This window comes from Heteronotia binoei, chromosome 5 (genome assembly GCF_032191835.1).
Source record: "Heteronotia binoei isolate CCM8104 ecotype False Entrance Well chromosome 5, APGP_CSIRO_Hbin_v1, whole genome shotgun sequence".
Classification (NCBI taxonomy): Eukaryota; Metazoa; Chordata; class Lepidosauria; order Squamata; family Gekkonidae; genus Heteronotia; species Heteronotia binoei.
In genome coordinates, this window is record NC_083227.1 from 14,623,811 (window position 1) to 14,695,377 (window position 71,567).

Consider the following 71,567-nt stretch of genomic DNA (forward strand, 5'->3'; position numbering starts at 1 on the left):
TTTCAGTTCCCTTCCTAATAATTCCCAGCATGGCATTGGATCTATCCTTTTTTTATGTTTGCAGGTCAGGATTAATGTTTTGCCACATTAAGCACCAAGTTTTTAAATGTATACCTGTTCATAAGAACATAAGAGAAGCCATGTTGGATCAGGCCAATGGCCCATCCAGTCCAACACTCTGAGTCACATAAGAACATAAGAGAAGCCCTGTTGGATCAGGCAATGGCCCACCCAGTCCAACACTCTGAGTCACATAAGAACATAAGAGAAGCCGTGTTGGATCAGGCCAGTGGCCCATCCAGTCCAACACTGTGTCACACAGTGGCCAATATATGTCTCTGTGTGTGTGTGGGTAGGTAGGTAGGTAGGTAGGTAGGTAGATGATAGATAGATAGATAGATAGATAGATAGATAGATAGATAGATAGATAGATAGATGATAGATAGATAGATAGATAGATAGATAGATAGATAGATAGATAGATAGATAGATAGATAGATAGATAGATAGCCACTGATGGACCTCTGCTCCATACGGTTTTTTGCGGAGGGCGGGGGGTTATAAACCTGCTGTGGATAGTAAGATCTTGGCCTCCGCGTGTGCCAGGATGTCCACCGGAGTCTGGGATAAAAGTGGCTGGTTTGGGCTTCCCCACTGCAGCCCCCTCCTCCACAGTGCCGAGATCCACATTTGGGGAAAGCTTTGTCTGAGCAGCCAGCAGAGGGGAATGGGAGGAGGGGCTGCAGCCTAGCTGAAGGGGAGGAGACGCTGGCTCAAATGCAGGGCAGGAGCGTGACTTTCTTCTATGACCGCCGCGGCTGGGAATTTAATGTGCACTTTTTTTTTTTTTAATTCCTGCACAACATGCAGAGGCCCCCGCAAGGAGCCACCGAAGTGGCGACCAGATTAGAAACGTGCATAAGGAAATTGCGGTTTAGGACGCCCCCGCTCCCTCGCCAGGCACACTAGATCAGCATTCCTCCCTTGCAAGAAGGAAAAGCTTATCTCCCCCCACCCCCCATGACTTACTTAGGAGGAAGCCTTCCTAGGATCAGGCTGCAAAGATGCCCCCTGGAGTTGCAGATCTGCAGCCTTCCCCCTTCCCCATTCAGCGGCAACTCTCCCCCCTCCCCTCTTCTCCGCCTCCCCCCTCCTCCTTGCTCGGCCTCTCTAGGAAGCAGCCACGCTCGCTTTAACCCTTCCAGTGCTGCAGCAGACCCAGGGGAAAGGCTTCCCCTTCCTTTGCAGACCCCGCCCCCCTAACCCTCAGCGACGCCCTGTGCTGCTCAGTGGGGCTGCTTAGGAGTCAATCTGCAGGGGATCCAGTGCCGGATTAAACCCTGTGGAGGCCCCCCTCAGGAGACTGCGACCCATGTTCCTGCCTGGCTCATTGGAGCCTTTAGAGGGGAGCTTGGGGATTTAGGAACAATGGGGTTAGTAGGATCCATATCCCTGCTGCCCTGCTCCAATCAGGGGGCCCCTGCTGGTTTAAATGATCCAATGGCATCCTAGTGCGGGAACCTTGAACTGTATATAGTTGGCCCCGAAAAGCAGTCTTCTAGTTTACTACTTGCCATGCTGTAGGTAACTAATAAAGAGAGCTATGATCACAGTAGGGAGAAAGGGTGGCTCAGTGGTAGAGCATCTGCTTGGTAAGCAGAAGATCCCAGGTTCAATCCCCGGCATCTCCAACTAAGAAGGGTCCAGGTAAGTAGGCGTGAAAAATCTCAGCTTGAGACCCTGGAGATCTGCTGCCAGTCAGAGTACATAAGAACATAAGAGAAGCCATGTTGGATCAAGCCAATGGCCCATCCAGTCCAACACTCTGTGTCACACAGTGGCAAAAATTTTTATATATACACACACACTGTGGCTAATAGCCACTGATGGACCTCTGCTCCATATTTTTATCTAAACCCCTCTTGAAGGTGGCTATGCTTGTAGCCGCCACCACGTCCTGTGGCAGTGAATTCCACAAGTTAATCACCCTTTGGGCGAAGAAGTATTTCCTTTTATCCGTTTTAACCTGTCTGCTCAGCAATTTCATCGAATGCCCATGAGTTCTTGTATTGTGAGAAAGGGAGAAAAGTACCTCTTTCTCTACTTTCTCCATCCCATGCATTATCTTGTAAACCTCTATCATGTCACCCCGCTGTCGACGTTTCTCCAAGCTAAAGAGTCCCAAGTGTTTCAACCTTTCTTCATAGGGAAAGTGTTCCAGCCCTTTAATCATTCTAGTTGCCCTTTTCTGGACTTTCTCCAATGCTATAATATCCTTTTTGAGGTGCGGCAACCAGAACTGCACACAGTACTCCAAATGAGACCGCACCATACAGGGGCATTATGATACTGGCTGATTTGTTTTCAATTCCCTTCCTAATAATTCCCAGCATGGCGTTGGCCTTTTTTATTGCAAACGCACACTGTCTTGACATTTTCAGTGAGTTGTCTACCACGACCCCAAGATCTCTCTCTTGGTTAGTCTCTGCCAGTTCACACCCCATCAACTTGTATTTGTAGCTGGGATTCTTGGCCCCAATAGACAATACTGACTTTGATGGACCAAGGATCTGATTCAGTATAAGGCAGCTTCATATATATATATATGTTCATAACTGCGTCTCCTCCTTGCATTGAACCCACTATATTAGACTTGGTGACAAGGCCAGCACGCAGCCACACTAGGCAAGTCGGGCAAAGAGCAGCTCAGCTGCTGGCTGGGAGGGCTGCAAGCAGGGGAAGAACCAGGGAGAAAGCCGGCCCAGAGCCCCTAAAGGTGTGGGGGCCCATAGGTCAGTGCCGATTTGGCCTAATTGTTAACCTGGCTCTGAGGGGCTCGCACTCCCAGGGTGTCCCCCGTCATTCAGCCCTCTCAGAAAATTACACCGTCGAGCAACCTGATTCCGAGGGGACACAGACTACTTCCCGGGATTATCCCGTGAGACTCGTTCCTAGGAAAATAGTTTTGGGATTGCATCGAAAACCGGTGATCCTTCAGCCTCTCCTGTTTTTCAAAACTACATCCTGGCAGTGAGGCTGTGGCACTCTGTCACTTCCTGGGCACCGTATTGGATGTGGTTGCCACCTCCTGTTTGGGCATGCCACCAGCCTTCAGGTGGGACCTGGAGATTCCCCTGGAATTCCTGCTTCTCTCTGTACTACAAAGATCAGCCCCCCTGGAGAAAATGGGGCTTTGGAGGGTCAACTCGGTGGCCTGGCACTCCCACACTGAGGTCTCCATCCTCCCAGTTTGGTGCAGACTTATCTGGGAGAACCAGGTTTGATTCCCCACTCCTTCACATGCACCTGCTGGAATGGCCTTGGGTCAGCCGTAGCTTTGGCAGAGGTTGTCCTTGAAAGGGCAGCTGCTGTGAGAGCCCTCTCAGCCCCACCCATCTCACGGGGTGTCTGTTGTGGGGGAGGGAGGTAAAGGAGATTGTGAGCCGTTCTGAGACTCTTCAGAGTGGTCGGCGGGATATAAATCCAATATCATCTTCTCTTCAGGCTCCACCCTCAAATCTCCAGGAGCGTCCCGACCTGGAGCTGGCAACCCCACATCCCCCAGTAGTCAGCGAGGACCTGGCAAACCTATTGGGAAATTCCTCTACATTCAGCCTCTTCCCCGTATCCCAGAGGTTTTGGAGCTAATCAAATTAATATTTTCAGATGGGGAGGCGAAGAAAGGAAGTTCCTCTACATTTTATTGTTATTACTGTGTGTTGCGATCTGCCCTAAGCCTGTTTAAAGGAAAGGGCGAAATATAAGCCTACTAAATCAAATAAATAAGGCTGTACAAGGCTCTTTTTTGTAAGCTCTTGGAGGATTGGCTGCATCCGGGGTGTGTGGCCTGATATGCAAAGCGGCTCCTGCTAGAATTCCACCCCTGGCCTGAAGGACCCAGTTTCACCTGGAGGTGAGCACTAAAATGGCCCTCCTTTGTGTAACTACTTCCTGGGCCTTTTTGAGCTCCCAAACCAGGGCATCTGAAAAAGACTCTCATCAGAACCAGCTGCTCCCGTACGACTGGAATATATGAGGAATGTGAAAGTCAGATCTGTGCCTCAGGCTCTTGCCACACACTCAGCATTGATGAAGTTCCTCCCCCGGGTGGACTCCTTGATGCTAAAGAAGATATCAGCGGATATCTGATCCTTCCACACACTGTCTTCCCCGCCCATTCCTGCTCTCATCCCTGTAGGATCTGTTTGAGGTTTCACACACAGCTAAAGCTCTTTCCACCTTCCGAGAACTTATAACCTATCTTCCCAATTAGGGTAAGTTTTCTGTGGAGATCCCAGCCCCTTACAAAGCTTACCAGGGGGGTCGAACTCATTTGTTATGAGGGCCGGATCTGACAAAAGTGAGACCTTGTCGGCAGGGCCACGCGCGTCATAAAACGTAATGCCGAGGAACCGGAAATATAAACTTTATGAAGGACACACACAAACGCAAAGATTTTTTTTTAAATAAATAAATGCTTAAAAGATTAGCACTCTTGCAATATGGTTTATTTAAGTCTCTGATAAATGACGCCTCTTGCTCTGAATTATTGCATCGAAATCTAGAGGATAATGTCTGTGCTGTAGCAATCTTGAACATGCTGTTCAGGTGTTGTTCAAGTGTATATCTGTAAGCTGCAAAACTACTTTTGATTTATGACGTTCGTTACAGAAATCTCCTGGTCAATGCTTTGAGCCTAAGACCCAGGAGAAAACATGAAGTGGCTGGGCACTGCAAGCTTTTGTACAAAAGTGTCTTTATGTGCTGGTCAGCCAATGAAGAAAAAAGAGGCTTTGCTCTGTAGCTCCTGTGCAACTGAGCAAGCCTGGCAAAGCAAGAAGGAAACAAAAGAGCGAGAAGGAAGCAGATGAGAGTAAGATGTTTGCGGGCCTGCTAAGAGCCCTCTGAGGGCTTGATTCAGCCTTTGGGCTGCACGTTTGACACCCCTGCTTTACCTCATTTCAATGCATACTATAGTCTGTAGGTCTCTTTCAGCTGTGAATTAGTTGACAATCTCTTTTTAAGGGTTCAGCAATTACATGATTTCTCCTTCTGTGAGTTCTTAGATGCTTCTGAAGACCACTATGCTGACTGAACCACTCCCACATTCTGAGCATTCAAAGGATTTATGCTCAGTGTGCGTTCTTTGATGCTGTTGAAGAATGCCACTCTGACTGAATCTCTTTCCATACGCATAACATTCAAAAGGTTGCTTGCCTGTATGGATTCTTTTATGCAGTTGGAGACTGGAACTCTGACTGAATCACTTCCCACACTCTGAGCACTCAAAAGGCTTCGCCCCTTGTGTGAGCTCTTAAGATGCCTCTTTAGAAGGCTACTGTCACTGAATTTCTTTTCACACTGTGAACATTCAAAAGGTGTCACCCCTTTGTAGGATCTTAGATACCGCTTTAGAATGCTACTCCAACAGAATCCCTTCCCACACACTAAGCATTCTAAAGGTTTCTCTCCTGTGTGGGTTCTTAGACGCTGTTTAAGATGGCTACTCTGACTGAATCTCTTCCCACACATTTTTTTAAATCACAATTTTTCTTTATTTTGGTTTAATTTTTCCAAAACAGTTACAAGTAAAATATCCAGTCAGGAAAACAGTTATATATAAGGAAATGAAAAACCATAAGTACACTTACTATGGGTATTTTAAAGTTACAAATCTCAAAAGTTGTTTTCAATACTTCGGATTAAAAAATACATCTTGCTGTAAATCATTCTACTTGGAAGAATGCCTTGATCAGTCAGATAATTTACTAAAGGATACCAAACAGCAATGAAAATTTTTTCATAATTTTCTGTTATAGCGGTTTGTGATTGCGCGGAGATCGTTGACAACAGAATAATCCCAAAGGTGTTGCTGCCGTTCCAAAATTGTTGGTGGTCTTCCTACACATCGATCCTTCAAAAGGTTTCTCACTTGTGCGGGTTCTCTGATGATGTTGAAAATTGCTACTATAAATGGATCTTTTGTGTTGAAATTAAATCAAAAAGATTTTCCAACTCAACATCAGGAAGAACTTCCTGACTGCTAGAGTGGTTCCTCAGTGGAACAGGCTTCCTCAGGAGGTGGTGGGCTCTCCTTCCTTGGAGGCTAGATGGCCATCTGAGAGCAATGAAGATCCTGTGAATTTAGGGGGAGGTGTTTGTGAGTTTCCTGCATTGTGCAGGGGGTTGGACTAGATGGCCCTGGAGGTCCCTTCCAACTCTATGATAATATGATTCTATGATTCTTCAAACACTCTTAGCATTCAAATCATTTCTTGCTTGTGTGGGTTCTTTGGTGCTGTTGAAGAGTGCTTCTGTCACTGTATCTCTTTCCACATGCTGAGCATTCAAAAGTTTTCTTCTGGGTGTGGAGTAGAGGTCCCTGGGTATGTGCGGGCCTGAAAAATTCTGCCTTCCAGAGAAGACAATACTGGGCTACACTTAGCCTAAAGGCCATAAGAACAGGCAGAAGGAGACTGCCTATTTTCCTACGTTGATGAACCACAGGCACCATTTCAGCATCCACAATTCACCCAAGCTCTTTTCAGGGCAATTGGCGAGGATAAACAAGGCCACACAAATTCACCAGCCCTTGGAAGGAAGCACAGGCAACACACAGTCCCAAGACGAGAAATCTGAAGTCCCTACCTGCCAATCCCTCCTCTTCATCAGAGCCCAGAAGAAACAGTCCTTCTTCCAACCAAGATATGAGGTCAGGCAGGGCAATCAGAGGTCCTGCTTATTGGGGAGGGGAAACCCATAAAATTCAAAAAAATACTTCCCTGGGTGGGTTCTTAGATGCCGCTTAATATGGCTACTCCGATTGAAGCTCTTTCCACACACTGAACATTTAAAAGGTTTCTCCCCTGTGTGGGTTCTTAGATGCCGCTGAAGATTGCTACTACGACTGAAACACCTTTTACAGCTTGTGCATTCAAAAGGTTTCACTCCCGTGTGGGTTCTTAGATGCTGTTTAAGGTAGCTATTCTTATTGAATCTCTTCCCACACTCTGAGCATTCAAAAGGCTTCTCCCCTGTGTGGGTTCTTTGATGCCCCTGAAGATCGTTACTCTGACTGAATTTCTTCCCACACTCTAAGCATTCAAAAGGCTTCTCCCCTGTGTGGGTTCTTCGATGTCGCTGAAGATCGCTATTACAGCTGAATTTCTTCCCACACTCTGAGCATTCAAAAGGCTTCTCCCCTGTGTGGGATCTTTGATGCTTTTGAAGACTGCAACTTTGACTGAATTTCTTTCCACACTCTGAGCATTCAAAGGGCTTCTCCCCTGTGTGGGTTCTTAGATGGCTCTGAAGATTGCTACGATGACTGAAACACTTTCTACAATCTGTGCATTCAAAAGGTTTCTTCCCTGTGTGGGTTCTTAGATGCTGCTTGCAATCGCTACTCCAATTGAATCTCTTGCCACACACTGAACATGCAAAGGGTTTCTCCCCTGTGTGGATTCTTTGATGCTGTTTAAGATAAGCACTGTCATTGAAGCTCTTCCCACAGGCTGAGCATTTATAAGGTTTGTCCCCTGTGCAGGTTCTTTGATGCTGTTCAAGAGTGCCACTCTGACTCAATCCCTTTCCACTCTCTGAGTATTCAGAAGATTTCTCCCCTCTGTGGATTCTTTGGTGCACAAGGAGCTGTGACCTGTATTTGAAGTACTTTCCACACTGAAAGCATTTATGTGCCTTCATTACGCTGTGCTTCAGAAAATATACATTACCTTTTCTTTCATCAGAGACTCCCATTCCACCCTCTGAGGAGACAGATGGTTTCTCTCCTGAATGAATAGACTCTGATTTCTCTGAGAAGCTCTTGCCAAAGAGTGAAGTGCTATAAGATTCCTTTCTTGCATGTGTTCCTTGATGTCTGATTAGTTCTGCTCTGCAAAGGAAGCTCTTTCTACACTCCAGGCATTGATGGGTCCTCTTTCCACTGTGTATTCCTACATGGATATTATATTGGGTTTGATCTGAGAAGTTCATTCCGCACGCCAAGCCTTTGTATGTTTCCTCCACCATGGGAATTATTTCTTGTAAATCTCTCCCTTGGCAATCAATGGGTTTATCCCTCCTCTCGAACCCGTGGCTTCCTTTTTGCCTCTTACATCTGCCTTGATTTCTGAAGCTTCCTCTGAAGTCTTCATTCTTGACAACATCTGGCAACAGATGATGCCATTGCTCATCTTCCTCATTCCTCTGATCGTTCCCTGCTGGAATAAAGGGAGAGATCCTGTTAGAATCCCCACAAGAAGGTCTAATCTGCCATTGCATCGACATCCACACTCTAAATATTCAGTTGTACACTGAAGTGCAAAATAATGCACACTTTAAAAGCACATTACGGTGTGTTGGACTCAGACCATTTCTATGGCTCCCCACCTGTGTGACTTTGAGTTTCAGTAAGGGCTGTTCTCTGAATGAAGCGCTTTTGCACTCCAAGCAATTATACACTTTCTCTCTGGAGGGAATCTGCAGCTGCAAAATTATGTTCATTCTCAGACAGAAGGTCTTTTGTTAATGCCGCACTCCCAGGTTCATTTTCCCAGGAGTGGATTCTCTGATTTGCCCTGAGGCCTTTGTTCCTTCTTTTCTTTTTAAATTGATCTTTCTTCTTGGACTGGGATTTTAGGGAAGCCCCCTCCATGGCAAGGCACCTGATCAAACTCTTGGGGTTGATCATGAGATGGAGAGGGAAATAAGGGCGGAGCCACAGACAATGGTATTTTCTTGGGAGACCTCAACCTCATTCACGTTGACTGCGTACGCATGTGCTGGAGTCGTGCTGCAGAAATGAGATCCCTAGGGAGAATAAACGACTGTGCAGTGGAACACTTGGTCACAGAGCTAACCAAACGGGTAGTGATCCTGGAGTCAGTTCTGAGTGGATCTCAAGATCTCATGAGAGATGTAGAGGTTTTTGATGCAATTGGGAATAATGATCACAATGCTGTTCAATTCAGCATTCATGTCAACTGAGAGTTACCCCTAAAGTTCAAAAGTTTAACACTTCTTCCCAAAAGAGGAAACTTTGGAAAAATGAGGGGAATACTTAAAAAGAACATAAGAACATAAGAGAAGTCATGTTGGATGAGGCCAGTGGCCCGTCCAGTCCAACACTCTGTGTCACACACTGGCCAAAAAACCCAAGTGCCACCAGAAGATCCATCAGTGGGGCCAGGACACTAGAAGCCCTCCCACTGTGCCCCCCCCCCCAAGTGCCAAAAATACAGAGCATCACTGCCTCAGAAAGAGAGTTCCAACAATACGCTGCGGCTAAAAGCCACTGATGGACCTCTGCTCCATATGCTCATCCAATCCCCTCTTGAAGCTTTCTATGCTTGTAGCCGCCACCACCTCCTGCGGCGGTGAATTCCATGTGTAAATCACCCTTTGGGTGAAAGACTTCCTTTCATCTGTTCTAACCTGATGGCTCAGCAATTTCATTGAATGCCCATGAGTTCTCCTATTGTGAGAAAGGGAGAAAAGTACTTCTTTCTCTACCTTCTCTATCCTGCGCATAATCTTGTAAACCTCTAGCATGTCACCCCTCAGTCGACGTTTCTCCAAGGCAATGAGCCCCAAGCGTTTTAACCATTCTCCATAGGGAAAGTGTTCTAACCCTTGAATCATTCTAGTTGCCCTTTTCTGCATTTTTTCCCCAAAGCTATAATATCTTTTTTGAGGTGCGGTGACCAGAACTGTACACAGTATTCCAAATGAGGCCACACCATCGATTTATACAGGGGCATTATGATACTGGCTGATTTGTTTTCAATTCCCTTCCTGAAAGGAGAAGGGGCAGGTCCCCAGAGGAATGGAAGCTATTTAAAACAACATTAAATGAAGTTCACGTAGAATGCATTCCTCAGTTTAGGAAAGGCACTTCCAGGACTTTTTTTGAAGCAAGAACTCCTTTGCATATTAGGCCACGCCCCCCCCTGATGTAGCCAATCCTCCAAGAGCTTACAGGGCTCTTAGCACAGGGCTTACTGTAAGCTCCAGGAGGATTGGCTACATCAGGGGGGCGTGGCCTAATATGCAAGGGAGTTCCTGCTACAAAAAAGAAGCCCTGGGCACTGCCAAGTGTAAAATAATGTCTCTATGGTTCACAATATAAGTCATGGAAGCTATAGAATCTAAAGAGGTTTCTTTTTTAAAAGTAGGCTTGCTCGAGTGAATTGAACAGAAGGGACCACAGAGGCTGCGGTGAAAGAAATGCAAGTCCATCATCCAATGGACAAAGAAAAAAAAGATTCTGAGAAGGAGGTTGCTAAAAGCATCAAGACAAGTAATAAATGGGTTTTTAAGTATACCTGGAGGAGGGGACAAGCCAGAATCGGGCCTTTGGATGACCAAGGAATAAAAGGATTAGTAAAGCAGATGGGTACCAAGAAGCTCAATGAACTTTTTGCTTCTGAAGTTCACAGTGGAAAGGATGAGGTCACAGCCGGCATTTTCAGGAAGGGAGTCTGAAGAACTGACTCAAATTCATGCATCACCCTAGTGTTGGCAGTTTGCACCTATTGCCAAATACCCCAGAACCTTACCCAGAGAGGCCACGGTTCCATAATTCTCCAGCATGACTTCCCAGTGGAGAGCTCTTTGGCCTGGATCCAGCAAGGCCCACTCTGCCTCGGTGAAAGACACAGCCACCTCCTCAAAGGAAAAGGGACACTGAAAGGAAAAGCAGATTCCCTTGTCAGCAGGGGCGGCCCAATGCCCCATAGCGCTCTAGGCAGACCCCCCACCCACAGCGCCCCCCATGGCTCCGTGCTCTCCCTGCACCTCCTCCTTTCCTTTCCCACCCCGTGTCGATTCCAAAGCCGGCACCGGCTCTAGCGCAGCGTTCTGGCAATCTAATGCTTCCCCCCGCACGGATATCTCAAATGGCAGGTAAAACCACACTGCGGAGCCATGCTCGCAGTCTGTCAGGACCGGTGTCCTGAAAGGGCAGCCTCGCTGTCGCTGACTCCTCCCCTCCCCACTTCCTGGATGGGAGAGGAGTCAACGGCAGCGGGGCTGCCCTTTCAGGATGCCGGTCCTGACAGACTTTGAGCGTGGTCCTCGCGGCGTGGTTTTATTCACCTTTCGAGCGATCCACCAGCGGGGGCTTTAGATAGTCGGAACGCGGCGCTAGAGCTGGTTCTGGCTTTGAAATCAACACAGGGTGAGGGAGGAGGAGGCGTGGGGGGGGCAAACTAGGCGTTTGCCTAGGGGGGAGGCTGAATTTGCCACCCCTGCCCTGCCGGTGCCCTAGGAGGATACAGGATGGCTTGACATGGGTCAAGAGAATGGCATTTAGAACCTCTGTGGCTCAAAGACTTTATCAACAAAAGCCCCCTTGAGGAAAAGGGGGACCCAGGCTGCCCCCTGCTCAACTCTCCTACCTGGAGTGGAGGTTCAGCAGCTGTCTCCGCATCTCTACGACAACCATGACTCAACACCGTTTCATCACTGCCTGAGAGAGAGAAAAACAAAGGAGGAAGGAAGGGATGTCTAACTCATTTGTTATGAGGGCCAGATCTGACATCAATTAGACCTTGTCAGGCCAGGCCGTGGGTGTCATAAAATGTAATGCCAGGCAGCGAAGATAGAAAGGACACAAACACAATTTAAGATTTAAAGAAAAACATCACTTGAAATATGCTTAAAAGATTAGCGCTCTTGCAATATTTTGTTTAACAGATTCTGATAACGGACACCTCTTCCTCTGAATTATTGCATCCAACCCTGGAGACAATGTCTGTGCTGTGGCAACCTTGAGTATGCTGTTCAGGTGTGTGTCTGAAAGTTGGAAACCTACTTTTGATTACAGAAATCTCATGGTCCATGTTTCGAGCCTGGCACAGGGGAAAACATGAAGTGGTTGGACAGTAGCTTTTGTACATAAGCTGCTTCATGTGCAGGTCAGCCAATGCAGAAAATAAGAGGCTTTGCTCTGTAGTTCCTGTGCGATTGAGCAAGCCTGGCAAAGCAAGCTGTGATGCAGAAGGAAGCAAGAGAGAGAGAGATGGAAGCGCAGATGACAGCGAGATGCTCTAGGGCCTGATAAGAGCCCTCTGGGGGCCTAGTCTGGCCCTCGGGCCGCATGGTTGACACCTGTGCCATAGTTCATTTACTTGATCAAATCTTCCACCCTCTTCACACAAACCCCTTCTCACAGCTGTCCGACTCTGCAGTATTGACACTCAGAAAGATTTGTAAAGAATTCCACTAAAGTGTGGGTTATGCAGAAGATAAGAACATAAGAACATAAGAGAAGCCATGTTGGATCAGGCCAACAGATAAGCACCATGTGCTGATGAAAATTGGGAAGGTGAGGGGAATACATTCAGGCAGCAGGTTTCAGACTGCGGCGAGACCGGAAATGTGCCCTCTGAACTCTGGAGCTCAAATATATGTCCCTATCCCTAGTCCAGTAACCTGTTTGTGACTGTGGCACACCAGGCATCTCTGGGATGTCTTTAAGCAGGGGCACAGAAATCAAATTATTGTCCTCTGCAAGGATCATTTTGCCGAAAAAGAGGTGCTGGAGCTCATTAGCACAATTGGTTTGCATGTGCCCCACCCCCCTGACATCACCGGAAAGTGTACGCAATTATATCAGCTCAGCATGTACCTTAAAATGCTTCCCCTGGGTCAGGCTCAAAACATAGACCATGAGATTTCTGTAATCAAAAGTAGGTTTGCAACTCACAGGCAAACACCTGAACAACATACTCAAGATCGCTACAGCTCAGACATTGTCTCCAGAGTTTGGTGTAGTGGTGAAGTGTGTGGACTCTTATCTGGGAGAACTGGGTTTGATTCCCCACTCCTCCACTTGCAACTGCTGGAATGGCCTTGGGTTAGCCATAGCTATCGCAGGAGTTGTCCTTGAAAGGGCAGCTGCTGTGAGAGCCTTCTCAGCCCCACCCACCTCACAGGGTGTCTGTTGTGGGGGAGGAAGATGAAGGAGATTGTAGGCCGCTCTGAGCCTCTGTCCTTGAAAGGGCAGCTGCTGTGAGAGCCCTCTCCAGCCCCACCCACCTCACAGGGTGCCTGTTGTAGGGTAGGAAAGTAAAGGAGATTGTAGGCTATTCTGAGACTCTGTCCTTGAAAGGGCAGCAGCTGTGAGAGCCCTCTCCAGCCCCCCCCACCTCACAGGGTGCCTGTTGTGGGGTAGGAAAGTAAAGGAGATTGTAGGCTATTCTGAGACTCTGTCCTTGAAAGGGCAGCAGCTGTGACAGCCCTCTCCAGACCCACCCACCTCACAGGGTGTCTGTTGTGGGGGGAGAAGATATAGGTGATTGTAAGCCACTCTGAGTCTCTGATTCAGAAAGAAGGGCGGGGTGTAAATCTGCAGTCTGCTTCTTCTTGCATTACAATCGTCATAATAAAAGCTTACTCCCATCATACTTTTAAAATTACTTTCTACTTTGTGGCCACAGTGGCATGAGGAAGATTTTCATCTGCCTGCTTTATGTTTTGGTTATTTACCCATTTTTTGTGAAGGGAAAAATATAGGTTGTCAAATCTTGAGAGTTCCAGCAGAATTCTCACAGGGGGCTTGAACAATGGAGCCCAGAAGCAATTATTTCGGGGGGGGGGGGGTTAAGAAAGAAAAGAGCACAATACAATTTAGAGGTTCCAGAGCTCTGCTCCTGTGAGCTCCTCCCCAAAATGAGGCCTGGTACTCTGGCAGAAGGTTCTAGAAGGTAGTTCTGCCACAAAACATGGTGTGTATTGTATGTGTATGTAAAGTGGCATCAATTCCCAACCCCCCAGATGTTCAGGGGCACCTCTTCTGCATAGCCCACAATTTAGTAGAATTCATTACAGTTTTTCCCCCTGAGTTTATATAAGTCATGAGGCCCAACCAGCTTAAAGAAGAACAGCTTGGCCTTGTCAGATTTAACTTTAACTGTGGAAGGCTTTAGCACTCCGTAGAAATAATTGATTCCAGGCCTTGAAAAAGACCTAACTTCCGGTGGAAGTATGGGGTGGTCGGCCATTGCCTTCCCCAGTCATCTGCACTTCCCCCCCCAACAAGCTAGGTCCTCATTTTACCGACCTAGGAAGGATGGAAGGCTGAGTCAACCTTGAGCCGGCTAGCTGAACCCAGCTTCCGCCAGGATCGAACTCAGGTTTAGAGCAGAGCTTGGACTACAGTACTGCAGCTTACCGCTGTGTACCACGAGGCTTTTACCATGGAGTAACAGCTGTACCTAAATGCCTCTTTTCTTTTCTATTTTGAGCCACCTTGAGTCCTTCTGATGGAAGGAAGGTGAGAATTCATATAACAATGAACGGAATTGCCTTCCACGAATCTGTCTACTCCCCCTTCAAGTGAGTGGCCATCACTACATCCTCTGGCTCTCAGAAGTCCACTCTGTGAGTGAGCAGAAGTACTTCCTTTTCTCCTGTCCCAAACCTTCTACTCAACAACTAGGTGCCCCAATTCCATCTGCGCAGAAGGCACCCTTACCACCTGACAGGGCATCCTGGACCCTCTGAATTTCCTCTGACGGAGCTCCTTCTGCCTCAGAGAACTTTGCTTCCCTCTTCACAGGTTGTCCCCACATCTGAAACAAAAGCAAGTCTCAGGTAAGAGAAGGAATGGAAGAGGCTGAGGGGATGAATCCTGCCCCACTCCCAGACTCCTGATCCCTAAAGAGAGAACCAGTTTTGTGTAGTGGTTAAGTGCACAGACTCTTATCTGGGAGAAGAACATATTGGATTTATATTCTGCCCTATACTCTGAATCTCAGAGTGGTCACAATCTCCTTTACTTCTCCCCCCTCCACAACAGACACCCTGTGAGGTAGGTGGGGCTGAGAGAGCTCTCACAGAAGCTGCCCTTTCAAGAACAACTCCTATGAAAGCTATGGCTGACCCAAGGCCATTCCAGAAGGTGCAAGTGGAGGAGTGGGGAATCAAACCTGGTTCTCCCAGATAAGAGTTCGTTCACTTAACCATTACACCAAACTGGCTTTCCGGGGTTGATTCCCCACTCCTCCACTTACAGCTGCTGGAATGGCCTTGGATCAGCCATAGCTCTCTCACAGCTTGTCCTTGAAAGGGCAGCTTCTGGGAGAGCTCTCTCAGCCCTACCCACCTCGCAGGGTGTCTACTGTGGGAGAGGAAGGCATAGGAGATTGTGAGCTGCTCTGAGATTCAGAGTGTAGGGCAGGATTTAAATCCAATATCTTCTATATTGACCAACAGAGCTGCTTCAAACACAGGGGCAAGATTCAGGGTTGGGTTTCCCTGGTTTTCTAGAGGTAGAAATATCTGGCACCAGAGAATCTCAAGAGTCTTGAATGACTAACCAGGCATAAAATTTCATCCTGTATTTTCTTGCTGCTTTAGATCTCCCAGCCAAAAGCTGGGATAGAAAGTCTGCTGTTTCCAGTATTTTTCCCACCAAGTCTATTTTCATGGGAATTTCCTGAGTTTTCCATCCCTGTGCCAAGAGAATCCTGGCTGCTGTGTTAAAATGTGCCAACAAATGTCTAATTTCTTTGGAATAGTCCTCAGGAAATAGGTTCAATAAAATAGTTCTGGTTTGAAATGGATCTGTGTCTTCATAAACTTCTTTTTTCTCCCTGTATTTTATATTATAAAATTGCCTTTACTGGAATTGTTAAAACTAATAGATAACTTTAACAAAAGACTTCTGCTATAAAATTTTAAAATGTGGATGATGTTTAGTTTAGACATAATAATATGGGACAATTTATGTAAAGAAAGTACTGCAGAATTAAGCTTGTACTTTTTGAAAGTATTTTTATGCAGAACAAGGTCAAAATATTGTGCTTTCTACTTCCCCTATCCCCTACCCTCACTCTTTCTGAAACCAACAAAACTTTTGAAAACTCAAACTCGAAATATCTGGCAGCGAAGCCTTAGAATAAGTTCGTTATTTGAACGGTGGAAAGAAATCCCCTTCACCTGTTCTGTCTGCCTCTTCTCCTCTGCCTGACTCATGAAGAAGGCTTCCGCCAGGGCCACCGCCTGGGAACTGGTCTCCGGCCCACATCCTCTGACCCAGCACTGCATTTCCTGGGGCAGGATGGCCAGAAACTGCTCCAGAATCACCAGGTCCAGGATTTGCTTCTTGGAGTTTTTCTCTGGCTTCAGCCACTGGTTGCAAAGTCCATGGAGCTGGCTCCAAACCTCTCGGGGCCCTTCAGCCTCACGGTAGCAGAACTGCCTGAAGCGTCGACAATGTACACCTGAGGCCATGGTGTTCTTCGCTAGGACCTCCAGCACGACCCTTTCCCAGAATTCACTCCCAGCTGGGAGAAGGGGACCCTTCCTTGCCCTTTGGTCCATTCCAGGGGCTTCCTCTTCCATCTCCTTCCCCTTTCTCTCGGGTTGCCTCCAATTTGGGGAAGACAGCTTTCCCATGTCGCTATGGAAAGGGATAAAAAGGGAGAAAGAAACCAAAGGAGAGCGGAGCAACATCACCAGCTCTAGCCAAGAGACACCAAAGGGCTGTCGTGTGGGGGGGTCCGCAAGCGGCATCCATTTTAATGTTTCCAGGTCAGGTTTAATGATGTTTCCCTACATTAGGTGTCAAGTTTTTAAAGGTAGGATTTCTAAAAGGAGCCCCGTGGCGCAGAGTGTTAAAGCTGCAGTACTGCAGTCCTAAGCTCTGCTCACGACCTGAGTTTGATCCCCGGTGGAAGCTGGGTTTCCAGGTAGCCGGCTCGAGGTTGACTCAGCCTTCTATCCTTCCGAGGTCGGTAAAATGAGTGCCCAGCTTGCCGGGGGGGAGGGGGGGAAGCATAGGTGTCTGGGGAAGGCAATGGCAAACCACCCTGTAAAAAGTCTGCTGTGAAAATGTTGTGAAAGCAACGTCACCCCAGAGTCAGAAATGACTGGTGCTTGCACAGGGGACCTTTCCTTTCCAAGATATGCCTGCTTGGTTTTTTGGAAAGCAAACCCTCTCTATTTGGCTTAGGGTTTCCAAGTCCAATTCAAGAAATATCTGAGGACTTTGGGGGTGGAGCCAGGAGACATTCAGGGTGGGGTCAAGAGCCAGATTGTGACCAGTATCATTGGACTCCAAAGGGAGTTCTGGCCATCACGTTTAAAGGGACCGCACACCTTTTAAATGCCTTCCCTCCATTGGAAATAATGAAGGATAGGGGCACCTTCTTTTGCGGCTCATAGACTTGGATCCCCTGGTCCAATCGTTTTGAAACTTTGAGGGTATTTTGAGGAGAGGCATTGGATGCTATGCTGAAAATTTGGTGCTTCTGCCTCAAAAAATACACCCCAGAGCCCCAGATAACCAAGGATCAATTCTCCTTTATACCCTATGGGGATTGGTCTCCATAGGGAATAATGGAGTGCCCAGAAGACATGACCCTGAAGGGGGAGGGAGGGCCTCCAAACCGGGGGATCCCCTGCCCCACTTGGGGATTGGCAACCCTAATTTGTTTCTCTAAAGACATGTTGTGATAGGACCTCAGCCTCAGGTGTGTTTTCCTTCTGCCCTGGGGCTACATCTCAATGTGCAGACTGGAACCCAGGACAAAGTGGCTGCAGCCGTCTCCTCCATAGGCTGGACCCGCAGTTGGGAAAGGGTTTGTCTGAGCAGCCAGGAGAGGAGAAGGGGTTGAGGGGCTGCAGCCAGGATGAAGGGGAAAGGGACCCTCCCCCATACCTCAGTTGGGGAGGGGAATAGAGATGTGAAGGCCCGGAAAAAAATTCTGTAATAATTGTTTGGATACACTATATTTTTAATACGCTAGTGGTGATCATTTCATGCCGAGCAAAATTGTCCATAGTCATATTTTACGTTCCTAAAGTAATAGAACGACTTTCAATCTAGAAAAGAAAAGAAGTGCTAATGTAGCATTTTTTTCCCAATTTTTCTGAAAATTTCCGGGTTTTTTCCAAGCTTCAAAATTTCCAAAAATTTTACATCTCTAGAGGAGGAGAAGGAAAGGTCCCCTGTGCAAGCACCAGTCGTTTCCGACTCTGGGGTGATGTTGCTTTCACGACGTTTTCACGGCAGACTTTTTATGGGGTGGTTTGCCATTGCCTCCCCCAGTCTTTTACACTTTCCCCCCAGCAAGCTGGGTACTCATTTGACCGACCTCGGAAGGATGGAAGGCTGAGTCAACCTTGGGCCGGCTACCTGAATCCAGCTTCTGCCGGAATCGAACTCTGGCCGTGAGCAGAGAGTTCAGATCACAGTACTGCAGTACTGCTGCTTTACCACTCTGCGCCACCAGGCTGCTCCGGGGGAAAAAAAAACACGGGGCGGTTTTCCCAGCTTCAACATTTCCGGTAATTTTACATCTCTAGAGGGGGAGGAGATCCTGGCTCAAATGCAGGGCAGAAGCGTCACTTCTTTCTTCTATGACCACCTCGGCTGGGAATTTAATGTGCACTTCTTTTTTTTATTCCTGCACAAAATGCAGAGGCCCCCGCAAGGTGCCACCAAGGTGGCGAAAAGCTTAAAAACATGCATAAGGAAATTGCAGTTTAAAACGCCCCCGCTCCCTTGCCAGATCGGCTTCCCTCTCTTGCAAGAATGCAAAGCTTATTTCCCCCCCCCAATGACTTACTTATGAGTAAACTTTCCTAGGATACGGCTGCAAGGATTCCCCCTGCTGCCGCAGATCTGAAGCTCTCCCCCTTCCCTTTCGCCATTCAGTAGCAACTCTCCTCCCCCCAATTTCCTCTTCTCCGCCTCCCCCCCCCCCCTTGCTCGGCTTCAACAGCAATGCTCGGTTTAACCCTTCCGGTGCTGCAGACCCAGGGAAAAAGCTTCCCCGTCCTTTCCAGACCCCCGGACGGTCTGCAGAGACTTCAGCTCTGTGCTGCTCAGTGGGGCTGCTCGGGAGTCAGTCTGCAGGCGATCCTACTCCCGGGGTGTCTCCCCCCCCCCTCCCATGCCCTCCAAGCTGTCTCAGAAAACGACACAACCCAGCAAGCAACCTGATTCGCAGTGGACCCAGACTCCTGCCCGGGATTATCCCGCGAGACTCGTGCCTAGGGAAATAGTTTTTTTAGGATTGCATCGCAAATCGGTGCTCCTGCACGTCTATTATCCGATTCCACCCGTCCGGGTCTGCAAAGGAGGGGGAGCCTTTCCCATTGGTCTGCTGCAGCACTGAAAGGGTTAAAGCGAGCCTGGCTGCTTGCTAGAGAGACCCAGCAAAGGGGGGGGGGGGAGTTGCTGCTGAATGGGGAAAGGGGAAGGCTTCACATCAGCAACTCCAAAGGGAATCCTTGCAGCCGGATCCTAGGAAGGCTTACTCGCAAGTAAGTCATGGAGGGGGGGGCAGTGTTCCCTCTAAGCTGGGTTAGCATGAGCTAGCTCACAGATTTTTGGCCTCCCGCTCGCACCTTTTTGTCTTAGCTCAGGAAAAAATGGCCCCAGAGCACAAGAATTGATGCAGCAGCTCTCAACTTTTAATGTCAGCAGCTCACAAAGTAGAATTTTTGCTCACAAGACTCCACAGCTTAGAGGGAACATTGATGGTGGGTGGGGGGGGGGGGTAAACTTTTCATTCTTGCAGGAGAGAAATGCTGATCTAGGATGCCTGGCGGGGGGCGGGCAGGAGAGGGGAGTGGGGAGCTTTAAACTGTAATTTTCTTCTGCATGTAGGGCTTCCCATCCCCAGATGGGTTCAAAAAATACAACAACAGAACTGTGATATAAAGGCTACCATACTTTTACTTATAGTTTTAAATAATAGAGAATAAAAAGAATTTCCCACAGAGCTCATTGTTAATTGAACATACAGCATGGAAATAATAATAATAGACGCATTTCGTGTTTCCGCTTCTTCAGTATTATTAATGAATTTCTTCTTGTTAAGCTGTACGAAGTGAAGGAGTAAGCCAGTATCTCTTTTTTAAAACTTGAGTAAAGCCTTCCATTTTATTGCTGGCCAAACCACTCTCCCTGAAGGAACCGCCTTAAAAATGCAGATAACAATGCTTTGATAAAATTTATTACATTAATGCAGTGCATTTAAAAGGCCCTGGGATGAATTCAAAACTTTACCCCCAAATTATTCATTTAATTGTTACAGGGAACGTGTACTTATAGGACTCACCCATCCTTGCAATTTACTTTTTACTTCTCTATATGGAGCTGCCAATCATTTTTCCTTTTATCGGGAATAAAGCCATCGCTTCTAAAGTTGGCATAATGCTCTCAAGATGTAAGAAATGCAGCAATGAGAGCCAGTTTGGTGTAGTGGTTAAGTGTGTGGACTCTTATCTGGGAGAACCGGGTTTGATTCCCCACTCTTCCACTTGCACCTGCTGGAATGGCCTTGGGTTAGCCATAGCCCTGGCAGAGGTTGTCCTTGAAAGGGCAGCTGCTGTAAGAGCTCTCTTAGCCCCACCCACCTCACAGGGTGTCTGTTGTGGGGGAGGAAGGTAAAGGAGATTGTGAGCCGCTCTGAGACTCTTCGGAGTGAAGGGCGGGATATAAATCCAATATCTTCTTCTTCTTCTTCTTCTTCTTCTTCTTCTTCTTCTTCTTCATGACGAAGAGTAATTCCAAATTTGTTTATAAGCCATTCATCATGTTGAGCAGGTCCATCAGTGGCTATTAGCCACAGCCTATTGTTGGAACCTGGGCAGTATAATAAAAAGTAGAGACATCATCCTGCCAACAAAAGTCCATATAGTCAAAGTGATGGTATTCCCAGTAGTAATGTATGGCGGTGAGAGCTGGACCATAAGGAAGGCTGAGCACAGAAGAATAGATGCTTCTGAGATGTGGTGCTGGAGAAGACTCTTGAGAGTCCCTTGGACAGCAAGAAGATCCAGTCAGTCAGTCCTAAGGGAAATCAACCCAGACTGTTCCTTGGAAGGTCAGATGCTGAAGCTGAAGCTCAAATACTTTGGCCTCCAAATGAGAAGGGCGCACGCCCTGGAGAAGATCCTGATGCTGGGAAAGACAGAAGGCAAAAGAAGAAGGGGACGGCAAAAGATGAGATGGCTGGACAGTATTACTGATGTAACAAACACGAATTTGAGCAGTCTTCAGAGGATGATGGAAGATAGGAGGGCCTGGCGTGACTTTGTCCAGGGGGTCGCAAAGGGTCGGACTCGACTATGCGACTGAACAACAACAAAATATCCTTTATAATAAGATCCTCATAACTGTGTAGGGATTTTGTTTGTTTATTTTAACTGTTGGTCCTGTATTTTGTGCTGTAGATTTCACTACTTGACCGCTATATTGTACAATGTATCAACTTTTAGGTAATAATATGCCTACCAATGATGGTAATTGTCTTCAAATTTAATAAAAGTTTTTTTTGGGGGGGCGGGGGGAGATGCCGCTTGTGATCCCTGCAGGACAGCCCTTCGGTGTCTCTTGGCCAGAGTTGGTGATGTCGCTCCGTTCTCCTTTGGTTTCTTTCTCCCTTTTTGATCGCTTTCCCTCTCCCTTTCCATAGCAACATGGGAAAGCTGTCTTCCCCAAATCGGAGGCAACCCCAGAGAAAGGGGAAGCAGATGGAAGAAGAGGACCCGGAAGCCTCTGGAATCAACAGGAGGTCAAGCAAAGGTCTCCAATCCCATCCAAGCAGGATGCGGTGTTGAATTCTGGGAGAGAGCTGAGCTGGAGGAGCCTCCTGAGGACACTATGATCACCAAGGCATGCAGCCAATGATTCCGGCAGTTCCGTTATCGTGAGGCCAGTGGGCCACAAGAGGTTTGCAGCCGGCTCCATGGCCTTTGCAACCAGTGGCTGAAGCCGGAGAGGCGCACCAAAAAGCAGATTTTGGATCTGGTGATCCTGGAGCAGTTCCTGGCTATCCTGCCCCAGGAAATGCAGTGCTGGGTCAGAGGATGTGGGCCAGAGACCAGTTCCCAGGCTGTGGCCCTGGCCGAAGGTTTCCTGCTGAGTCAGGCAGAGGAGAAGAGGCAGGCAAAACAGGTGAGGGGGATTTCTTTGCACAGTTCAACAACTGTAAGAGAACCCGCTCCGACATTGAGGTGTGGAAAGAAAGATTTAGGAGACAATAAAAATTCCGGGAGATGTCTGACTATAGGAAAGGGGGTGCGCACAAAGGTTGAGAGGGCATCTGTAGTCTTAGAAGACTCCTCTCAGAAGACTCCTCCTGCCTTTGTCCGTCCAGCTTTTATTGAAACCATGACCTCACATCATTCCACCAACATTAGCCAATTAATTATATGTGTCTGGTCAACGTAACCACAGATAAGGCCTGCGCAAATCACACAAACAGCACGTTTCCTTATCATAACATAACAAAGCTTCAATACATTACATTCTGTGGCGCAGTTAAATTCTCTGCTGTTAAAACTGAATCCCTACATCTCCTCTGTTTTTATTTATTTTGTCAACTATTAAGGCTAAAGGAAAACATTAACTACATAATCTAAATACATTGATTAATGAAGGAATACATTGAATATAAAACAAGCTATTAGTAATATGAATATCATAATCACTGCTATTACAAAATTTCCCAACTACTCCCAATTTTGAAACCAGGATCATATTTTTACCCATGGCTCCCTCTATAACCCTTGATTCACTTATATAAAAACAACAAGATTGATTTAAAAAAGATATAAAACCTCATTCTATAAAAATAGAAAATCTAAACCAAGACAATTCTAAAAAACAGTATTCATTACAAAATTCATTTCAATTAGCAAAGCAGCAATAGCTATTTTTAAGCATTAGTAAATAATTCTATATCTTTAGAAATGGTTAATAATATCAAATCATTACTAACAAAAATCATAGTAAGAATAAAAACCTATAATATCCAATAATACTATCTGTAACTTATTCAGTGCTTGCTTATACATATATATGTGTGAGTGAGTGAGGATTATATGATACCATAATATCAGAATGCTTAACAGTACACATGTCATAAGGACTAAGAGCAATTAGAGTACATTTGCTTCTCTAATAAGAAAACAAAACCTTATAAGCACTATGTTTACAAACAAAAATATACTTTCTTTCAAACCATAACTATAATTTTCAGTTGTTTCCACGTTTGTCTTTCATTTCAGATTTACATTTTCCACCCCCAACTGTTACTCTTAACATTAAGATTACAAAAACAATCCAAATTCTTTACGCCATGGTTTGACACATCGAGCAGGGATCCATAAAACACCCTGCCACGTTGGGGGAATCCATAAAAATGCTTTCTTTAATGCTACTGCAATATATTCTCTTCCTCAGGTGATCAGGAGGACAGGACCTTTCCATTCAGGATAAGGAAACTTCTGATAGGTGACAAGTGATCTAGGCAGTTGTTCTTCTGACATAAAATAAAGCTCAACAGGAATATGAGACCCTGTTATGGGAAATAAACAAAAATTTAATGCATAAAGCACTTTAGCCATGACTGTGGGAACAGCTGCTGTTGGAATGCCTTTTCCCTCCGTCTGGCAATACAATAGCGATATAAAGATCAAATGAGCTCTCTCCACAATAGCTTGACCTGTTGAATTGAAAGGAATAGCATGAGTTAATTTTGTTCCCCACACTTGACAAAAATCTGCAAATGCTATAGAAACATAGCCAGGCACATTGTCCATTTTTAAACATCCTAGCCTCCATAACTGCAAAAGCTCAAATACAATGTTGAATAACATGACATGATGTTTCTTCTTTCATGGGCATAGTCCAGATAAAACCCAAAAATGTGTTTATGGTGAGATGCAATGTGTTGAAAGGAGCTAATGCTGACACAGGAATCACATCCAATTTGCCAAACCTGGTTGGCCTGAGCTTTTCGAAAATTCACTGCATCAAAAAAAAGCTAACAGAAGTCTTACAATAAGAAAAACACACAGATACAATGTCTCTTGCTTGTAACATCGAGGTGAAAAACATTCTGTGCAAGGTCTTTGCAGACTGATGGAATGCAGCATGTGACTGAATAGGATTGTCAAACAAGGGAAAAAACATTATTCTGAAGAGCTGCATCTGCATGTGCATTTTCTTTCACCAACATCCCTGGTAGACCAGAGCAGAAACGAATGTGCGTGACAAAACAGAAAGCTCTTCTTTCCTGTAATAAAAACTGAACTGACAAAACATTTCATACAACTCTTTGTCAATAGATGAAACCAAATAAAACAAAAGTAAATGCATCATTAATCTGAACACATATTAAGTATCTACTACAAGAGTAAAATCATTATTTTTAAACAACTGAAATGCTAAAATTACAGCAGCCAATTTTGACCACTGGGCTGATGACTGCAAATTAGTAAAGTTCACTTCCCACACTCTGGAGATCCATCTGTAAAAAGAGTTAACACATTTTGCAAAGGGTATGGAAAAAAAACAAGTTAGTTAGTCAGTAAGACATTTAGAAAACAACAACAAACATTTATCTTGGGGGGGGTGTTACAAAGAATTGTTCCCAGAAAACCCTCAAAAGCTATTTGGAACTTTGAAGTAGTCTGCAACAACCTGTGAAAAGGGAAAATAAACAAGATTAATATCTTTTCCTGTTAACTGGATTGGATTACTTCTGGATTTAAAAAACAAGTCAGAGATTGCTATAATCTTTGAGTACAAGTTCTTTGAAAAAGTATGTGGTAGATGAATCCATTCCACGACAGCAATTTCTTCAAAGGTAAACTTCAATCTTTTCTGCAGGAGATGAATGTCCAGCAAGTGCTAAAAATAAACGTGACAGTTCCATGGTTGTAAATGCTAGGAAGGCCTAGCCCAATTAATGTTTCCCAGTGTACTTTGTAATTGTATCAATGTCAATGTCTTTTAAAAGCTGTACTTGTGGAAAAACTGGAATTGATAAAGTTGTGGAAAGCTTGTGCCTTAAATACATATAAGGACTTTGACGGTGAATCTTTTCTGGTGCAATCATAAGCCATATTCTTGAAACACTTGTTACTAAAAAAAAAATCCACATGATGACTTAATGTCCACTTTCAGCCAGCAGAATGTCATCCATATTTCCAGTGTATAGGCAGGGCATGTAATGACACTGCTGGATTTAATGATCCTTGAGCAGTTAAAACTGCAGCTGCCAGGAGGCAAAACCCCACATTTTGGCACACTTTGAGCATAGATTGAATATCAGTGGTGGGATTGCTGTAGATAGGTGTCAAAGCTGCCTTGCAATCCTCATTAGCATTTTCAAAAGCCAATTGCTTTCCAGCCCCAGCACTGTCAATCTGCCTCTGCACTGCCCTCATAAGTCCATTAACAGATTCAGCATAGGATTCTATGGCACCTTGGCTTGTGTTCTGGAATGTATCAAATCTGCCACAAACAGCTAGCTGTCCTCCCACACCTTCTGGGAAAACAACTTCAGTTTGGCCTTGATGTTCTGTATCTGGGCCTCCTCTGATATTTTCACCCCCCTCCTCCAGCACAGCAGCTTGGAGATCTGTAGTTAATTGTGCTGGCCTCTGCATTTTTGGAACAAGAGCAATGCTGTTGAGTAGCTGCTCATTCGATTCTGAGCCATCTGGTGATTTAGGGGGTAGATGAATTTCATCACAGCCAGAAGATGTAACACAAAACCCTGAAGGCGATTGTAGCAGAATCTGAGGTAAGGCTCCAGAAAGCATTGCTTCAACCTCTGTCTGCTGATTAAATAGAATGTTGGTGGGCTTAAGCCCTTCTAAACAAGCTTTTACTTTGCCCCAGGTGCACAGAACTTTGGCTGTGATTTTTGGATGATCCTGAAAAGCATTCCCTATTTTTTGCCAGTCTTGTATTGTTAAAGTTTTACTCTCAGGAACACACAGACAAATATCTGTTATAGCTTTCACCAAATCAGAAACATCAGATTTTCTAACAACAAGTCCTTCTTTGGAAAGAAGGCAGTGTAAATATTTTCTGAGGCTGGCTTGGCCAGCTGATAAGGAACAACCCATTTTTTCAGGGTCTGTGTGCTCTTTACTTGACAAATCACTCCCACTGGCGGGATCCTTGTCCGGATGAATAAAATGTCTTTGAAACCCTTCCTCGGGCGGAGTGGAGTGATTTTCAAGCAATAAATCAGCCTGAGCAGCACATAACGTAGACCCCATCTTCACTACAGTGTATGTGTGGTCTAACTTGACAAGCCAACTCACCCCGTTGGGACCTTGGCCAGGTGAAGTTCGACGTCGTTGGCCCTCGCCGGGCGCAGGGTGTGAGTGATGATCAATAAATCAGGTTATCTTGTCATGCTATCTCTTCTGAGCCTCACACGGGGCACCAAAATGTAAGAGAACCCGCTCCGACATTGAGGTGTGGAAAGAAAGATTTAGGAGACAATAAAAATTCCGGGAGACGTCTGACTATAGGAAAGGGGGTGCGCACAAAGGTTGAGAGGGCATCTGTAGTCTTAGAAGACTCCTCTCAGAAGACTCCTCCTGCCTTTGTCCGTCCAGCTTTTATTGAAACCATGACCTCACATCATTCCACCAACATTAGCCAATTAATTATATGTGTCTGGTCAACGTAACCACAGATAAGGCCTGCGCAAATCACACAAACAGCACGTTTCCTTATCATAACATAACAAAGCTTCAATACATTACATTCTGTGGCGCAGTTAAATTCTCTGCTGTTAAAACTGAATCCCTACAAACAACGAACTTTATCCTAAGGTAGATGTGTCATACGTGCAGCCCGGGGGCCGAATTAGGCCCCTGGAGGGCTGCTGTCAGGCCCCCTGAGCAACTGGCTGTCAGCTGCTTCCTCCTCCCTCTCCCGTGCTTCCTTCTGCATCACAGCTTGCTTTGCAAGGCTTGCTCAGTCACACAGGAGCTGTGGAGTAAAACCTCTATGTTCTCCATTGGCTGAGGCTCTTCCCTTGGGGAGGAAAGGGGGGAAGGCAGAGCTCGCTTTGCTCGGCTCTCAGTCAAACAGCAGAGTTACTGAGGCAAGCCTCTCTTCTTTCTATTGGCTCAGCCCCCCCCCCCCCAGTCTCTTGGGGAAGAAAGAAAAGAGCTAGGGCAGGGGTAGCTCTCCGGATGTTTTTTTTTTTTTGCCTATATCTCCCATCAGCCCCAGCCATTGGCCATGCTGGCTGGGGCTGATGGGAGTTGTAGGCAAAAGCATCTGGAGAGCTACCGTTGGCCGCCCCTGAGCTATGGGCTTCCTTTGCCCAGTTCCCTGGATCCTATGAGAGAAATACAAAGAAAGCACCTTTAAGCTCATTGAGTGCTAATATTTTAAGCATGTTTTATTTCAAGGTTTTAAAAAAATCTTTAATTATTTTTGTCTGTGTCCTTTAAAAAGTTTATATCGCTGCTACTTAATCTTAAATAGGCACACACATGGACCAACCCAGCCCAGCCTGCCTCAGCAAGGTCTCATTTATGTCAGATCTGGCCCTCAGAGCAAATGAGTTTGACACCCTTGTTCCAAGGCTTCACTGCCAGATATTTTTACCTCTAGAAAATCAGGGAAACTCAACCCTGATTCTTGCCCCTGTGTTGGAAGCAGCTCAGCTAGTAAAGGAGTCTGGGAGTGTGGCAGGATTCTTCTCCTCAGCCTCTTCCATTCCTTCTCTTACCTGAGCCCGTTGCTTTTGTTTCATGTGTGGGGAAAACCTGTGAAGAGGGAAGCGAGGTTCTCTGAGGCAGAAGGAGCTCCGTCAGAGGAAATTCAGAGGGTCCAGGATGCCCTGCCAAATGGTAAGGGTGTCTCCTGCCCAGATGGAATTGGGGCACCTAGTCAAGTTGTTGGGTAGAAGGTCTGGGACAGGAGAATAGGAAGTCCTTCTGCTGACTACACAGAGTGGACTTCTGAGAGCCACAGGATGTAGTGATGGCCACTCATTTGAACGGGGAATAGGCAGATTCGTGGAAGGCATTTCCATTCATTTTTATGAGTTCTCACCTTCCTTCCATCAGAAGGACTCAAGGTGGCTCAACAAAAGAAAAGAAAAGAAGACAAATTTAGGTGCAGCTATTACCCCATGGTAAAACGGGCAAAATCAACAAGCTGCCCGCTCCTTTGCCTTCTCTGTTGTGGCCCCCCACCTTAAGGAATCCTCAGGAAGTTCCCCACTCTCCTGGCTTTCTGCGAACTATACAAAATAACGATTCAAAAGAGCTTTTCTGTGCGTGTGATAAAGCTGCAGTGTGCTAAATGACACACAGAATTACTTGGACAGTTAAGAACTCTGTGGTCCATTCTACTGTGCTTGGCTTACTGAAACTAGGGTCTGCCTACGTTACGGTTGCCAATCCCCAGGCCTGGCGCTTGGGTTTCTAGTGCCCTAGGCCGAAACCGGCACCCCGCCCCCCCCAAGAGAGAAGTGACATCATCCAGGCGCAAAGTGAGAGCGCTTGGACCACCCCTGTACTCGGCCCTCTCCCACTCAAAGGGAGCTAGAAAGACCTCTTCCTGGCTCCCTCTGAAACGGGAGAGGGCTGGGCACGGGGCAGCCTGAGCCACGCGTTCTTTCAAGAATGCGCAGCTTGGCCCGTCCTTGCGCCCCCCCCCCCGACTTCATTGAGACTTCCCGAGCCTTGGCGAGGTCCAGATGGCAGCGGGTACGTTCGACTTCGCAGAGGCTTTTCAAGACTCAGGACGTGAGGTTGGGCAGTTAGCGGCCGCGGTGGGTGAGGAGAGGGGGCGCCTCATGGCACCCCTAAGCCAGTTGGCACCACTCGGTGGCCGCCTACTTGGCCTACTCCCACGTGCCAGCCTTGGCAATCCCCAGGTGGGTAGGAAAATCCTAGAGTTCCACAGGACAAAGCGACTTCTACAACTCAAAAAAGTGTGGAGAATGACGAATAAATCACGAAAATTACTTCAAAAATATAACTGATTGATTTTTAGACGCTACAGCATCACATATTATTGCATATTATCGAGAATTCGTGAATACAAGGTACAAAGTGCAGAGAATAAATTTTCAAAAGCGCTTGCAGTTAATCATGTCCATTGCCGACTTAAGACGCTTGAAGACTATTCACCTATTCAGCGGGTACGTTCGACTTCGCAGAGGCTTTTCAAGACTCAGGACGTGAGGTTGGGCAGTTAGCGGCCGCGGTGGGTGAGGAGAGGGGGCGCCTCATGGCACCCCTAAGCCAGTTGGCACCACTCGGTGGCCGCCTACTTGGCCTACTCCCACGTGCCAGCCTTGGCAATCCCCAGGTGGGTAGGAAAATCCTAGAGTTCCACAGGACAAAGCGACTTCTACAACTCAAAAAAGTGTGGAGAATGACGAATAAATCACGAAAATTACTTCAAAAATATAACTGATTGATTTTTAGACGCTACAGCATCACATATTATTGCATATTATCGAGAATTCGTGAATACAAGGTACAAAGTGCAGAGAATAAATTTTCAAAAGCGCTTGCAGTTAATCATGTCCATTGCCGACTTAAGACGCTTGAAGACTATTCACCTGGCTCTGCAGGACAAATAAAATGCCAGCGTCAATCGTGTTGCAAATGCAGATAGTTCTTGTTTTTCAGAAAAGAATTTTTGATTTTAAGACTTTTCCCTAGACGTTCACTTACAGTTTGGAGAGCCAGTTTGGTTTAGTGGTTAAGTGTGCGGACTCTTATCTGGGAGAACCGGGTTTGATTCCCCACTCCTCCACTTGCACCTACTGGAATGGCCTTGGGTCAGCCATCGTTCTCATAGGAGTTGTCCTTGAAAGGGCAGCTTCTGTCAGAGCTCTCTCAGCCCCACCCACCTCACAGGGTGTCTGTTGTGGGGGAGGAAGGGAAAGGAGATTGTGAGCCGCTCTGTCTTCGGAGTGGAGGGCGGGATATAAATCCAATATCTTCTACAGGTGTCTTGTTTCTGCCTCATTAATAAAGTACGATTGTACTGAAATTGACGAAACTATGGCATCACAGATACCTTTGTTTCATCAGGGGACCTCTGACTGGAGCAGGGCAGCAGGGATTTGGATTCTACGGCCCCATTGTTCCTAAATCTCCAAACTCAGTCCTCAAGGCTCCAATGAGCCAGGCAGGAACGCTTTTGTTGTTGTTCAGTCGCACAGTCAAGTCCAACTCTTTGCCACCCCATGGACCAAGTCACGCCAGGCCCTTCTGCCTTCCACCATCCTCCGAAGTCTGCTCAAATTTGTGTTTGTTACACCAGTAACACTGTCCAGCCATCTCATCTTTTGCCGTCCCCTTCTTCTTTTGCCTTCTGTCTTTCCTAGAATCGGTCTTCTCCAGGGAGTGCTCCCTTCTCATTGAGTGGCCAAAGCATTTGAGCTTCAGCTTCAGCATCTGACCTTCCAGGGAACAGTCTGGGTTGATTTCCCTTAGGACTGACTGATTTGATCTTCTTGCAGTCCAAGGGACTCTCGAGCACTGCCAATACATATATACATTAGTCCACATGCGCACAGCAGGGAGACACATCCGGGAGTGGAATCCCCTGCCGGCTTACTAAGCGCAGCCTGGCTGAAGTCCATCTGGATCATTCGGGTCTGGTAGGGTTCCCAATCCCCAGCTGGGGACAGGGGATCCCCCAGTTTGGAAGCCCCCTCTTCAGGTCATCAGAAAGCAGGTAAGGGCAGGGAAATTGCTGCTGGGCACTCCATTATACTCTATGGAGATGGATTCCCATAGGATGCAATGGAGAATTGATCTGTGGGTATCTGGGGCTCCAGAAGGGCTGTTTTTTGAGACAGAGGCACCAAACTTTCATTATAGTATCTGGTGCCTCTCCTCAAAACACCTGCCAAGTTTCAAAATGATTGGACCAGGGGGTCCAATTCTATGAGCCCCCAAGAAGGTACCCCTATTCCCCATTATTTCCTCTGGAAGGAAAGCATTTAAAAAGTGTGCGGTCCCTTTAAATGTGATGCCCAGAACTCCTTTTGGAGTTCAAATTATGCTTGTCACAACCTTGCTCCTGGCTCCACCCCCAAAGTCCCCCAGACCTTTCTTGAGTCGGACTTGGCAACCCTAGGGTCTGGAAGGGACAGCCAACATTTCCCCTTGGTCTAGAGAACTGAAAGGGTTAAAGCAATAGAGCTGTTGGTTAGAGAGGCTGTGCAAGGAGGTGGAGAGGCGGAGAAGCTGCAGAAACGGGGAGGTCTTCAGATCAGCAACAGCAAAGGGAAGCTTTGCAGCCGGATCTGGGGACGGCTTACTCACAAGTAAGTCATGGGGAGGGGAGGATAAATGTTTCATTCTTGCACGAGAGGAACGTGGATCTAGTGTGCCCGGCGGGGCGGAGGAGGGGTGAGTTTTAAACTTTAATTTTCTTATGCATGTTTTAATCTTTTTCACCACCTCGGTGCAGAGAGGCGGAATCTCCATTTTGTAAATGAATAAAGGTAACAATTCTCAGCCGTGGTGGTGGTCGTAGGGAGCCCTCCCCCAGGCCAGAAGGAAGTGTGATTCATGCACACCGGCTCTTCCCCAGGGGGTAGTGTGCTCTCCTTCCTTGGCTTTTAAACAGAGGCTAGATGGCCATCTGACAGCAATGAGGATCCTGTGAATTTAGGGGGTGGTGTTTGTGTGTTTCCTGCATTGTGCAGGGGTTGGACTAAATGACCCTGGAGGTCCCTTCCAACTCTAGGATTCTATGAAATTGGGTTCTCCTTCCTTGGAGATTTTTCAACAGAGGCTACATGGCCATCTGACAGCAATGAAGATCCTGTGAATTTAGGGGGAGGTGTTTGTGAGTTTCCTGTAGTGTGCAGGGGGGTGGCAAAGATCACTTATGAACAGGGGTGGAATTCTAGCAGGAGCTCCTTTGCATATTAGGCCACACACCTCTGATGTAGCCAATCTTACAGAAAAAGAGCCTTGTAAGCTCTTGGAGGATTGGCTACATCAGGGGTGTGTGGCCTAATATACAAAGGAGCTCCTGCTGGAATTCCACCCCAGCTTATGGATAAAATGACAGGAAACAGAGAGTAGGAAGACATTGAGAGTTCTCACAATAATGGGAAGTAACTAGTGGAGCTTCTTCAAGCATCAGGATTGAGGCAGGTAGTATTTAATTTGTTCATCAACCATCTCAAGCTAGGGATGAGGAGTGTAGTGGCAAAGTCTGCAGATTTATTATTATTGTTATTAGTTTATTTATATTCTGCCCATTCCCCCATTGGGGGCTCAGAGCAGAGTACAGCAAAAAATGACACAAAATTATTCAGGATGGTGAAAACCAGGCCGGACTGTGAAAGCCTCCGAGTCCATCTCCACAAATTGAGTGAGTGGACGACAATGTGGGAAATGAAGTCCAGCGTTGGCAAGTGGAAGGTGAGGCACAGCGAGGCAAATAAATCAGTAAATCCCAGCTTCGGTGGTGAGAACGAGAGCAGAAAAGATTTTAGGGTTGTCGCGGAGACCTCAAGGGAAGTGTCAACCCAGTGCGTTGCAGAGGTGAAAAAAGTAAACTCTGTCTTTGGGGATGATTAGGAAAGGGAATGAATATAAAGGGTCTGAAATTATAGTGCCCCTGCGTGGCTTCCATTTGGAATGGGGTGTACATTTCTGGTCACCGTACTGCCAAAAGGACATTGCAGGCCTGGAAAAAGTATAGTAAAGAGCAACCGAGATGATGATGAAAAAAGGCTAGAGGTTTTCAGTTGAGAAAAGAGTTCATTAAGGGAGAAATGTTAGAGATGGCAGAGTGATGCATATGGAGGAGAGCGTTCAAAAGGAGAATTTTTTTCTCTGTCTCCCACAATACTGAGCTCAAGAGAATCCAGTGAAGCTGACGGGCGGTAAATTAGGCACAGACAAAAGGAAATAGTTCTTTGCACAGAGTGTGATTAAAGTGTGGGGTTTGCTGCTGGAAATAATGGCAGTGGCCACAGGAATATACAGCTTTAAAAGGGGATTACGTAGATAGATGAGTGGAGGATGGCAAGGCACGAACGTCAGATGAGAGCCGGTTTGGTGTAGTGGTTACGTGTGCCGTCTCTTATCTGGGAGAACCGGGTTTGATCCCCCCACTCCTCCACTTGCACCTGCTGGAATGGCCTTGGGTCAGTCGTAGCTCTTGCAGAGCTGTCCTTGAAAAGGCAGCTGCTAGGAGAGCTCTCTCGGCCCCACCCACCCCACAGGGTATCTGTTGTGGGGGAGGAAGGGAAAGGAGACGGTGAGCCGCTCTGAGATTCAGAGTGGAGGGCGGGATATAAATCCAGTATCATCATCTTCTTAACGTACAATGCAACACCTCCATAAACCATTTCCCTTTCTTCTTGCCTGTGGAGATTGTAACTAGGAATTCCTGTATGTCATAGCTTTTCTCCGTTCCACCATGTTTTCTGAGATACCTCCCACATCTAAAGTGTCAGTGAGCGCCAAGCACTCCAGCTCCTGCATATTGCCTTGGAGACTTCTAGTGCTGGCATACAGAAACCTGTACTGTGTCTCCCTCTTCAGCAACCCGGGCCTCCCTTGGCCCCTTAGTCATATCCGGTGGCCTTCAGTTTCCATCCTACCCGCCTCCCAAGTTCTGTTACGCTCTTCTCAAGATTACCCTGCGGGTTTCTGCAGTTGTGCCTTTGGATTGACTCTCCTAACTTGGAGGTTCCCCATCTTTTGCCGGCTGCCCCCCCCCTCCCGGGATGAGTTTAAAAGCTGCTCTGCTACCTTTTTGATATTGATCACCAGAAGCCTTGGCTGTCTTTTGGTTCAAGCGAAGACTGTTTGGTGTAGTAGTTAAGTGCGCGAACTCTTATCTGGGAGAACCAGGTTTGATTCCCCATGCCTCCGCATGCACCTGCTGATGTGACCTTGGGTCAGCCACAAGTTCTCGCAAGGCTGTTCTGCTCAAGAGCAGTTTCTGTCGGAGCTCTCTCAGCCCCACCTACCTCACAGGCAACCTTCCCTCTCAGCTGCAGCATCTTGTGAGCGAAAATTCTACTTTGTGAGCTACTGGCATTAAAGTTGTGAGCTACTGCATTAATTATTGAGTTCTGGTGTCATCCTTCCTGAGCTAAGACAAAATTGTGTGAGCTGGAGGCTAAAAAATCTGTCTGCTAGCTCATGTTAACTCAGCGTAGGGGGAACACTGCTCACAGGGTGTCTGTTGTGGGGAGGGGAAGGGAAAGGAGATTGTAAGCTGCTCTGAGACTCCTTTGGCTAGCGAAGGGTGGAGCATAAATCCAATCTCTTCTTTTCTTTTTTATAGATTTGGCTCCGCCACGGAATGTAAGAGAGACTGTGATGGGGACAGAGAAAGGGCCCACCTCCAAAGAAAGGTTGGAGATTTTCTCAAGAGGATCTCCAGAGAGTATTTCATTCCCAGATGAGCTGGCTGTGAGTGAGTATCCTTTATGATTACGTCAAAGGAATGAGCAAGGAGGATTTCTTCCTCACTTCTTCGCAATTCTTGGTTTGTTTGAATTCTATTGCCCACTGGGAAAGGAGAGAAGGAGGCCTTCTGGGGCCAGAAATCTGGGAGTCTCAGAAGTTCCTTCTGGGGCTGAGCTCGGCTGTGGCTCTTGAGGGGCTGAAAGACCCTTAAATACTGGTGTGACGGACTCAGGAACTTAGCCTGAGATGCTGGGGAACAGGCTTGCAGTGATTGGCTGGAACGTTGCCCTTGCAATGAAAAAGTAACAAAATGAGGCTTGCTTAGCAGTAGAACACCTCAGGAGTGGAGTCTTAGCTGGGGAGTCTTCAAGTGAGAGAAGTCTTCAGAGAAGGAGTCTGACGTGAAGACTGTGGGCTTAGGCCAGTCTGTTGTGAAAGCAACTGGACAGTTGAGGCTGAGCTCTTTGTGGAAGAAAGAGCTGTGTGTAGTCTCTGTCTGAAAGAGAGAGTTTGAAGGCAGAAGGGGACAAACACCAAGCACCTTCTGTGAAGGAAACTCGCTGAGGGAGATTTTGCCAGGCAATCCCCTGTGTATAATCTGAGTCCACACAAACATACAAAAGGGAGGACTGGATTCTGGTAATCAGCAGGGTTACCCCAAGACTCAGACTAGGAAACTAGCTAGGGCGGAGACACGTGAGGTGTGAGCAGGGCCGGCCCTGCTGGTAGGCAAACTAGGCGGTTGCCTAGGGCGCCGAAAGGCAGGGAGCGGCAAATTGGGCCCCCCAGGCAAGCACTTAGTTTGCCTTCCTTCCCCCCCACCATGCTGCTGCCGCCGCGGTGGCCACTGCCGCAGTCACTATCCCCCTCTAGCCCGTCACCACCCCTCCGGCCCGCTGCTGCCACCCCCCCGCGCCCTCCGGCCGGTCACTGAGCTCTACTTGATCTCCCTCCCACGCCGCTCACCAAACTAAGGCCTGTCAGCAACTCGCAGCCCACGCCTGCACATTTTGTTGAGTCAAAACGCGCAGGCGCGGGCTGTGAGTAGCCAACAGACCTTAGTTTTGGCGAACGGCGCGGGAGGGAGAGCAAGTAGAGCTCGGCGACCGGCCGGAGGGTGCAGGGGGTGGCGGCAGTGGGCCAGAGGGTGATAGTGCCCGTGGCAGCGGCAGCAGCGTGGAGGGGGGGGAGGAAGAAACTAAATGCTTGCCTGGGGCGCCGGGGGGCAAATGGGAAAGGAAGGGGGGAGGGAGGGAGGGTGCTGTGCCATGGGGACGGCGGCAACAAAAGGGCGCCTGCCTAGGGCGCCAGGGACCCACAGGCTGGCCCTGGGTGTGAGTCCTGGAAGTTAGCTAGTGTGGCGTATCTGTGAGGGAGAATTAACTGGCACGCATCAGGAGTTCTATGTGTGTTTGAAGAGTGAGTCAGCTTGTTATTTTCATGATTTGGAGTAGCCAGAGAACAGGGCTATTTGACCTGAACTGAAGAGCATTCTTAGCGCCTAGAAGGTACAGCCTAGCACCTGCCATAGAATTCAGTGGAATTCTGAAGCCTGCCTGTTTAGCTGTTTAAAAGATCTTCTGCCAGATATAGATTTTACCTCATCCTGATAAAAATCTCTGTGTTTAATATTTCATTATTTGCTATCCATCTGCTGCCAACAGATTTGCCTGTTTATAGTGAACATTTCTAATCAATATTATTTTGACCCCTCTCCCCTCACCTTTTGTAATCCACTAAATCTGTTTTGTGGTTTTTGACTTTTAAAACCGGCTGGTGCCTATTATTTTGGGAGTCTGACAGGATTTCTGAATGTGTGCCTGAGGGACTGAGGGAAGGTGACTGGGGGAAAATTTAAAGTGGTCGCCCTCCCAAGCAGGCTCCGACCATTCCCTCACAACTGGCTATTCCAGGAAAAGTGGATGTTGCTTAAGAACAGCCAATGTGGAAAAGGCCAAAGTTCCATAAACCCTTTTCACTGCCTCAGATCTAGCAGCACCCCCCCTCCCTTGCAAACTGGGAAGACTTAAAAAAAAAACCCTTTTCACTGCCTTCAGATCTAGCAGCAGCCCCCTCCCTTGCAAACTGGGAAGACTTCCAAAAAACTACAGGAAGGGGGGCTTTGAGCTGAGGGGTTCACTTTTTAAAATCTTGCCTCTCTCCTCACCCCCCTCCCCCTCCAGCAAACATGTATTTTGAGAAGTCTGAAAACCAGTTCTTCCTGGCTCTGCTCAGAACTGGATGGAAACTCTCAGTGCAGTTGCAGAATTGGGCATCTTCAGGGCTCACTTTGTAGCAGGAGCTTCTTTGCATATTTGGCCACACACCCCTGATGGAGCCAATCCTCCAAGAGCTTATGGGGCTCTTAGTACAGGGCCTGCTGTAAGCTCCAGGGGGACTGGCTACATCAGAGGTGTGTGGCCTAATATGCAAAGGAGCTCCAGCTACAAAGTGAGCCCTGGGTATCTTGATGACTTCTTGTATTTAATTGTCAAGGGCCAGAGAATCAAAATAGCTGCATGGCAAGTCAATTGGGAACAATGAGGGAAAAATTCTTCGCTACTGTTTTCCTTAAAATACATATGGGGAGTCTGAGGAGGGGAGGGAAAAAGTGCAGAAAAGGGCAACTAGAATGATTAAACACTCTCCCTATGAAGAAAGGTTAAAATGCTTGGGGCTCTTTAGCTTGGAGAAACGTCGCCTGAGGGGTGACATGATAGAGGTTTACAAGATCATGTGTGGGATAGAGAAGGTAGAGAAAGAAGTACTTTTCTCCGTTTCTCACAGTAGGAGAACTCGTGGACATTCAATGAAATTGGTGAGCAGTCAGGTTAGAACAGATAAAAGGAAGTCCTTCACCCAAAGGGTGATTAACACATGGAATTCACCGCCAAAGGAGGTGGCAGCAGCTACAAGCATAGCCAGCTTCAAGAGGAGATTGGATAAGCAATGGAGCAGAGAGAAGTCCATCAGTGGCTATTAACCACAGCTTATTGTTGGAACTCTCTGTCTGGGGCAGTGATGCTCTGTATTCTTGGTGTGGAAGGGGGGGCACAATGGGAGGGCTTCAAGCATCCTGGCCTCACTGGTGGACCTCCTGTTGGCACCTGGGTTTTTTTTGGCCACCATTGGTCTGATCCAGCATGGCTTCTCTTATGTTCTTATAAAGGAGAAGCAGAATATAAAAATAGCTCTACACAGGGGTAGAATTGTAGCAGGAGCTCCTTTGCATATTAGGCCACACCTACTGATGTAGCCAATCCTCCAAGAGATTACAAGAAAGAACCTTGTAAGCTCTTGGAGGATTGGCTGTATCAGGGAGGTGTGGCCTTATATGCAAAGGAGCTCCTGCTACAATTCCACCTCTGGCTCTACAGAAGGGCCTGAAATGAACAAGGCTTCCATGAAATCCTAGTCCATGAAGAAAAGTCAATCAAAAAAAAGAAGGAACAAAAGTCTCCATGCGAATGAGAGAATCCACTCCAGGAAAAAGGGAAATGAAAGGGTGGGTTTTGCAATGACCTTTTATCAGGCAATGAATGTGATTTTGCAGATGCAGATTCTCTCAGGAGCGAACTTTTATAACTGCTTGCAGTATGAAAAGAACTTCAGTAGAAAAATAGCCCGCACTTCACATCAAAGAAGTCACAGAACTGGGGAGCTATATAAAAAGAGTCAAAACCAACTTCTGTGATGTAGGAGGCTTAATGTGCTTTCAGAGTGTATGTTATTGGACATTTCAGTGTACAACAGGAAGATGCCACTGAAATATTTAGAGTGTGGATGTAAACCGAATGGCAGATCAAACCTTCTTGTGTGGGTTCTAACCAAATTGCTCTCTTTATTCCAGCAGGAAATGATCAGAGGAATTAGGAACATGAGGAACTGCATCATCTATTGCCAGATGTAGTCAAGAATGAAGATGTGAGAGGAAACTTCAGAAATCAAGGCAGATGTAAGAGGCAAAAAGGAAGCCACGGGTTCGAGAGGAGGGATAAACCCATTCCTTGCAAAGGAGGAGATGTACAAGAAATAATTCACAAGGTGGAGGAAACATACAAGTGCTTGGCGTGCGGAATGAACTTCTCAGATCAAACCCAATATAATGTCCATGTAGGAATGCACAGTGGAAAGAGAACCCATCAATGCCTGGAGTGTAGAAAGAGCTTCCTTTGCGGAGCAGAACTAATTAGACATCAAAGAACACATACAGGAGAGAAATCTTATAGCACTTCACTCTGTGGCAAGAGCTGCACAGAGAAATCGGACTCTGTTCATTCAGGAGAGAAACCATCTGTCTCCTCAGAGGGTAGAATGACATTCTCTGATGAAAGAAAAGGTAATGTACATTTTCGGAAGCACAGAGTAATAAAGGCACGCAAGTGCTTTCATTGTGGAAAGTACTTCAAATACAGGTCAGAGCTCCTTGTGCACCAAAGAATCCACAGAGGGGAGAAATCTTCTGAATACTCAGAGAGTGGAAAGGGATTGAGTCAGGTTGGCACTCTTCATCAGCGTCAAAGGGGACACACAGGGGACAAACCATTCAAATGTTCAGAATGCGGAAAGAGCTTCAGTGGGAGTGGCAAACTTAAACAGCATCAAAGAACCCACACAGGGGAGAAACCTTTTGAATGCACAGAGTGTGGAAAGTGGTTCAGTCAGAGTGGCCATTTTCAGCAACATCTACGAACTCACACCGGGGAAAAGCCATTTGAATGCTCAGAGTGTGGAAAGAGCTTCACCTGGAGATACCAACTTCAACACCATCAGAAAACCCACACAGGTGAGAAACCTTTTGAATGCTTAGTATGTGGAAAGAGATTCAATCGGTGCGTCAATCTTAAGCTGCATCTAAGAATCCACACAGGGGAGAAACCTTTTGAATGCACAGAGTGTGGAAAGTGTTTCAGTCAGAGTAGCAATCTTCAGTGTCATCTAAGAACCCACACAGGGGAGAAACCATTTGATTTTTCAGAGTGTGGAAAGAGCTTCACCTGGAAAGACCAACTTCAACACCATCAGAGAACCCACACAGGAAAGAAACCTTTAGAGTGCACAGAGTGTGGGAAGAGATTCAGTCTGCCTGGCAGTCTTCAACAGCATCTAACAGCCCACATTGGGGAGAAACCTTTTCAGTGTTCAGAGTGTGGGAAGAGATTCAGTCAGACTGACACTCTTAAACAGCATCAAACAACACATATAAAGGATAAACCATTTGAATGCTCAGAGTGTGGGAAAGGATTCACTGAAAGTGGCAATCTTCAGCAGCATCTAAGAACCCACACAGGAGAGAAACCTTTTGAATGCTCGGTATGTGGAAACAGATTCAATCGGAGCAGCAATCTTAAGCAGCATCTAAGAATCCATACAAGGGAGAAACCTTTTGAATGTTCAGAGTGTGGAAAGAGATTCACTGACAGTAGCAGCCTTCAACAGCATCTAAGAACTCACACAGGGGAGAAGCCTTTTGAGTGCTCAGATTGTGGAAAGAGATTCAGTCAGAGTTCCATTCTTCAGGTGCATATAATAACCCACACGGGGGAAAAACTTTTTGAGTGCCCTGAGTGTAGAAAGTGGTTCAGTCAGAGTGACCATTTTCAGCAGCATCTAAGAACTCACAAGGAGGAGAAACCATTTGAACATTCAGTGTGTGGAAAGAGCTTCACCAGGAAAGACCAACTTCAAAACCATCAGAGAACCCACACAGGGGAGAAACCTTTTGAATGCTCAGTGTGTGAAAAGAAATTCCGTAGCAGTGGCTATCTTCAACTGCATCAAAGAACCCACACAGGGGAGAAACCATTTGAATGCTCAGAGTGTGGAAAGTGTTTCAGTCAGAGTGGCAATCTTCAGCGGCATCTAAGAACCCACACAGGGGAGAAGCCTTTTGAGTGCTCAGAGTGTGGGAAAAGATTCAGTCAGAGTTTCAATCTTCAACTGCATACAAGAACCCACACAGGGGAGAAACCTCTTGAGGGTTCTGAGCATGGAATGAGATTCAGCCAGCGTGGCAATCTTCAACAGTATCTTAAGGCCCACACAGGGGAGAAACCTTTTGAGTGTTTAGAGTGTGGAAAGAGATTCAGTCGTAGTAACAAGCTTAAACAGCATCTAAGAACCCACACAGGGGAGAAACCTTTTGAATGCTCAGAGTGTGGGAAGAGATTTAGTGACAGTAGCAGTCTTAAGCTACATCAAAGAACCCACACAGGGGAGAAGCCTTTTGAGTGCTTAGAGTGTGGGAAGAGATTTAGTCAGCGTTCCAATCTTCAGCTGCATATAAGAACTCACACAGGGGAAAAACCTTTTGAATGCTCAGAGTGTGGGAGGCGATTCAATCAGAGTGGCCATCTTCAGAAGCACCTAAGAACTCACACAAGGAGAAACTATGTAATTGCTTAGCCTGTGAAAAGAGCTTATCTCCTATTTCACACCTGAAAGATGGCAGACTATACAATGCATTAAAATGATGTAAAGTGTTGTAAAAAGCTGGAATCTCCACAGAAACCTTATGCTACTTGGGAAGAAATGTTATAAATTCTGGGAATGTGGAAAGAGCTTTAGCCATATTTGAGATCAGATCCCACAGGGAAGAAAGCAATGATGGGCATTGCATGTCGAAGGATCAGCTGACATGTCTTTAGCATTGAGGAGGCCACCCAGGGGAGGAACGTCTTTAGTACTAAGTGCATGGCAAGAGCCTGAGGCGCAGATCCGACTTTCATGTTCCTCAGAGAATCCATATGAGGGTGATCTTTTCTAGAAATACCTGGTTCTAATGAGAAACTTCTTCAAATGGTCAGGTGTTGGAAATTCAAAAAGGCACAGAGTTACTCAAAGAGGGCCTTTTTAGTGGTTGCCCTCTTCTGTGAAACTTGGTTCTTCAGTCTATCTGCTAAGCTGACTTTTTTGACATCTGCAATTTTAAAGTACTGGCTATTATAAACAAAGCATTAATGTACTGGCTGTTACATATAAAGCCCTTCATGGTCTTGGACCCTCTATTTGTGAGATCGCGAGGATCCACAACAGCTACGCTCATCTATTTGCAGGATCTAATCTGCCAATGGGCAAAATCCACAACCAACTGTACATATGCCTTCTCTGTTGTGGCCCCCCATGTTAAGGAATGGCTTGCCTGGAAAAGTCAGAAAGGTTCCTGCTCTTCTGGCTTTCTGCAAACTATGCAAACCAATGATTCAAGAGAGCTTTTCTATACATGCAATAGAGTTGCACTATACTAAATGATGCACAAAATTATTTGGATAAATGGTCTATGCTGCTGTGTTTAGATTACTGGAATTAGGATCCGACTGTGTAATTTTTGAATAATTTAATGCATCATGTGAAGACGTATCCTTTTGCTTTTGTTCCGTTTTTAGATTTCTGATTGGTTCTGCAACCCTAATCCTATTTTGCTGTTTACTGAATGCTCCCTCTTGTCGGTGGTATCAGGTTACTCTGTGTAATCTGACTTGAGTCCAAATAAGAAAGGAAAATGATTAATAATGTAAATAAATAAGTGGTGTCCAGTGGAGCCAGTTTGGTGCAGTGGTTAAGTGTGTAGACTCTTATCTGGGAGAACCAAATTTGATTCTCTACTCCTCCACTTGCAGCTGCTGGAATGGTCTTGATTCCTTGAAATGGCAGCTTCTGGGAGAGCTCTCTCAGCCCCACCTACCTCACAGGGTGTCTGTTGTGGGGGAAGAAGATAAAGGAGAGTGTAAGCCGCTCTGAGACTCTGATTCAGAGAGAATGGCAGGGTATAAATCTTTCTTTCTTTTCTTTCTTTCTTTCTTTCTTTCTTTCTTTCTTTCTTTCTTTCTTTCTTTCTTTCTTTCTTTCTTTCTTTCTTTCTTTCTTTCTTTCTTTCTTTCTTTCTTTCTTTCTTTCTTTCTTTCTTTCTTTCTTTCTTTCTCCCCACCCCCAGGCCCTGCCTTCTCCAAGGCCGAACCCCCAAATCTGCAGGAATTTGTAACTGACAGCTCCAGGGAGGTCTGGCCCCCTCCCTCAAAAGCCAAAACACCCCTGACCCTTCCCTCTGCCTTTTACTCCCAGAAACCCAGTATGGAATGCTGTGGTTGCCTAGCAACAGCCACTGAGACAATTCCATTTCTTAAAGCTACAGGTGTTCCTTTTGCCATGTGGTATTTTTTAGAAAAACCATTTTTTCCCTAATATGTTTCACATTTTTCTGCAACCCTGGGGAATTTTTCAGTTGATGAAAATACCTGTCTTCTCCTTCACTGGTCTGATCACCGCACTTGACTATACTCGGTTTTGACCAACTTCACTATTAGAATGTATGATTGATTTTATTAAAACATTTGTGTCCCATCTCTCTTGTTGCTCAGGTTAGCTTATAATAATGTGTAAATACTTTTTCAGCTAAAACCAAAGATAATACAGCAAACCCCACATCTCTCGCCACCTTGACCCCTTAAAACAGGGGCGTCAAACTCATTTGTTATGGGGCCGGATCTTACATAGGCCATGTCGGGTTGGGCCATGTCTGTACCTATTTAAGATTAGGTAGCTGAGAAATAAACTTTATAAAGAACACAGACAAACACAATTAAAGATAAAACATGCTTAAAACGTTAGCACTCATGTTCTTAAAGGTGCTTTCTTTGTATTTCTCCCATGGGATCCAGGGAACTGGGCAAAGGAAGCTCTGGCTCTTTCCTTCCTCCCCCAGGATGGTACAGTAGTCCAGCCTGGACGTCACCATTGCATGGGTCACTGTAGCCAGGTCTTGGGGGGATAGGTATGGTGCTAGCTGCCTGATCTGCCATAGATGGAAAAAGGCAGACTCAGGGAGGTGTCCAGAATCACCCCCAGTCTCAGATGAGAGAAGCTGTCATGGCAGAGCATAGGGGGATGGCAGTCCCACCGGCATGAGAGACCAAGAAGAAGATGATGATACTGGATTTATATCCCACCCTATGCTCTGAATCTCAGAGCCTCAGAGTGGTCACAATCTCCTTTACTTCCCACCCCCCACAACAGACACCCTGTGAGAACTCTTACAGCAGCTGCCCTTTTGAGGACAGCCTTTGCCAGAGCTATGGCTGACCCAAGGCCATTCCAGCAGCTGCAAGTGGAGAAGTGGGGAATCAAACCCAGTTCTCCCAGATAAGAGTCCACTCACTTAACCACTACACCAAACTGGTGGGCTATCTTCTCTCCCCACAATAGACTCCCTGTGAGCAGCTGCCCTTTCAAGGACAACATCTGCCAGAGCTATGGCTAACCCAAGGCCATTCCAGCAGGTGCAAGTGGAGGAGTGGGGAATCAAACCCGGTTCTCCCAGATAAGAGTCCACGCACTTAACCACAACACCAAACTGGCTCTCCATGAAGGGCTTTGTATATGATAGCCACTACCTTAAAATGTGCCCGGTAACTGATGGGTAACCAATAGAGTGACTGTGGAATGGGCATTATATGTGTTCTCTGTTTATAGCTGAGCTGTGATGTTCTTCACCAACGGCAATCTCTGGGTTCCTTTTGAGGCTAGACCACTAGACAGGGCATTTCAGTAGTCTGGATGTCACCCTGGTGTGGAGCCAGGCAGGAGATTACATCACATGATAGCCACATGTCTCTGCTGTCCCACAACACACACCACACAGTAGCATCAGACCTCCCTCAAAGAAGATGATGGTGATACTGGATTTATATCCTGCCCTATACTCTGAATCTCAGAGTCTCAGAGCAGTCACAATCTCCTTTACCTTCCCTCTCACAACAGACACCCTATGAAGTGAGAGGGCTCTCACAGCAGCTGCCCTTTCAAGGACAGAGGCTCAGAGCGGCCTACAATCTCCTTTCCCTTCCTCCCCCACAACAGACACCCTGTGAGGTGGGTGGGGCTGAGAGGGCTCTCCCAGCAGCTGCCCTTTCAAGGACAGAGGCTCAGAGCGGCCTACAATCTCCTTTCCCTTCCTCCCCCACAACAGACACCCTGTGAGGTGGGTGGGGCTGGAGAGGGCTCTCCCAGCAGCTGCCCTTTCAAGGACAGAGGCTCAGAGCGGCCTACAATCTCCTTTCCCTTCCTCCCCCACAACAGACACCCTGTGAGGTAGGTGGGGCTGAGGGAGCTCTTACAGCAGCTGCCCTTTCAAGGACAACTTTGCGATAGCTATGGCTAACCCAAGGCCATTCCAGCAGGTGCAAGTGGAGGAGTGGGGAATCAAATTTGGTTCTTCCAGATAAGAATCCGTGCACTTAACCAAACTTAACTGTACACTAAACTGGCTCTATGCAAAGCTGTTGTCTTTGGAAGATTCGAAAGATCTTTTATGGGGACATCAGAAGATGGATACCACTGTTGTGCATGCGCTTCTGTTTAGCCAAGTGTTTCATGACATGTGTAAAGAAACAGCCCTGTTTTTATTTTTTTATTTATATCTTTGATTTCTGTGCTTACATTGTTAGTGCATTTTTCTGAACACCCCATTGAATTCTCTCACTCGTTTTAAAACATGATCTCCACTTGCTGTTTGCCGACAGGTGCTTTTTCAATGTTTCATCTACCCTTGTGGGAGTGTAAAGTGTAAGTTAAGCAGGTGGTTTTGGTTTAGTGTAGTGGTTTGGTGCAGTGGTTAAGTGTGCGGACTCTTAGCTGGGAGAACTGGGTTTGATTCCCCACTCCTCCACTTACAGCTCCTGAATGGCCTTCGGGGAGGGACGGTGGCTCAGTGGTAGAGCATCTGCTTGGTAAGCAGAAGGTCCCAGGTTCAATCCCTGGCATCTCCAACTAAAAAGGGTCCGGACAAGTAGGCGTGGAATACCTCAGCTTGAGACCCTGGAGAGCTGCTGCCAGTCTGAGTAGACAACACTGATTTTGATTGGACCGAGGGGGTCTGATTCAGTATAAGGCAGCTTCATATTTTCATATGGGTTAACCATAGCTCTCGCAGGAGTTGTCCTTGGAAGACAGCTGCTGTGAGAGCCCTCTCCAGCCCCACCCACCTCACAGGGTGTCTGTGGTGGGGAGGGAAGATAAAGGAGATTGTAAGCCGCTCTGAGACTCTGATTCAGAGAGAAGGGTGGGGTCTAAATCTGCAGTCTTCTTCTCTTCCCTCAAGTCCCTGGGCTGAGCCAGCATCAAAATATAACACACCCTATTTTTCTTCTTTCCAATTGCACTATGAAGCAAAGGTCTCAATCTTTACATTTCAAGTGTAGTGTGCTGTAAGGCCCTGGGTAATGCCTTGTCATTCACGGAAGAGTCGAAGCGTGTTACACTTTCAAAATCTATACTTAACACCACACCTTTTCCTCTTCCCTTTGAAATCTCTCAAGCCTCAAAACCCCCCTTCTTGCCCTGCCTTTTATGAATCACATCCATATTTTTTCCAAACAGGCTCGTGTTCTGTATATGTTTATTTTTAATTCATCTACACCTGAAACTATGAACATAAAAAACTGTTCTGAGGATTGGAGAGGAGAACAAAGAACATAAGAGAAGCCATGTTGGATCAAGCCAATGGCCCATCCATTCCAACACTCTGTGTCACTTAAGAACATAAGAAAAGCCCTGTTGGATCAGGCCAATGGCCCATCCAGTCCAACACTCTGTGTCACATAAGAACATAAGAGAAGCCCTGTTGGATCAGGCCAATGGCCCATCCAGTCCAACACTCTGTGTCACATAAGAACATAAGAGAAGCCCTGTTGGATCAGGCCAATGGCCCATCCAGTCCAACACTCTGTGTCACATAAGAACATAAGAGAAGCCCTGTTGGATCAGGCCAATGGCCCATCCAGTCCAACACTCTGTGTCACATAAGAACATAAGAGAAGCCCTGTTGGATCAGGCCAGTGGCCCATCCAGTCCCAACACTGTGTCACAGAAGAACATAAGAGAAGCCCTGTTGGATCAGGCCAATGGCCCATCCAGTCCAACACTCTGTGTCACAGAAGAACATAAGAGAAGCCATGTTGGATCAGGCCAGTGGCCCATCCAGTCCAACACTCTGTGTCACATAAGAACATAAGAGAAGCCATGTTGGATCAGGCCAATGGCCCATCCAGTCCAACACTCCGTGTAAAGTAAGAACATAAGAAAAGCCATGTTGGATCAGGCCAGTGGCCCATCCAGTCCAACACTCTGTGTCACATAAGAACATAAGAGAAGCCCTGTTGGATCAGGCCAGTGGCCCATCCAGTCCAACACTCTGTGTCACATAAGAACATAAGAGAAGCCCTGTTGGATCAGGCCAGTGGCCCATCCAGTCCAACACTCTGTGTCACATAAGAACATAAGAGAAGCCCTGTTGGATCAGGCCAGTGGCCCATCCAGTCCAACACTCTGTGTCACAGAAGAACATACGAGAAGCCATGTTGGATCAGGCCAATGGCCCATCCATTCCAACACTCTGTGTCACATAAGAACATAAGAGAAGCCATGTTGGATCAGGCCAGTGGCCCATCCAGTCCAACACTCCGTGTAAAGTAAGAACATAAGAAAAGCCATGTTGGATCAGGCCAATGGCCAATCCAGTCCAACACTCTGTGTCACATAAGAACATACGAGAAGCCATGTTAGATCAGGCCAATGGCCCATCCAGTCCAACACTGTCACACAGTGGCTAAAAAACCCCAAGTACCTCTCTCTCTAATCCAATATTTCAATTCAAGAATTTTGTTGCTATTGAGATATAAAATTAACATGAAGTGTTTTCAGTTTCTTTACTTAAAAAAAAAAAAATCCTGATTTCTTATTTTCTTCTGGAAACCCAACATTCCAGATATTCATTGATAGTTGTAATTCGATGAATAGGAGCTGTCAATGAATATTCAATGAACAGGGAGAGCCAGTTTGGTGTAGTGGTTAAGTGTGCAGATTCTTATCTGGGAGAACGGGGTTTGATTCCCCATTCCCCCACTTGCACCTGCTAGCATGGCCTTGGGTCACCCATAGCTCTGGCAGAGGTTGTCCTTGAAAGGGCAGCTGCTGTGAGAGCCCTCTCCAGCCCCACCCACCTCACAGGGTGTCTGTTGTGTGGGGAGAAGATATAGGAGATTGTGAGCACCACCTGCCTCACAGGGTGTCTGTTGTGGGGGGAGAAGATATAAGAGATTGTAAGCCCCATCCACCTCACAGGGTGTCTGTTGTGGGGGAGGAAGGAAAAGGAGATTGTGAGCCGCTCTGAGACTTCGGAGTGGAGGGCGGGATATAAATCCAATCTCTTCACCTTCTTCTTCATTACATTTCGAAAGACAGAGACATTCCTTATTACAGTAGCTCAGGCAGTTCACTCCAATATGATACACGTGATACGATTACTGCCATGGTGGACATGACAGAATTAGAAAGAATGGACTAAGAATCAGATGCCACCTTCACTTTTTTGTCATTAGATGATCCTTGTTATTCAGATCTGGCCTCAGTATGATAATGTAGCATTTGGGGATGAAGATGCAGCCCAATAATCCAGCGCTGGAGGCCAAGATGGAGAAGACTTGTACAGCTACCGTGTATTTCCCCTTTGTGCTCAGGTAGGTGGGCACAAAGGACACCCAAACGCTGCAAAACACCAGCATGCTGAAGGTGATCAGCTTGGCTTCATTGAAGGCCCCAGGCAGCTTCCTGGCCAGGAAAGCCACCATGAAGGAAATGGCCGCCAGGAACCCCAGGTAGCCCAGAGAACCATAAAACATGGCTAGTGACCCTTCGTTGCACTGCAGTATGATCTGTCCATGAAGGGAGTGCATGTCAGGCTCTGGGAAGGATGGGGAAATTCCCAACCAAATGAGACAGAGGCCGATTTGAACAGTAGAACAAGAAATGACAATAGAGTTTGTCAGACTCTTCCCCAGCCATTTCCTCATCCTGTTTCCTGGCTTTGTGGCCACGAAGGCCACCACCACAGTGATTGTTTTGGCCAGCACAGAAGAAATGGCAACTGAGAAGATGGTGCTGAAGACCGTTTGTCGGAGAAGGCAGGTCACCTTCCTTGGCTGGCCAATGAATAGAAAGCAAGACAGAAAGGAAAGCAAAAGGGAGAGAAGGAGAGTGTAGGAGAGGTTGCGATTGTTGGCTTTGACAATTGGCGTATCTGTGTATTTAACGAAGACTAGCAAAACAAAAGCTGAGGTGAAAGTAAAGAGCAGAGCACAGACAGCTAAGCTGATGCCCAGAGGTTCTTCATATGACAGGACTATTACAGTCTTGGGGATACATTGAGTTCTGTCTCTGTTCGGATACTGATCTTCTGGACATTTCTTGCAATGGTCTGCATCTGGAGAGAACAAGAATGACATCAACATCAGGAACATCTGCCTTGTATCTCCAGTAATCTCTGCATTCTAATATATGCTTGAGAATGGCACACCCAGTGGCCAAATATCAAGGACAGGTATACCTCCATGTTCGGAGTAGTAGACCACTGAACATCATTTCCTCAGGGGAGAACATAAAAGAAGCCATGTTGGATCAGGCCAATGGCCCACCCAGTCCAACACACTGAGTCACACAGTGGTCAAAATCCAGGTGCCATCAGTAGATCCACCAAAGAAGTGAATACACAGTATAGGATACAACCAAACAAATAGAACAGCAAATGCCTTGAGAATTTGGAATATCATTATGTTAAAAAAGAATTGTAAGCTGTATCTTAAATTGAGAGAATTATGGCTGTTGACTGGTAAAGCAGTTCTACCTTTTGAAGAGGCCTTTGGGAAATGCAGCTTGTATAGATGGCTTGCCCATTAAGGTTGACTGTGATTACGTTGGAGAGCATTACAGATTTGAAAATTATTCCTATATTATTTGCTGAGACATTAGTTTGACTTCAAGAGAGCATTCTTAACTGTTTTCAATCTATTTTTCTTCAGCCTCTGAAGGACTTTTGGGTTGACTTATATAGCACCATTTGGACAATTGGGTACATTTTCTCATTGGGATTAAATTATGAAATACTTGTGATTTTTTTTTTTGTATATGAGAAATTAAGAACATAAGAGAAGCCATGTTGGGTCATGCCAATGGCCCATCCAGTCCAACACTCTGTGTCACATAAGAACATAAGAGAAGCCCTATTGGATCAAGCCAATGGCCCATCCAGTCCAACACTCTGTGTCACACAGTGGCCAAAAACCCAGGTGCCATCAGGAGGTCCATCAGTGGGGCCAGGACACCAGAAGCCTTCCCACTGTTAATGCAAAACAATTTTTGTAAGTCTGTTTCTTTACAGTATCAGGTGCCATCAGGAGATCCATCAGTGGGGCCGGGATACTAGAAGCCCTCCCATTGTTAATACAAGACAATTTTTGTGTTTCTTTATAGTATCAGAAAATCCACCATCAGGGCAAGAACTCCAGAAGCCAGCCAGCCAGCCAGCCAGCCAGCCTGCCTTCCTTCCTTCCTTCCTTCCTTCCTTCCTTCCTTCCTTCCTTCCTTCCTTCCTTCCTTCCTTCCTCCCTCCCTCCCTCCCTCCCTCCCTCCCTCCCTCCCTCCCTTCCCTCCCTCCCTCCCTCCCTCTGGTATTTCTTAAATGTCACCCACCTTCCTGCGTGGAGATCATCCCTTCTGGACAAGGAAGACAGTCATAGCAGCAAAACTGCTGTCCTTCCAGAATCTTCTTGGAGTTTCCTGAAGGACAGCTCTTAGAACACCTGGAAAGGGGCACAGCCTGGCCAGAAAGGGGAGCAACAGAGAGAAGGGGGAAATTATCATTTTTGTTCAAGGAAAAATATTGTATTTGATGAAAGGACAGGAGGGCCTTAGAGCAAAGATCTGTTTTTAGCACTGGTGATTCGGAGGACATGTTTAGAGGCCATGTGTGTTTGATGCTAGTCTAAATAACCCAGCTTAGTCCAATCTTGTCTGATCTCAGAAGCTAAGTAGGATCAGCCATGGTTAGTACTTGAATGGGAGACCACCAAGAAAGTTCAGGGTCAGTGTGAAGAAGACGGTAGATTTATACCTCGCCTTTCTTTATGAATCAGAATCTCAGAGCAGCTTACAATCTCCTTTATCGTCTTCCCCCACAACAGATACCCTGTGAGGTGGTTGGGGCTGAGAGGGCTCTCACAGCAGCTACCCTTTCAAGGACAACTCTGCAAAAGCCTTTTTTGTAGCAGGAGCTCTTTTGCATATTCGGCCACACACACCAGATGTAGCCGATTTTCCAAGAGCTAACAGGGCCTACTGTAAGCTCTTGGAGGATTTGCTACATCAGGGGGGCATGGCCTAATATGCAAAGGAGTTCCTGCTATTAAAAAAAGCCCTGGAAAAGCTATGGCTGACCCAAGGCCATCCAGCAGCTGCAAGAGGAGGAGTGGGGAATCAAACCCTGTTCTCCCAGATAAGAGTCCTCACACTTAACCACTACACCAAACTGGCAAATACAGAGAACAGCAAACCATCTCTGCACTTCTCTAACCTTGAAAACCCTGCAGATTTGCAATTAGTCAGTTTTGATTTCAAAGAGGAAAAGGGTTTTGGGTTTTTTAGAACAGATCTGATTGGAAGGGACTCTGTTCTTCATTGATAGAGCAGTTGCGGGGGGGGGGGGGAAGCATCAGAGGACAGAAGTCACAAATGGGGTGGAGAGAGGGTAGGTAAGAAGATGGAACCATATGTTGATTTTGGATGCTGGATGTGAGTCAGCAGGTGACCAACAGTTATTGGGTCTTGGGTGCCAGGCCTCTTATCTCTCCTCATATGAACCCCAGAGAGCACTGAGGTCAGCCGGGAAAAACTTGCTGACTATCCCCGGACCGAGAGAGGTGAAGTTGCAAAGCACCCGTAACCGGGCCTTCTCCTCTATAGCCCCGAGCCTATGGAACCAACTTCCAGAGGAAATGCGGGCCCTGCGGGACCTAGAACAGTTCCGCAGGGCCTGCAAGACCTCTTCAGACTGGCTTTCGCTGATGAAAATGGAAATTGCGAAGGAAACCGCCATCAGAAAAAGTAAACATAGCATTAGCACTTTTAAAAATTAATTAATTTAATCTTAAAACTTAACCAGATTTTAATTAAATGTTTATAATGTTTAATGTAATTTTATCCATTTGTATAATTCAACCCTGAACTATGTTGTTAGCCGCCCTGAGCCTGCTCCGGCGGGGAGGGCGGGATACAAATAAAATTTGTTGTTGTTGTTGTTGTTAGAACTTGGGTTTTTTAAATATATATATTATATATTTGCAATTAGTCAGTTTTGATTTCAAAGAGGAAAAGGGTTTGGGTTTTTTTATAACAGATCTGATTGGAAGGGACTCTGTTCTTCAGTGAAAGAGCAGTTGGGGGGGAAGCATCAGAGGGGGGGGAACATTAACTATATATATTTAAAACCCCTAAGGTATAGATATATATATCTTATAATCTCCTTTATCTTCCCCCACAACAGATTCCCTGTGAGGTATATTTGTAATATATATATATATACCTCGCCTTTCTTTATGAATCAGAGTCTCAGAGCAGCTTACAATCTCCTTTATCGTCTTCCCCCACAACAGTTTTACACTGTTCTAAGAAGGGGGGTTGTGTGTGTCAGCAAAGGTGAGAGCAATACCATAAGGAATTTAGACTCTGCCAAGAGGCTAAACTCGTGTTAGCGGTCAGTACCATTCTGCAGATGAGCAGCTGGTTTTCCAAAAAGGAAGTCATCCTGTACACACCCATTACATATAAAACCCACTCCAGATATCATGATTGTAACCAGGGTCATTTTGTAGAAAAAGAGGTGCCGGCACTCATGAGCACAACTCATTTGCACATGCCACACACCCCCTGACCTCATTGGAAGAGGTAATGAATTATATCAGCTCAGCATCTACCTTTAAAATGCTTCTTGGATTTTAATTGTCATCATAAAACCTTACTCCCACCGTACTTTTAAAATGACTTTCTGCTATGTGGCCACAGAGGGATGACGAAGATTTCCATCTGTCTGCTTTATATGTTTGGGTTATTTCCCCATTTTTTGTGGGGGAAAATGTTAGAGAGCTGTGGCTGACCGAAAGTCACCCAGCTGGCTGTATGTGGAGGAACGGGGAATCAAACCCGGTTCTCCAGATTAGAGCCCACTGCTGTTAACCACCACATCAAACTGAAACAGCCTGCCTGTGGGAAAGGACAGGCGTGGGCTGTTGTGTGCAATTAGGTTGTATAGAGACTTTGAAAGAGCAAGGAAACATAAGAGAAGCCATGTTGGATCAGGCCAATGGCCCATCCAGTCCAACAATCTTGTGTCACATAAGAACATAAGAGAAGCCGTGTTGGATCAGGCCAATGGCCCATCCAGTCCAACACTCTGTGTCACATAAGAACATAAGAGAAGCTCGGTTGGATCAGGCCAGTGGCCCATCCAGTCCAACACTCTGTGTCACATAAGAACATAAGAGAAGCTCTGTCGGATCAGGCCAGTGGCCCATCCAGTCCAACACTCTGTCACATAAGAGAAGCCCTGTTGGATCAGGCCAGTGGCCCATCCAGTCCAACACTCTGTGTCACATAAGAACATAAGAGAAGCCCTGTTGGATCAGGCCAGTGGCCCATCCAGTCCAACACTCTGTGTCACATAAGAACATAAGAGAAGCCATGTTGGATCAGGCCAATGGCCCATCCAGTCCCACACTCTGTCACATAAGAGAAGCTGTGTTGGATCAGGCCAATGGCCCATCCAGTCCAACACCCTGTGTCACATAAGAACATAAGAGAAGCCATGTTGGATCCGGCCAATGGCCCATCCAGTCCAACACTCTGTGTCACACAGTGGCCATAAAAACACAAGCGCTATCAGGAGGTCCACAAGTGGGGCTAATAGCCACTGATGGACCTCTGCTCCATATGCTTATCCAATCCCCTCTTGAAGCTGTCTATGCTTGTAGTCTTGAGGCCTTCATATCTCTCTGGCTAATGAGAAACTGCACTGATGTGTGACTGGCAAGGATGAAATTTTAGCAGGAGCTCCTTTGCATATTAGGCCAGACCTCTGATGCAGCCAATCCTCCAAGTACTTACAAGGCTCTTTTTTGTAAGCTCTTGGAGGACTGGCTACATCAGGGGTGTGTGGCCTAAAATGCAAAGGTGCTCCTGCTTGAATTCCACCTCTGGGACTGGCAATGTACCCTGTGGAGTGACATGTCAATGAGATCCCCCATGTTCAGAAGAGGAATATGGTAGGCCTATCTTGGCTTGATCTGTTGTATGATCACCACCAGGCTTTTATTATCTTTTAAAATCTAAACAAAACATCACTGTAATCACAAACAATTTGTTCTCTCCTTGGGTATTCTCCAAACCTAAAAGCAGAACTTGGTAGGCTCTGATTCTTAAAATGAGGGAACACTAATAAGTATCCACGTACAAATAGCGTATATTCAAAGATTCTTCATGAAGTCAGATGTGTACACTTCTGACTAGTGCACACGGCTTGTTGCTAAAATCAGCCTCTGTACCAAAGGGCAGTTGGGCAGAAAATGTTACATCCCTGAAAAGGGATCCAGAGGGAATGCTGGAAATCATCAGCCAATGGTGTCAAGCATGCCACCTGAAGGCCAGATTAGGCCCCCAAAGAGCTCATATCAGGCCCACGGTCATCTGCTTCCTTCTTATTGATCATGAGATTTCTGTAATGAATGTCAATAAATCTAAAGTAGGTTTGCAACTTACAGATACAAACCTGAACAGCATACGCAAGATTGCTACAGCGCAGACATTGTCTCCAGATTTTGGTGCAATAATTCAGAGCAAGAGGTGGCAGTTATCAGAAACTGTTAAATAAACAAAATATTGCAGGAGTGCTAATTTTTAAGCATGTTTTATTTTAAGTTTTTACAAAAATATTTGTGTTTGTCTGTGTCCTTCATAAAGTTTATATCTCTGCTCGGGGCTTTTTTTGCGCCAGGAATTCTTTTGCATATTAGGCCACACACCCCTGATGTAGCCAATCATCCAAGAGCTTATAGGTCTCTTCTTACTGTAAGCTCTAGGAGGATTGGTTACATCAGGGGTGTGTGGCTTGATATGCAAAGGAGTTCCTGCTACAAAAAAGCCCTACCTCTGCTACCTGCCACTGTATTTTATGACACACATGGCAAGGTCTCATTCATTTCACATCTGGCCCTCATAACAAATGAATTCAACGCCCCTGTAATAATCCACTTAGCCTAATGTGAGTAAACAACAAGGGGTAGATAACATGAGATAAGTATATAAATCAATAAATATTTTTCTAGTCTGCAATTTATAGACTCTTAAGTATGGAATGGTATTTATACACCACATTTTCAAACCAAACTCTCACCAAATAACCCCCACTCAACATGGGAAATCTAAAGCTAGATTATCCTTCTAGGGTTAACAGAAAGAAAGAAATGTGCATTCTTTCCTGCATCAGGAAGGAAGGAAGGAAGGAAGGAAGGAAGGAAGGAAGGAAGGGAGGGAGAAAAAGAAAGAAAGAAGGAAGGAAGGAAGGAAGGAAGGAAGGAAAAGAAAGAAAGAAGAAGGAAGGAAGGAAGGAAGGAAGGAAGGAAGGAAGGAAGGAAGGAAGGAAGGAAGGAAGGAAGGAAGGAAGGAAGGAAGGAAGAAAGGAATCCTGTCTGTTTCAAAGGTGCTTTATGTGTGGAAATGGGCAGGCAAAGCTTTTCATGACCTTGAGGTAAATAATGCCCCCTGATAAATAAATTCAGGGGGATAAAAGTCCCCTTGAAAGGACTTTTTCTCTCCAGGTTCTACATAAACCTACATCCCTTAAAAGAACCAGGAATTGCCTTGAGTCTTTTTTTTTTTAGAAAGGTGGTTTGTAAGTTTAACAAACAACATCTTTTTGCTGTAGTGATGCAGTGTAACTAAAAGATCATTAAGAGTTTAGGAAAAGGAGTAAAATGAATCCGGTAGATTTCCCCACCTGATTTAACCGCTTGGGCCAAAGAAGCTTGTCCTGATCGATGGTTACCTTCAGGTCTGCGGATTCCTGTCTCTCCACTCTCCCCACTTTTTCTAAATAAAAAGACATATTTGAAGACTGCATCCATTTCACAATATCAAAACTGACGGCTGCGTCCCCATTCTCGTCCAGTTGCACACCGCCCATGGAAGTATTGTAACGGGGCGAGTTTCGCAGGAAAGCATGAATCTAGAAGGGCAGTGGAGACACAGCCATTTAGGCTTCAGGAAACCATAATAGATATCTCAGGATTGCCAGCGTAGAGTTCTAATCTCAATGGTGGAGCTTGCATGCAACAAAATCGGAAACCCTGTAGCTGTGTGTAAGGAAGAGATCGACTTGCACTCAAAATAGCAACACTGACAAATTAAAAGGAGACCACTGATTTATAAGTCTTTGCAGGAATGGTTCGTGGTTCATTTTGCTATAGCTACAGAGTCATCCTAATTAACGACTGGAGGAAGTGTGTGGTCCGGGAGTTAAGGCTTTTCCCTCTCAAAGCTAAGCAGAAAAAAGGGTTTTTTAAATTGTACACATCCTGCCATGCTGCGACCCCTCCTGCCATACTATTCTGTTATGTCACTTTGCTGGACCATCCTGCTGTACTTTACAAAATGCATGTGGTTTTATTGTCATGCTCTTGTGATTTTATTGGGATTTTATCACTATTTATGATGTGCTCTTCTCTGTGCCCCCAAACGGGGGAATGAGTGGAATATAAATATAATAATAATAAGAAGAAAGGAAAGATCCCCTGTGCAAGCACCAGTCATTTCCGACTCTGTGCAAAGCAATGCACATTGTGCCAAGTGCAAAGTAATGCACATTGGGGCCAAGAATCCCAGCTACAAATACAAGTTGATGGGGTGTGAACTGGCAGAGACTGACCAAGAGAGAGATCTTGGGGTGGTGGAAGATAACTCACTGAAAATGTCAAGACAGTGTGCGTTTGCAATAAAAAAGGCCAACGCCATGCTGGGAATTATTAGGAAGGGAATTGAAAACAAATCAGCCAGTATCATAATGCCCCTGTATAAATCGATGGTGCGGTCTCATTTGGAGTACTGTGTGCAGTTCTGGTCGCCGCACCTCAAAAAGGATATTATAGCATTGGAGAAAGTCCAGAAAAGGGCAACTAGAATGATTATAGGGCTGGAACACTTTCCCTATGAAGAAAGGTTGAAACGCTTGGGACTCTTTAGCTTGGAGAAACATTGACTGCGGGGTGACATGATAGAGGTTTAAAAGATAATGCATGGGATGGAGAAAGTAGAGAAAGAAGTACTTTTCTCCTTTTCTCACAATACAAGAACTCGTGGGCATTTGATGAAATTGCTGAGCAGACAGGTTAAAACGGATAAAAGGAAGTATTTCTTCACCCAAAGGGTGATTAACATGTGGAATTCACTGCCATAGGAGGTGGTGGCGGCCACAAGCATAGCCACCTTCAAGAGGGGTTTAGATAAAAATATGGAGCAGAGGTCCATCAGGTCCACTATATATTATTTATATATAAAAATTTTTGCCACTGTGTGACACAGAGTGTTGGACTGGATGGGCCATTGGCCTGATCTAACATGGCTTCTCTTATGTTCTTACGTTCTGGGGTGATGTTGCTTTCACAACGTTTTCACAACAGACTTTTTACAGGGTGGTTTGCTATTGCCTTCCCCAGTCTTTTACACTTTCCCCCCAGCAAGCTGGGTACTCATTTTACCGACCTTGGAAGGATGGAAGGCTGAGTCAACCTTGGGCCGGCTACCTGAACCAGCTTTCGCCAGAATCAAACTCAGGTCGTGAGCAGAGAGTTCAGACCACAGTACTGCAGTACTGCTGCTTTACCACTCTGCACCACGGGGCCACTTAATAATAATAATAATACCTGCCACGGCTGTAGCCTCTGCTGGTGGACATGATTCCCATTTAACATCCACTTCGATCTCAAGGAGTACGCTGCGTTTAAGGCCTGTGCCACCACTTGGATGGCACTGGAAGTATAGAAATTGTCTATAGAAAGGATTTTTTTGACCTCACGTTGAGAAAGGGTCTTCAGGCCTTCTCTTTCTTGGCACCTTCTTTGTTCTTTCACCGTCAATGCAGGCTTGGAATCAAAGCACTGAAATGCATCCCTCCCAAACTTCCTCATAACAGAAATATATTTTGACCGTATGCTTTTTTGGGTTGTGAGTGAAAAAATACCATGGGTCAGAGGGGAAGCTGCGACATTTAAGAAAGCCTCTCCGACCTCTACCCTCTGTAAGGCCACGATGATCCAAACTTTCCTGGCATAGGGCCATATCCACCTTCTAAAGGATCTATCGATAAAGGAGAGGATATCACCGAAAGCGCCTGACTCTCTATAAAAAATCAACACAGAGACGTTTCTCCACAAGCGGAATACATCGGAGGAACGGAGGAAGTTTTTCATCTTTGGAAGAGCAGTTGTTAGTGGGATGCTCAACGAGAAGGCAACGCAAATGCCCTTACGGTTGACCAGAGGTGGAAAGATTCTCATGAACTGGTCTCCATTTTCAGTGTCTGTAGCCAACAGACCGATCCACGTCCATCGGAAATACAGGAGCAAATGGGCAATCCCCAGGTAGTGTTTTTCTGGGTCTGGACCCATCCGGTAGAGAAAAGGGAACTGAGTAGGATCCTGAAACACATGGGAAGTAAGCCCATAACTGACCTGGGAAGGAAAGGGAAAGATGAGAAGGGAGGCTGTAGAAAACAAATATTCTTTGGTGTGTGGTTGGTGCTTTTGTGTGCTTTGCGGTGTGCTCCAGGCCTCCTGAGGTCCTGGACTGGCAGAGAATGACCAAGAGAGAGATCTTGGAGTCATGGTAGATAACTCACTGATAATGCCAAGACAGTGTGTGGTTGCAATAAAAAAGGCCAATGCCATGCTGGGAATTATTAGGAAGGGAATTGAAAACAAATCAGCCAGTATCATAATGCCCCTGTATAAATTGATGGTGCGGTCTCATTTGGAGTACTGTGTGCAATTCTGGTCACCGCACCTCAAAAAGGATATTATAGCATTGGAAAAAGTGCAGAAAAGGGCAACTAGAATGATTACAGGTTTGGAACACTTTCCCTATGAAGAAAGGTTAAAACGCTTGAGGCTCTTTAGCTTGGAGAAACGTCGACTGTGGGGTGACATGATAGAGGTTTACAAGATAATGCATGGGATGGAGAAAATAAAGAAGTACTTTTCTCCTTTTCTCACAATACAAGAACTCGTGGGCATTCAATGAAATTGCTGAGCAATAGGGTTACAACAGATAAAAGGAAGTACTTCTTCACCCAAAGGGTGATTAATATGTGGAATTCACTGCCACGGGAGGTTGTGGCGGCTACAAGCTTCAAGAGGGGATTGGATAAAAATATGGAGCAGAAGTCCATCAGTGGCTATTAGCCACAGTGTGTGTGTGTGTGTGTGTGTGTGTGTGTATTGGCCACTGTGTGATACAGAGTGTTGGACTGGATGGGCCATTGGCCTGATCCAACATGGCTCCTCTTATGTGACACAGATTGTTGGACTGGATGGGCCATTGGCCTGATCCAACATGGCTTCTCTTATGTTCTTATGAGGTCAGGAAGAATGGATGGCAGGTTTTCCATCACATAAACAGCCTCTTAAAATGACTTAGACCAATTCCCCACTAGCCTTGTCCTGGTCTCGTGCGCCTGTTTTCTGCAGGGCTTCCGTCCAATTTTGCACAAGCTGCTGCAAAGCTGCGCCTCTTTCCCGTGGCAAGCAAGATCCTCTGAAACCCAGTTTCTGCTTGCTGCGAGAAAGAAGCAAAGCAAGTTGTGGCCTCGAGGCAGCTTGTGCAAAATTGGATGGAAGTCCCATGGAGAAGTGGTGCGTGAGACTGGGACAAGGCTAGTGAGGAATCAGTATTAGTTATTGCAGAACTTTTTATATCTTAACCTCTCCATATACAAGCACACCCAAGCTTGCTCACCAACATAAACCTGGAAAAATATACCCAGTGACTTTTTGTCTGGTGGTGGGAGGCCTGTAAGAAGAGGCTAAACCCAGTTCCTGTAGGATGAAGCTCCGCAGCACAGAGGCGATTTCCAAGAAGGAATTAGCAGAAGTCCCTGTTGTTGGAATAAGGCAGGAGTGTGGAACCTTTTTTTCTGCCAAGAGCCATATGGATATTTATAACATCATTTGCGGCCCATACAAAAATTATCAACTTTAAAAAAACAGTGCTCCGCCGAGGGAGAATGATTCAAGCCAGCAAAATTAATGCAAATAATTGTTTTTCTATCTGAAATCATGTGGGAAGAGCCTAATCTGGCACACACATGTGCGCGCGCACACATGGCCCGCCGCTGTAGGCAAATGCATAGGTCCAGGGCTTTTTTGTAGAAAAAGCCCAGCAGGAACTCAGTACCATATTAGACCACATCCCCCAATATTAGCAGATTAGGTCACACACTCATTAGCATATTAGGCCATACCATCTGGGATAATCAAGTGCAAACTGAACTGTGGCAGTAACTTTTCCAGGCCCTGCAGCAATTCTGGCCAGCCAGCTAGGCCCCAGGGAGGCTGCTGCACAGTACATCTGGGCCCTGTGATCCCTGCCTGGCCCTGGGGAGGCTGCTGCCCAGCACAGCTGGGCCCCACGATCCTCGCTGGTCAGCCAGGCCCCAGGGAGGCTGCCACATGGCTCGGTTCAGCCCAGCAATCCCCGAGGGCCACACCAAGTGACCTCAAGGGCCGTATATGGCCCTTGGGACGGAGGTTCCCCACCCCTGCCATAGCCCTTTTTTGAGCAGGAGCTCACAGGAGCGGAGCTCTGGAACCTCTACATTTTATTGTGCTCTTTTTTTCTTACAAACCCTCCCCCACCCCAATACTTGCTTCTGGGCTCCAAACCGCCTGTGAGAATTTTTGCTGAACTCTAAGAGTTGACAAACTTTCTATTATTTTTCCGCACAAAAAATGGGGAAATAACCAAAACCTATAAAGCAGACAGATAGAAATCTTCATCCTGCTACTGTGGCCACATAGGAGAACATAATTGAAAAAGATGGGAGTAAGGTTTTATTATGACAATGATAATTCAAGAAGCTGAGCTGATATTGAAGATATTGGATTTATATCCTGCCCTTCACTCAGAACAGTCACAATCTCCTTTTACCTTCCTCCCCCACAACATGGGGGTGGGTGGGACTTAGAGAGCTCTCACAGAAACTGCCCTTTCAAGGACAACTCTGCTAGAGCTCCTGATGACTTAATGGCACTTAATAACTAAGTCAGCAGTGACTAAACACATGCACACACAGAATGCCTTCTACATCTACTTGCACTAATATGGGATTCTATAGTAACGTCCCTTTAGCTATTCTCAGCATAGAGGGAAGAATTTACATGCAGTGACTTTGGCCCGTACTCCAAGTACTCTGGCCCGAACTCAGAACAATTTCCAAAAATTGCACCTTGAGACCTCCAGGGTCATCTAGTCCAGCCCCCTGCTCAATGCAGGAAATTCACAAATACCTCCCTCCCCCACACCTCAGTGACCCCTGCTTCATGCCCAGAAGATGGGGGGGGGGGTGGACTTCAGGATCCCTGGCCTGAACAAAAATTGCTGCCTGGCCCCAAAGTAGTGAACAGCATTTCCTTGGGCATGTAAGAACGGGCCATGAGAACTAAGTGTTGGAAATATGTATCTGTTTTGTATGTCCTTTGCAATGTTCTAACGTTCCAGTCATTATAGGGTTAACACTGTGCCTGGTTCACTATTGTCTCCATGACCTGGAAAGAAGATACTGACTGCTGTCATTCAAGATCTAGAAGCAGGAAAACCTGTTTTGTTTGTTTGGTCAGTTAGTCAGGTGACTGACTTCCTCTGTTCAGGCAGAGAGTTCAAGAAGAAGGAGGAAGTGGCCTTCCATTAAGCACATGATCTTCTAGTGTGAGGATGTAATTCTTTAGTGTTTGTTATTTACATCTCCCAGTACCCTTTCCCTGTAGTAATAAATATGTTTTTGCTTTCGTGATAAATGCCTCTCAATGATTATTTGATCCAGTGATCCATCGCGCTGTTTGAGATAAAGAAATAGAATTTCAAACAGAATTCCCTAACACTAAGCACTGATGGAACCCTTCCTCATTATCTGCTTGAGTTCACAAAATCAGCATTGCTGTCAGATGGCCATCTAGCCTCTGTTTAAAAGCCTCCAATGTAGTCAGGATCCTGTCAAGAGGTAGGACTGTTTCAGAAACAATGAGGGGAAAGTCATATAGGGAAGGACAGTGGCTCAGTGGTAGAACATCTGCTTGGGAAGCAGGAGGTCCCAGGTTCAATCCCCAACGTCTCCAACTAAAAAGGGTCCAGGCAAGTAGGCATGAAAAACCTCAGCTTAAGACCCTGGAGAGCAGGAGAGGGACGGTGGCTCAGTGGTAGAGCATCTGCTTGGGAAGCAGAAGGTCCCAGGTTCAATCCCCGGCATCTCCAACTAAAAAGGGTCCAGGAAAGTAGGCATGAAAAACCTCAGCTTGAGACCCTGGAGAGCCGCTGCCAGTCTGAGTAGACAATACTGACTTTGATGGACCGAGGGGGGTCTGATTCAGTATAAGGCAGCTTCATATGTACTTGTACAAAGAACAGGAAGCAAAATCATGCTACGTTCTCTTGAAGGTATTTGCGAGTTTCCTGCATTGTGCAGGGGGTCCCTTCCAACTCTATGATTCTATGGGGCCTGGTGGGGAAGAGAGCCAGTTTGGTGTAGTGGTGAAGTGTGTGGACTCTTATCTGGGAGAACCAGGTTGGTCCTCCACTTGCACCTGCTGGAATGGCCTTGGGTCAGCCATAGCCCTCGCAGAGGTTGTCCTTGAAAGGGCAGCTGCTGTGAGAGCCCTCTCAGCCCCACCCACCTCACGGGGGGGTCTGTTGTGGGGGAGGAAGGAAAAGGAGATTGTAGGCCGCTCTGAGCCTCTGTCCTTGAAAGGGCAGCTGCTGTGAGAGCCCTCTCCAGCCCCACCCACCTCACAGGGTGTCTGTTGTGGTGGGAGAAAATATAGATGTTAAGCCACTCTTGAGTCTCTGATTCAGAGAGAAGGGCGGGGTATAAATCTGCAGTCAAATATGTTGTGCCTTGGACCGTACCCCATGAAGATGGCCCAAATGCTTTCTATATTGGATATAAATCCAATATTATCATCATCATCTAATAAAATGATTTCCTTTGGAGGTCTGAAATGAACAAAACCCTCATTCTGAGTTTTTAAAAGTCTGCCCCCCCCCCCCCACACACACAATCTGGGCCGACAACAGGCAGGAAGAGGAGAGGTAAGTTTAATTGCTTTCCAGATTTAACTCTGCTAACCTTTACCTGTGGAATTTTGTAGATGCCCACCAGATTTGCAATCTGGATGGAGATTTTGGGCCCAGTTCCTTCAACAACAGCCGTCAGGTTCCTGTGATTTCGGCAGCGGTAATTTGGAATGTTCTGGTTTCCTGTGGAGAGCAGGTCTAACAAGCCATCGGAAGTCATCCTCGCTTCAAAAAAGTTATCATAGATTTCGTAGCCCAGGGTGTGGTTGGGCAAGAGCCTGGGGTTCTGTCTGATCTCCCGAAGGGTGAGGAGGAAGGCAACAATGGGCTGGTAATCTGTACTTGAAGAACTGCCAAGAGAAGGAACATGTTTTTCACTGAAAGTATCGGGTCAGATCTCTGCGGATTTCGTTTGGGGTTTTTTTTGCCTCCGTATAGAATAAATCTGTGGATTTTATTATTTCAGCGGTGTTTTTCCACCTCTAATGGTGAGTATTGTAAAAATAAGTAAATATTCAAAAGGTCCACTGAAAGAACAGTATTGCGAAATAATCCTCAGGAGGAGATTGGATAAGCATATGGAGCAGAGGTCCATCAGTGGCTATTAGCCGCAGGGTATAGATGGAACTCTCTGTCTGGGGCAGTGATGCTCTGTATTTTGATTGATTAATTAATAAATTAATTCGATTTTTAGCCCACCCTTCCTGTAGAACAGGCTGTCCAAAATCACATAAGAAGTGGAGGAATGGTGGCACCGGCTTCTCCAGGGGTTAATGAGGGCTGCTGGGGGTGTGGTAAAGCCCCTGGTGGCTGGCTGGCTGCCCACTCTCCTACTCCAGGGATTGTTATGCAGCTGCACCTACTATTCAATGGACAAAGTAAGGTGGGGAGGAGGAGGGTGAACCCTCAGAAAGTTTCAGGAGCTGCACTCTTGTGAGCTCCTGCTGAATTCAAGGCTTGCTTTTATTTCAGGAAACCTATTCGGGCCTTCAGTAGCTCCAAATGAAATTCACCAGCATCAGAAGATTTTCCAAAAGAAAACAAAAATACAGGCAGTCATTTCACCTGGAACAGAAGTGAGAAGAGACTGTGAAACCTGGATGAACTGGAGCTGTTCTAAATAAAACATAAGAGAATCCATGTCGGATCAGGCCGATGACCCATCCAATCCAACACTCTGTGTCACACAGTGACCAAAAAGACCCCAGGTGCCATCAGGAGGTTCATCAGTGGGGCCAGGACACTAGAAGCCCTCCCATTGTTGCCCCTCCCAAGCACCAAGAAGACAAAACATCGCTTGCCCCAGACAGAGAGTTCCAACAATATGCTGCGGCTAATAATAATAATAATACTTTTTATTTATATCCCGCCCTCCCCACCAGGGCAGGCTCAGGGCGGCTCACAACATAATAATACAATATACAATAAAACCATACATAATAAGTACAATCACAATTATAAAATCAGCATTAAAACATCAACAACTTACATTAAAATTAACATTGTGGTGCTATAACTTAAGTCTTTAGTAAAATTCAGTGACTAAAATATGTCCAGCGAAACTTTCTTGACTCAGCATTAGGTGAAGGCCATTTTGAAGAGGTAGGTCTTACAGGCCCTGCGGAATTGGTCTAAACATCGCAGGGCCCGTACCTCCTCCGGGAGTTGGTTCCACAACAGTGGGGCTACAATAGAGAAGGCCCGATCCCGGGTGGTCTTCAATCTGGCCTCTCTTGGCCCAGGGATATTCAGCTGGTTCTTTCTAAACCATAACTTACTTACTTAATAGCATAACTTACTTGCTGATTAAGTGCATTACTTACTGATTCTTTTTGGTAAAGGGAGGCTCATTAAATGGGATGAGCTTCAGGTAAACATAATGTGAATTTATGATCCCACCAATGACGAGGTCTCCTCGACTGTAATAATTCAGTGGATCGTTCTTATCCTTGATCAGACCCAATGGGCATTTTGCCTCCGGCCTCTGGCAGAACATATTGGGGGACAGCAGTAACAGCACTAGAACCAGCACCAACATTCTGGATTGGGCCCCTACAGACCCTTCCCTCAACGACAGACCCAGCCAAGTAGCAGGAGCTGGACTGTGCTTTCTGGAAACAGGCAGCAGGGCCCCAAGCCGGAGAGGCACAGCTTTGGATCTGGAGGGGATTGTATCAAAGCAGACAGCAGCATAATTCGTTCTGGCCTCCAATCCCAGCCCGGGTGCTTGGAGTCACAGGAGGTATTTATGCACCAGAAGGTCTGATCATGTTTTGCTCCTGATTCTGGTGATAACGTCATTGTTTTTGAAGGTTCTGTTGGAATCTCTTGAGGAGGAGCAGAGGACAAAATCACTATGATATTGATTATTATAAAGGGGAAGAGTTGCTTAGGCAAACTCCTGGTGGACTTATTGTCATTCTGCGCACAGCTGGGGGAAACCGTGTTTGCAAGAAGCCACCAGAGTGACTCCAAGTCAGGTACAGCCGTGCTGGATCAGGGTCTGTCGAGACCAGTATCTGGTTCCCAGCCGTGGCCAGCAAGTTTGGCATAGTGGTTGCGGGGTGACATGAGAGAGGTTTACAAGATGATGCGTGGGATGGAGAAGGTAGAGAAAGAAGTACTTTTCTCCCTTTCTCACAATACAAGAACTCGTGGGCATTCGATTAAATTGCTGAGCAGTAGGGTTAGAACGGATAAAAGGAGGTACTTCTTCACCCAAAGGGTGATTAACATATGGAATTCACTGCCACAGGAGGTGGTGGCGGCTACAGGCATAGCCAGCTTCAAGAGGGGGTTAGATAAAAATATGGAGCAGAGGTCCATCAGTGGCTATTAGCCACAGTGTGTGTGTATGTGTGTATATATATATTATTGGCCACTGTGTGACAGTGTTGGACTGGATGGGCCGTTAGCCTGATCCAACATGGCTTCTCTTATGTTCTTATAGTGGTTAAGTGTGGGGATTCTAATCTGGGAGAACCGGGTTTGATTCCCCGCTCTTCCACATGCTTCTGCTGGGTGACCTTGGGTCAGTCGTGGTTCTTGAAAGAGCTGTTCTCTGAAGAGCAGTTCACAATTTTCATTGAAAATTGAAGAGAACGATGGGAACGCCACCTAGCCTTTTTTTAACCTCGTGTTCTATCTTGATAAAGCCCCAATATTTTAATTGGGTTTTTAATGTCTTTTAATGTTTCGTTACTGTGTATCAAGATCCTGATGCTGGGAGAGACAGAAAGCAAAAGACGAAGGGGATGGCAAAAGAGGAGATGGCTGGACAGCATTACTGATGTAACTAACACGAATTTGAGCAGACTTCGGAGGAGTCTTTTTTTGGCCACTGTGTGACACAGAGTGTTGGACTGGATGGGCCATTGGCCTGATCTAAAATGGCTTCTCTTATGTTCTTATCAAGGATGGTGGAAGACAGGAGGGCCTGGCGTGACTTGGTCTATGGGGTCTCAAAGAGTCAGAATTGACTATATGACTGAACAACAATCAAGATGCCAGTCTGGCTTTTTAGCCGCCCTGAGCCTGCCCACAAGGAGGGCAGGATATAAATGGAAGGAAGGAAAGAAGGAACGAACTCTGTCAGCCCCATCTACCTCACAGGTTGACTGTTGTGGGGAGGGGAAGGGAAAGGAGACTGTAAACCACTCTGAGAATCCAAGTGAAGGTATTGTATAGTCAGTAGGAGTGGCCAACGGTAGCTCTCAAAACGTTTTTTTTTTTTGCCTACAACTGATGGGGCTGATGGGAGTTGTAGGCAAAAAACATCTGAAGAGCTACCGTTGGCCACCCCTGGTATAGTCTCAGAGTAAGTGATAACAAGCTCTTTTATAGGAGTGACATAGTATAAGGTCACATTACCAGACAGTCGTTGGGGTCCATGGGCCAAACTTATATACACCTCTGGGTTCCCGCGCAAGCACGTTATTGGGTCATTCAAACCGGTGGGGGCTTGTGATTGGTCCTGGGCTGCAGGGATTTGAATCCTGCAGCCCTTTGTTCCCAAGTCCCCAAGCTCAGTCCGTATGGCTCCAATGAGCCAGGCGGAAACATCCGAAGTCTTCCCTCGAGTCCACATACATAACAGGATATAAATCCAATCTCTTCTCATCTTCAGTCAAGCGTCCCAGGGAAGCCCCCAAGCATGAAAACAGACCTGCCCTTTCCTGAATTCTTCCGAGCAGCATCCAGAGGTCCCAAAAAATGTCAGTCTTCTTATCTCTCCTGATTACACTTCAATGGCTGCATAAATTAGACTGGCCTGCCCTAAAAGCAGAAATGGTGGTTGTGGGAAAACCCCCCCAGCTCTTACTGCTCCCATACCCCAAAATGAAGACACTCAGCAAAATGCATGGGTTACACTAGGGTGTCAAACATGTGGCCCAGGTGCCAAATCAGGCCCTCGGAGGGTTCCTATCAGGCCCCTGAGCAACTGGCTCTTGTCTAGTAGTCTACTTCCTTCTCCCTCTCTCTTGCTTCCTTCTGCATCTCAACTTGCAATGCAAGGCTTGCTCAATCGCACAGAGCAAAACCTTGATTTTCTCCATTGGTTGAGGCTCCTCCCCCTCCTAATCCCCTGGGGAGGGGGGAAAAGAGCCAGAGTTTCCTTTGCCCAGTTCCCTGGATCCCCTGGGAGAGATACAAAAAAAGCACCTTTAAGACCAACAAATGCTTTATTTTAAGTTCGTTTTAATCCTTAGTTGTGTTTGTCTGTGTCCTTTAAAAAGTTTATATTTCTGCTACCTAATTTTAAATTGGTACACACATGGCCCGGCCTGACAAGGTCTCATTTATGTCAGATCCGTCCCTCATAACACATGAGTTCGACACCCCTGCACTAGAGTGTATTAATCTCTTAATGGAGAAAATAATCATAGAGTCCCAGAGTTGGAAGGGGCCACACAGGCCATCTAGTCCAACCCCCTGCTCAATGCTGGATCAGCCTACAACAGGGGTGGCCAATGGTAGTTTTTTGCCTACAAGTCCCATCAGCCCCAGCCAGCATGGCCAATGGCTGGGGCTGATGGGTCTTGTAGGCAAAAAGCATCTGGAGAGCTACCGTTGGCCACCCCTGGCCTACAACATAGGGTTGCCAGGCCTGTGTTGGAAAGTACCTGGAGGGGCCTCAGCCTGGTACAATGCCCTAGAGTCCACCCGTCAAAGCAGCCATTTTCTCCAGGAGAGCTGATCTCTGACAGCTGGGGATCAGTTGTAAAAGCAGGCCCCACCTCCTGCATTGATCCATGAATGACTTCAGTGTGCTGTGTAGCTACTTGAAGCGCTACGTGAAACAGAGAGAATAGCGCAACTCTGTCGCGTTCTGATGCCTTGCCGCATTACATCATTCTACTCATCTGTTCACAAAAAAAGATTGGAGCATTGTACTCCGTTTGAATATCGGCCTTTTCCACCACAGCCCGGATCTTCAGTTCAAGAAATTTCATGTTCAAGGACTTAAGTACTACGGGCGCGGGCGTGGTTAGTGTTCTGTCACTTTAAAATGCGATTTATTTCGCTTTTGATGTGTTTGTTTTTGTTATAAGGATTTTTGTAAATTACACTTACATTTCTTTACTGTTGAGGCTGGTTCTCGCGGAGGTTTTTGTACCTTTACCCTGCCCCACCTGGAGGCTGACGACACTGCTACAGCGTCCTCAACAAGTGTTTGTCCAGCTGCTGTTTCCTTTCCTTTTATTTATTAGCTTCTTTGACCGATGGCCTTAAGCTCAAGATAAAACAAATTACAGATAGCTGAAAACCAAAACGGCTTAACAGCAAAACTGCTATTTAAGGACTTTCAGTGTGGGGGGAACTCACCACCTCCCTTGGAAACTGACTCCACTGTTGGACAACTCTCACTGTAAAAAAGCTTTTTCTAATATTAATGAAACGGATTCCCCTTCTTCTGTGGGTTCCCAGAGAGCCAGCCCTACCTAGGCAACATACCCTGGCTTTAAACTCAACATGGCCCCCGACCAAGAATCTGAAAACGGCGCGCAAGGTCAAGAGCCTGAGGGTGCTACTGGAGCCTTCCTTGTCAATAGAGGCCCAGATAGCAGCCACTGCTAAATCCACCTTTTTTCATCTTAGGCGGGTGAGGCTGTTGGCTCCCTTCCTGGAGCGTGATGACCTGGCAACAGTGATTCATGCAACGGTCACCTTGAGGTTAGACTACTGTAATGCCCTCTACATGGGGCTGCCCTTGTGCCGAACCCAGCTAGTGCAGAACGCGGCAGCCAGACTGTTATTGGGACTCCTAAGTGGGAGCACATACAGCCCAGGCTACGGGAACTGCACTGGTTGCCAATTGTGTACCGGATTCGTTACAAGGTGCTGGTTATTACCTTTAAAGCCCTATGCGGCCGAGGACCTGCCTACCTTAGAGACCGTCTCTCCCCATATGTTCTCCAGAGGGCACTGAGATCTGACTTGCAAAATCTGACAAACCCTGGGCCGAAGGAGGCCAAACTGAAAGTTATGAGAGAAAGGGCCTTCTCGATTACAGCTCCCCACTGATGAACTAATTACCAGAAGAGGTACAGGCCTTGCGGAGCCTAAACCAGTTCTGCCGGGCCTGCAAGACCAAACTCATCCAGGTGGCTTTTTCTTAATTGGAATTATTTTACCGTCGTCATGTAAAACTGTGTCATGATGAGTAACATCAAGATCGTAGCACCGAATTAATTTGTTGGTTTAAAATTTGGTAGTTTTAATTGATGGTTTTAATGTAATAGTACATTTTAATTGAGGAATATAATTGTTATGTAATTAGTGTATTTTATTATTGCATTATTGTAATGTCTGCATTTTATGAGCCAGGGTGGTCCGGGGGAGGGGGGAAGATTCGGCGGGGAGGGCGGGATATAAATTAAAAATTATTATTATTATTAAGAATCACATTGGTTAATGACAAGAACAAAACTTGACTCAGATGGTAACCCATACAGGAATCTGTAAAAAAAGAGAGAACCTCTGAATGAACTTTTAATCTCCTGTGGGTCATCTAGCCTTTTCTGAGGCTGTGTCTAAATTTTTTTACCTTCCATGTAGGAGTTTTCATCCGAGTCAAGTTTTGTTCTTGTCGTTAACCAATATGATGTTCGATGTCTGAAATGCTTTGAAACTTTCTGTATTTACACCATTTTGATAAAAAGGACACACAATAGGTCTGAAAATCTTTATTTAAGTATTTTGCGTGTAAGAACAAAAGAACATAAGAGAAGCCATGTTGGATCAGGCCAATTGCCCATCCAGCCCAACACTCTGTGTCACATAAGAACATAAGAGAAGCCATGTTAGATCAGGCCAATGGCCCATCCAGTCCAACACTCTGTGTCACATAAGAACATAAGAGAAGCCATGTTGGATCAGGCCAATGCCCCATCCAGTCCAACACTCTGTGTCACACAGTGGCCAAAAAAACCCAGGTGCCATCAGGAGGTCCAGTAGCGGGGCCAGGACACTAGAAGTCCTCCCACTGTGCCCCCCTTCAAACATCAAGAATATAGAGCATCACTGCCACAGACAGAGAGTTCCAACAATAAGCTTTGGTTAATAGCCATGGATGGACCTCTGCTTCATATGCTTATCCAGTCCTGTAATTTCTGACTGCTGTCCATTTGGTATTATCTCTTGTCGCGGTCTCCTCATGAGGTGTTTGTCTCTGGAGCCTGTCAGCTGCCTTGCTGATTCCTTTAGTGAAAAGGTAGGATTCCCCTTTCATTATCCCACCCCCGCCAAGTTTGAGTTTGGCTTCACCATTCCATTCACTCCTGAGATGAAGGGAAAATATAACTCAGGAAAGAAACCATCTGGGGCACCGCAGCCCTGAGGGAGCTTTTGGCCTCACCTTTCCCTGCACCCCAGGTCACCACCTGCTAGCTGTTCCCCACTTCGGATACCTTGCCTGGCACAATCTTCCAGAACCTGCTTTCTCTGTGCTCACTTCTGGAGTTTCTGCCAGTGTAGAGGTGCTGAGGTATCCATTCTGCCAGGGAGTCTACTGCCCTGTGTGGTTCCTGGCATTTCTGATGCCATCATGGCTGGTGTGTAAGATCTGTAATGCCCTATTTCTATGGCAGGGGATCAGCAAACAACCATTTGCCTTCTGCCATCATGACAATCCGTGGCACCATTTCTGGGCTCCTGGAGAACAGCAGCATCTCTCCTTCTGCCTTCCCTCTAGTTCTGCCACAGCCTCCCCTGAATCACCTCTCTCTCTAAGTCAAGTGTGGATTCACCCGGAGGCTGAGTAGCCAGTACTGAGAGCCCTGCCAGCTCTCCCTGGGCATGTTTGTTTTGAGCCTGGCACTGGGTCACAGGCATAAGCAAAAACACATAAGAACATACGAGAAGATGATATTGGATTTATATCCCCCCCCCTCCACTCCGAAGAGTCTCAGAGCGGCTCACAATCTCCTTTCCCTTCCTCCCCCACAACAGACACCCTGTGAGCTGGGTGGGGCTGGAGAGGGCTCTCACAGCAGCTGCCCTTTCAAGGACAGAGGCTCAGAGCGGCCTACAATCTCCCTTCCCTTCCTCCCCCACAACAGACACCCTGTGAGGTGGGTGGGGCTGGAGAGGGCTCTCACAGCAGCTGCTGTTTCAAGGACAACTCCTACCAGAGCTATGGCTGACCCAAGGCCATGCTAGCAGGTGCAAGTGGAGGAGTGGGGAATCAAACCCGGCTCTCCCAGATAAGAGTCCGCACACTTAACCACTACACCAAACTGGCTCTCCATGTTGGATCAGGCCAATGGCCCATCCAGTCCAACACCCTGTGTCACATAAGAGAAGCCATGCTGGATCAGGCCAATGGCCCATCCAGTTCAACACTCTGTGCCACACAGTGGCCAAAAAAACTAGGAGGTCCATCAGTGGGGCCAGGACACCAGAAGCCCTCCCACTGTGGCCCCCCAAGCACCAAGAATACCCGACAGAGAGTTGCAACAATAAGCTGTGGCTAATAGCCACTGATGGACCTCTGCTCCATGTTTATCCAGTCCCCTCTTGAAACTTGTCTATGCTTGTAGCCGCTGCCACCCCCTGCAGCAGTGAATTCCATGTGTTAATTACCCTTTGAGTGAAGAAATACTTCCTTTTATTCGTTCTAATCCAACTGCTCAGCAATTTCATAGAGT

General features: G+C 46.4%; 2 protein-coding genes across 2 annotated transcripts; one reads left to right on the forward strand and one right to left on the reverse strand.

Moving 5' to 3' along the window:
• Positions 1–5,531: 5,531 nt before the first annotated feature.
• LOC132571115 (zinc finger protein 501-like) lies at positions 5,532–8,216 on the reverse strand. Its single transcript, XM_060237798.1, has one exon. It carries the CDS (start codon positions 8,029–8,031, stop codon positions 6,727–6,729), a length of 1,305 nt encoding a protein of 434 aa, XP_060093781.1. The 5' UTR covers positions 8,032–8,216; the 3' UTR covers positions 5,532–6,726.
• Positions 8,217–19,188: 10,972 nt separating this feature from the next.
• LOC132571069 (oocyte zinc finger protein XlCOF6-like) lies at positions 19,189–41,559 on the forward strand. Its single transcript, XM_060237729.1, has 3 exons — positions 19,189–19,278; positions 34,082–34,213; positions 38,057–41,559. The coding sequence occupies exon 3, from the start codon at positions 38,284–38,286 to the stop codon at positions 40,609–40,611; it is 2,328 nt and encodes a 775-aa protein (XP_060093712.1). The 5' UTR covers positions 19,189–19,278; positions 34,082–34,213; positions 38,057–38,283; the 3' UTR covers positions 40,612–41,559.
• The last annotated feature ends 30,008 nt before the right edge of the window (positions 41,560–71,567 follow it).

Coding starts and splice junctions, on each gene's coding strand:
- LOC132571069 (XM_060237729.1), top strand. CDS start 38,284: ATGAACTTCTCAGATCAAACCCAATATAATGTCCATGTAGGAATGCAC.
- LOC132571115 (XM_060237798.1), bottom strand. CDS start 8,031: ATGGTGGAGGAAACATACAAAGGCTTGGCGTGCGGAATGAACTTCTCA.